This window comes from Amblyomma mixtum, chromosome 4 (assembly GCF_055824585.1).
Source record: "Amblyomma mixtum isolate Tamu chromosome 4, ASM5582458v1, whole genome shotgun sequence".
Lineage (NCBI taxonomy): Eukaryota > Metazoa > Arthropoda > Arachnida > Ixodida > Ixodidae > Amblyomma > Amblyomma mixtum.
In genome coordinates this window covers 46,944,063-47,016,151 of record NC_143015.1, presented here as the reverse complement: position 1 = coordinate 47,016,151, position 72,089 = coordinate 46,944,063, and the positions used below count along the sequence as shown (strand labels likewise).

At 47.7% G+C, this 72,089-nt stretch overlaps 1 protein-coding gene across 4 annotated transcripts; it reads left to right on the top strand.

Moving 5' to 3' along the window:
• Nucleotides 1-24,980: 24,980 nt before the first annotated feature.
• On the top strand, nt 24,981-70,736 carry LOC149346426 (cytochrome P450 2J2-like). 4 transcript variants are annotated; one of them, XM_089586432.1, is made up of 10 exons: nt 24,981-25,309; nt 32,405-32,662; nt 34,727-34,851; nt 35,975-36,081; nt 37,088-37,389; nt 42,208-42,320; nt 43,174-43,278; nt 50,716-51,022; nt 59,578-59,768; nt 70,379-70,736. In XM_089586432.1, the coding sequence occupies exons 2-10, from the start codon at nt 32,427-32,429 to the stop codon at nt 70,555-70,557; spliced, it is 1,665 nt and encodes a 554-aa protein (XP_089442558.1). In that variant the 5' UTR covers nt 24,981-25,309; nt 32,405-32,426; the 3' UTR covers nt 70,558-70,736. The 4 variants fall into 4 exon arrangements, with proteins under 4 accessions (XP_089442558.1, XP_089442557.1, XP_089442560.1 ...); XM_089586431.1 differs by having other exon boundaries at nt 37,085-37,389; XM_089586434.1 differs by lacking the exon at nt 32,405-32,662 and having other exon boundaries at nt 37,085-37,389.
• Nucleotides 70,737-72,089: the final 1,353 nt, after the last annotated feature.

The following is a 72,089-nucleotide window of genomic DNA, read 5'->3' as shown; positions in this document are numbered from 1 at the left end:
GTTACTTGTAAACATAAATACCCCCGAAAGCAGAAGGTTTGACAGTCGTCGCCGTAGCTCAGAGGTAGAGCACCGGACGCGTAATTCGGAGGTCGTGAGTTCGGATCCCACCGGCGGCATGTGGTTGTTTTTTCTTCTGCTTTTCTAATCAATTAGCTTTAAGCGATAACATGTTCTGTAATATTCTAAATTGATCAACACCACAAAACATATAAATTAATTATAAAAAAAAATCCCATGTGCCCCTTGGTTTCTGTGGCTGTTGGCTTCTGTCATGCTTTAAGTGAGTTATTTTTGGCTAATGTTAAGAATATATTTGAATACCAAGCATGAAATTTCAAGAACGTATTTCCTACATACTTTTATTTCATTCATGAGTACAATATATTTTTAAAATACATTATAACAAACAACCCACCGTATATTCCTAACGGATTAGTTTTCGCTAAAGAGCGGTCTTCCTGGTATAAATCTAATCAACTTACTGGTAATCAAAAAAAAAAGACAAAGGCGCTCATTTTTCAATCTACATATAAGCAACTCAACCTAGAAGGTACTATGACGATTGAACGGAAACTTATTGATGTCATCGAAGATCATAAGAGACTAGGCGTGGCTCTTTGTTCGCTGGTCACCTGGGACCGGCCCATATTTCACTTCTGCAATAAACTTTCTTCTGTCACTGAGGCTTTCTCACGAAGCCGAACCTTCCTTCCCGAGCGCATTAAACGGCAGATTTACAAGGCATTGTTTGCATCGTGCATTAATTACTGCAGCGTAGTCTGGATTGCCCCAACTAAACAAAATGCGGGTATAATAAGTGTTTATCAAAAGAAAATTGTTCGTGTAATTGCTGTATTCTATATTTGGAATGGATATATTCGTATTTAGGAAATACCTACTGGTGGAGATGAAACACCTGACCAGGTATCGTATCCCATTCTGTTTTTACTGATATTTTAAACCCCTCAGTAATAATGATCTACTGAATTTCTAAGACCTAGAAGCAGTGGTGCACGCACACGTCCAGCGACCGTTGGTTCGTACATCAATTGCGTACTAGTTGTACATTGCAAGCACTATACTATACTTTTCTTACCATTCTTAACGAACATCAAAGCAATGAGCTTTAAACAAATAAAAAGTTGGGCTATTATTTTGTACACGGTCAACATATTGTGCACGTGTCACATGCTCAGTTGTTTTTTGTTTGATACTGAATTAACTGCATTTTTCCTTTATTGTGTGCTTGAGAGAAAACTTTTGGTGAACCTAATTTTTTCAATATAAGTGCTATGAATTACGAATTCCACTGTGGAATTTGCACTGCTCTTTTTTTATTACTGGATGCACGAATCATGTTTTCAATTTTTGGGATGGTTTCAACTAACTTATTTAACTACACTGCTATCTAATCTAAGGAAACCCGAGATGTACATAGCTTCTCTGTTTACGTGTATGCAAGTTCTATTTTTCACTGCTTTGACGCTTCTTTAAAGCCAAGTGATAGTTTCCGTGTTCATGTCAAGCTGCCTAGAGGCTGTTGTTTGCCCTGAAAACCCTCCCGGATTTATTTATTGATTGATTAATTCATTCACCCATATATTCACTCATTTACTTTCTCCGGAAGGACTTTATTACTTCTCCTCTTTACACGGTCTAAATTTCCGGACTGAAGACTTCTGCTCATTAGTTATCCAAACAGCAAAAACTGCTTACGGATTTTCACGATGATAAAACAGTTCGAGGAATGTAGCTTATTGGCTCATATATCTACACCGTGAAAGACGCCCAACTTTTGGTCCTGCAGAAGTTATTGGGGCAACTGGTGCATGGTTCTAGTTAAGAACCAGCGAAACACGATGTTTTTCCTGTAGACGTTTGCGCAAAATACGGACACGGGACAGAAAGAAACGACACACAAGACATTCACGACCGCTCCTGAATGTCTTATGTGTCCTTTTTTTCTGTCCCTTGCCCGGTTTTTGCGCTAACTTCTTCACAAAATGCTTCACCAACTAACCCGGCAGCTTGCTCTCCTGAAACCGGATGTGCTCACAAGAAATTCGGTGCGCAGGTGTCACCTCTTTGTGCACTTGTGTGAGCGCTCCCAGACACGCTTAGAGCGTGGGGGGGTAGCGGTCTCAAAGAAAGTGCCCTTGACTCAGCATTGCAAGCTCAGCCAGAGGCTAGCATCAAGTGACAAGAGGTGGTCATTTGGTGCCCAGCTTTCTCCGGTCGCAAGCCAGAGAATGGTCGGGGCCAAAGGTTCACAATTAGAACGAACTTCATACAGCAATGAGATGGTACAGAGGGTTTTACAATCACTCGTACAAGCACATAAAAAGTGATTTGCAAGAGAATGCAATCCGTGCAAAGCAACACTAGAGGGAGACTGCAGTACAACAGAAATATTGCATCTGAAGTGCACTAACACGAAAAGAGGCAAACAACCAAAACACAATTTGTTCACCAGGAAGTGCGACAGTACGACGACAAGAGGTTCACGATGGAGCCGTCCCACATGTTGGCGCACGCTGCATTACTGGGCAGTGGCTGGGCGAGTGGGGTGATGACCCGGCAGTCGATCTGGTGCGCTTCCCTGAAGTTTGAACGGCGGCTTGGGCTGACAGACAGTGGTCAACGCCCTTCATATTATCGCGGAAGTTAGAGCGACAGGTCACTGACCGGCAGAATACGGCAGCTAGCCAGCGCGAGACACTTCAACGTCGTCCCTTTCATGCGCCACCTAGAACACCAGGTGGCACTAATATCCGTTAAAAAAATGAGAATATAAAAGCGGGGCTGGAGCACGAGCGATGAATCACAAGAAGAGAAAAATGGACAAGGGAGTTGGGCGAAGGTGTCCCATGCGACCACTGGATGAACACAGAGCGTACGGCACATTACCGCGTGATGTACGGTTTCATACGGACTACGTGCACGACCTAAGAGAGGGGTGGGCGATGCTGAAGCTGCACAGTCCTGTCTGGAAGAACTTCGTAGGTCACTTCTGTGACACGGCACAAAACTTTGTAAGGTCCAAAGTAATGGCACATCAGTTTTTCAGACAAACCTGGGCGGCGTACTGGGGTTCACACCGAAACTTAGTCACTGGGATTGTATTCGATGTGCCGATGACGGAGGTTTTAGCGGCGCGCATCCGTGTCCTGCTGGCGCTGAATGTGAATGCGGGCAAGTTGACGTGCTTCCTCGGCGCACTGAGCGAACTGCTCGGCGTCTGGAGTCAGCGGGTGGTCATCAGTTCAGCATGGAAGCATGGCATCCAGCATCTTCTGAATGTAGCATGCGCACAGGCCCAAAAAGCGTTGCACACTTTTCTTGGTTGTAGGTACGGGAAAATCGGTGACTGCAACAGTTTTCTCGGGGTAGGGTTTAACGCCTTCGGCGCTCACAAGCTGACCGAGAAACATCAACTCTTTGTACCCAAAGTGGCACTTCTCAGGCTTGAGCGTTAAGTCGGCCGACCGGAGGGCATCTAATACTGTTCTCAGGTGTTCAAGGTGTTCGGCAGAGGTTTCGGAATATACGACGACATCATAGAGGTAAACCAAACAAGTTTGCCATTTGAGTCCAGTGAGAGCGGTATTCATCATGCGCTGGAAAGTCGCCGGTTCTGAACATAATCCAAATGTAGCACTTTAAATTCGTACAGTCCGTCGGGGGTCACGAGGCCGTTTTTTCGCGGTCCCGCTCGTCGACCTCTATCTGCCAGTACCCACTCTTTAAGTCAATTGAGGCGAAGTACGGGGCGCCACGACGTCTGTCGAGCGAGTCGTCGATACGAGGCAGCGGGTAGACGTCTTTTTTAGAGATGTTGTTGAGTTTTCGATAATCAACGCAGAAGCGGAGTGTCCCATTCTTTTTCTTCACCAGCACGACAGGTGATAACCAGGGGCTATTGGAAGGTTGAACGGTTCCATCTGATACCATCTCCTTCACCTGCGTTTGGATCGCCTCACGCTCCTTGAGTGACACACGGTACGGCTGTTGGCGGCTAGGGCGGGCATCGTCGGGCGTAATGATTCGGTGCTTCAGAAGAGCCGTTTGCCAGACTTTCGACGAATTAGGAAAACAGGTAGTGTAATCGAGTAAGAGGGCACGTAGCGATTGTTGTTGAGGCACCGAAATGTCCGGACTGATGTCAAGATCGTCAAGGGACGGGCGCACAGGTCTAGCAGTTTCGAACGCGAAACGTTCAGAAATCTCCGCTAAGGGGTCAGCGAATGCGATTTCAGTAGCACGAAAAGGATGCCGGGGCTCTTTAGCGAAGTTAGTCACCAGGAGCTTAGACCAGCGGTCGCAGAGATAGTTGAGGCTTCGCGCTGAGCAGACGCCGTGGGTGAGCAAAAGGTACAGGTTGCCTTCCGCGACTGCTGTCGCTTCCCGCAGTCCGTCGCTGTGAACACTTACAAAAACACTGGGGCTTGGCGTCATCCAAACGATCTCGGCATAAATTCGAAGGGCGGCGTGGCGTTGACGGTCCTCGGAGTAAACATCAGCTTTCTAGGTAGAAAATGTGACAGTGCGCTTTCGGAGGTCAATAATAGCTCCTTACTCCCGGAGAAAATCAACGCCAAGGATACAGTCCCGGGAGCGTCAGGTAGAACTAGGCAGCTGACAACAAATGCGGAGCTGCGAAATTGGACTCTTGCCGCGCACAGGCCAAGCGAAGTTACGACATGTCCACCAGCCATACGAATCCATGTGCCGGACCATGGCGTCATTACCTTTTTAAGAAGCGCCTCTAGCTTTCTGCTTAAAATCGAGAAATCGGCGCCAGTGTCCACCAATGCGCCAACCTTATAGCCGTCGAGAAGCACGGGTATATCCAACGAGAATCGATCGCCGAGTTCAGGAACTGCAGTAGTTGCCTTTATGTCGTGGTCAGCCGCTCTTCGCGTTGTCAGGAGGTCTTGTTCGCATCGATTGCCAGCGGTCTCACCCCACGAGGTCACTCTCTTTAGTTTTCCCGGCGGGGGCTTGGCGACCCTCTCTGCGCCATCCAGAAGGAGCTTTGGGGTGGTGGCGAAGGTCGGCGCAACGATAGAGATCCAGACTGCCGCTGAGGAATTGTCGCCATTCGCTGCTGGGCCACGTTGTCCTCGATCTCCCGGGATAGTTGACCTAATGGTGATCGGGGCCTGTCGAGGGGGAACCAATGCAGATCAAGCTGTCGATACGGGCACTAGCGATACAGATGACTGGGTTCCTCGCAGTGAAAGGACAGACGCCGCCGATTTTGGGCACGCCACAGGTCCGTCTTCCACTGGGGTGGTCGTCAATTGTCGATGTACGTGTCGGGGATGGCGAAAAACAGTGAGCCTTCATTGCACAGAGCAAACTGCGCCGAAGAGGGCGCAGGACGTCGCAAGACTTCAGCATACGTTGGCCGACTGTACTCCGTGCGAAAAGGCGGCGGGTCAACGGACGAGAATGAAGGCCTAAATGCTCGAACCTCTTCGCGGACGAGGCTAGCGAGAGAGCCGGGCGTCGGCTGGGGAGCACCGAAAAGCGTCTGCAGCTCTTCGCGCACAATGGAGCGGAAAAGCTCCCGTTGACCAGGGTTAGCCCCAAAGGCAGGAAACGGTTCTGCGGCCAAAACGGCGAGCACCAGCCTGTGTATAGGTGGCAGAACGCCGCAGGAGCATCTTCTCCATCGTGACTGCTTCTGTAAGAAACTCAGCAACAGTCCCTGATGGTCTGCACACGAGGCCAGCGAACAGTTCCTCGTTAACGCCGCGCATGAGGTGGCGCACCTTTTTCTCTTCGGGCATGGCCTGGTTAGCTAGCCGAAAGAGCTGGGTCATGTCCTCCACGCACGTGGTTATAGCCTCGTTCGGCATCTGAATGCGGGATTGCAAAGTCCGTTCATCCCGTCCTCGACGATCTGTGCTTATGTAGGTCTCCAGCAGGCGTCGGTGGAACTCGTGCCATGATGTTAAGGAGTCTTTTCGGTTCTCGTACCAGGTACGCGCTCCACCCTCCAGACTAAAGAAGACGTTTCCAAACTTGGCGGAATCGTTCCACTGTTTCAACTAGGCGACCCGTTCAAACACGATAAGCCAGTCTTCGACGTCTTCGAGCGGACTGCCTTAGAATGGTATGGGCAGTCGCGGGTTCTGTAAGGTGTAGTAGGCCGCAGCTTCCATGACAGGCATACTCTATAGGCCCGTGCTCGGGAGGTAGTCCTTGCTTTCTCCGGCTAGCACGGTGCACAGGGGTGTCGACTAGCGAAGAACTGGAGCCCAGGGTTTCCGGAGGAGTATGGGACATATCAGGCAGCATTACCCACCGCCTCCGCCAAAAAATGTCACGGAAGATAGGGCGACAGCTCAGTGACCGGCAGAATACAGCAGATAGCCAGCGCGAGACACTTCAACGTCGTACCTTTCATGCGCCACCTAGAACACCAGGTGGCAATATATAGGCGCGCTCCACGCCTCTTGGTTCTACGCGGCAATGCGGGCTCACACATGCCCGCAGCATAACATGGGAATTTGCTTCTTCGCGCGCTGAGCGCTCGTCCCCATGGGTCAGGTGCGGATTCTGGCTTCCAGAAGCTTCCAGATCCTTCCGTTGCGCCGCCGTCGACGCATGAGTGAAGGGGAAAGGGCATCACTTATCACGCTCAAGGCTACAAGCTCTCCATCGAAAATGAACAGAATTTATTCAGACGTTCTCGCACAGGCGCTGACGTAATTCTTTTGACACCGCGCAGGCAAGCGAGGTAGAGAGGGCAGCAAACACACAAGGTTACGCGTTCTGAGGCGTTTCCTTCTCCCCTGTTCTAGCGGCGGGCACTGGTGAGATTGCTTCCGCGCGGCGCCCGTTTTCTCAAATATGCGCCAAAATTTCCGACAAAAGGAGAGAGAGAAACGGTTTATTTATTTGGTTACCTAATGTTTGTGCATAGGAACTGTGCACGCTCATTGTGCAATCCCTGTGCCCCTAGTCTAATAAACGCGTTCTGTTCGGCTGCGTTTTACCTCGAATGAGTTCTAAGGGGGCCCTAGTTTTCCACCTTAAAAAAATCGGCAGAGGCTCAGCTTAGTTAAGCCCGGAAATTGCGAAAGCAACTTCATCCGTTTCAGCAACTTCAGCCCGCATCCGCCGTGTCTACCGCCGCTCTGCGCCGACGGTTGGTTGGTTGCGACTGAGAGAGGGATGAAAAGGAAAGTGCACGAACCTGCCTACTGGCTCCAGCCGAGCCACCACCACTGCCACGTGCAGATAGAAGACAGTTTAAAGATATCAGGAAACATAAACACCACTCATTAAACATGACCCTGCACTTGTAGATGCACCCGCATCAAGCGATGTTGACCGGCGTGCTCGCCAGGCTGCTGCATAAGCACGTTGTTTAGCTAGCCGTTCTTCCCGTTCTTCATCTGTTTCTTCGGCGCGGCGCCGTCGCTTGGCCGCAGCAGGTCGTTCCAGCCTCGCCTTGTACACATCATCCGACATAGCGCACTGAGAGGAGCGCAGCTACAACCCCCCCCCCCCTCGTTTTATGTCGCAACGAGCGCCCTCTATCGGCAGCGGCGCAGCCGGCGTGTAATGCTGTACCTCCACCATCGATGGCGCGAGCTCATGGAGGAAAAAAAACTAAGGAGGGAGCATGACGTCACGCGGCCAGCGTTCGCTAGCCGAGTGTTTTGAAGTCGTTTTCTCCCTCAGTTTTTCGCTCTCCGAGTCTGTCCTTTATGTTTCGATTCTGGTATGTTTTAGTGCGCGGTGGTAGTGGTGAAAACATTACGAATGAGCAGGAGGTATGTTTGGATCAGCCCGTAAGGGACCGATCTTTACAAACACTAGGTGGAGGTCCCTAGTATGGGACCCCAGTGGCGGTTGCCGCCGCCCGGGCGCGCCCGACTAAGGCTTGTTGGGCCTGTAAGTCGTGGCAGCCGAGCAGGGTCGCCTCCCAGTCCTCCCGGGTTGGGTTGGGGATGGGGGGAATAGCGGGGTTGGAGGGGCAGGCCCACACCATGTGATAAGTGTCAGAAGACACTGCACTACAGTGTGGGCAGCTGCCGCTAAAGGAGGGGTCAAAATGTTTTAGCGCTGCCGGGCACAGCAATGTATTGGTGAGAAGGCGGAGAAGGAGCCGCTCATCCGCCTTCTTAAGGCCTTTACATGGGCTAGGGTAAAGGCGATGACAATTTTGATAATATGTTGTAATATCTTTGAATGTATAGACCGGATTAAAATCGGGTTCCTGATCGGACGGGGAGGAGAAAACAGCCCGGTGAGAGAGCGCGCGGGCGGCTGCGTCTGCTGCCTCGTTTCCTGCCAACCCCTGATGAGCAGGGGCCCATATGAGGTAACGGTGTGCGGGGTCCGTATCCCGTATGCAATTTTGGTAGATTCGATCGGCTAGGAAGGGAGTGCAGCCTTGTTCGACGTTCCGACAGGCCCCTCGCAAGTCGGTGATTATGTATTTTGAATTGGAATGTGAGGCCGCGAGAGCAATCGCGACCTCTTCTGCTTGTGTTGCACTGCGGGCTCTGAAAGTTAGGCCGTTAACTGTGTTGCTGTTGTGAACTACCGCGGCCGTGTACCATCCCCCGTGGTGAGGGCCGGAGGCGTCCACGTAGTATACACCTGTTTTGTTGCCATAATATCGGGCTAGCGCTTCCGCCCGTGCCAGGCGCCGACCATTATGGTCTTCATGTGACATGTTTGCTGGAAGAGGCCGCACGTGGAGGGCACGTCTCCACAGTTCCGGGATGCGAAACCTGTCTTCCATTGGAGGGGTGTGTTGGATATGGAGTCGAGCAAGAAGGCGGCGACCCGACTCCGTTAGCGACAAGCGCGTGTACTGTTGTAAGGTGCGCCTCCCGGAGTTCCCGGAAAGTATTCACCACCCCAAGAGCCATAAGCCGGCTGTTTGAAGTAGTGATGGGGAGGTCAAGGGCGCGTTTAACAATTTTGCGAAGGAAGACCTCAAGGGCGTCCTCCTCTTGTTTCCGTAGGTGGAGATAAGGAGTCGAATAGAGAATTCGACTGGTTACAAAGGCGTTTGCCAGCCGCAAGGCATCCTTACTTCGTAACCCTCCGCGTTTGTTGGAAACCCGGCGGACCATGCGGCCCACCTGGTCCCCCACCTTACGGAGTTTGGCCAATGTAGTGTCTGGCCGCCTGTGTTTGTGGATGTAGAGTCCGAGTACCCGTATCTCATCACTTTGGCGTATGGGACCACTCTCAAGAGAGAGAGATATTTTAGTTGTGCACTTCTGTGAGGGGCGGAGGTGCACAAATTCCGATTTTTGAGGGGAACATTGAAGACCGCAGCGGCGGGCGTAGCGGTCTACTATCGTCGCCGCTGTTTGCAGGCTGGTTTCAATGTCTCCTGTGCTGCCCTGCGTGGCCCACAGAGTGATGTCATCGGCGTACAGGGCGTGCTGCGCGCCGGCGACACCACTCAGCTGGGCCGGCAGGTGTATCATGGCCAGATTGAAGAGCAGCGGGGAAAGTACCGCGCCTTGAGGGGTTCCCCGCGTGCCGAGTAGGTAAGGACCATGGTCTCTATCTTGAATTCGAATGTAGGATTGACGATCTATTAAAAATTGGCTTATGTATTGGAATGTATTGAGGCCACAGTCGGTGTGACTTAGGTTAGTGAGTATGATCTCATGTGTTACATTGTCAAATGCCCCTTTAAGATCCAAGGCGAGTACTACCCGGTCATTATGGGGGCATTCGAGGGGGTCAAGGACTTCCCGATTGAGTTGCAGGAGGACATCCTGTGCGGATCTGTGTGGGCGGAATCCGAACATGGTGCTCGCAAAGACTTGTTTGTTTTCAAGATATGTAGATAACCGATCCCGCACCATCGTCTCCATTAGTTTGCCCACACATGAGGTGAGAGAGATGGGGCGGAGGTTATGTGTGTCAATTGGTTTGCCAGCTTTAGGAATAAAAGTGACCAAAGCCGTTTTCCATTCGATTGGCAGGGGGGTGTCCCCGCGCCAAATCGCATTGACGTATTCCAGGAGGGACTGGTATGCCAAGTCGGGCAGGTTCGTCAAAAGCTTGACGGTGACCTTATCCCGTCCTGGCGCAGTGCCCCGTTTTATTTTGGCGAGAGCCGCCCGCAGATCATGGAGCTGGAAAGGTTGATCCAGCTCCGTGTTCTCTCTGCCTGCATAAGAGTACGCAGATCCACGGGGGTCTTGGGCTGTACACAGATATTGGTCCCGAAGTTTCTGTGCCAGTTGAGTCGTGTTGCCAGAAAAAGCGTGCAGGGCTCGGTGCAAATGTTTTTGTGTTTCGGTTCGTGTTTGTGTTGGGTCGATTAGGGCTCGAAAGAGACGCCACGTGTTTCGGCTGGACATTTGTCGCGCGGCCGTGTTGCATCTATCTACCCAGTTGGAGTCGGCGAGTTGGGCCGCGTACTCTGCCGCTTTCTGGGTAAGCTCGGCAATTCGAGCTTTAAGCTTTCTATTGTGTTTCTGGCGTCGCCAACGGCGGACGAGGCTGCGACGGGCTTCCCAGAGGTGTAGAAGGTGGTTATCCACGTCCGTGACCGCCTCTGAGAGCTGGATGTGTGTTTCATGCGAGGAAAGGTGTGCCAGCAGCTGTTGGGACCATGCTGTGTAGCCTTGCGCGGAAATGGGTCTATTATCAAGTGAGTTAAAATTTTGCCTGAATTTCGTCCAATCTGGGATATGGGCTTGTGTTCTGGGACGCTTGAGGGGGCGTGTGCGTAGTGTAGTGTTAATGATGCAGTGGTCGCTACCGAGGGTCTCCTCGGTGTTGAGCCAGTCTGCGTGTCGTATGTTGCGAGTGAAGGTTAAGTCCGGACACGTATCCCGTGTCACGGAATTTCCTAGCCGGGTTGGGTGGACAGGGTCCGTGTGGAGGGTGAGGCCCAACGTGGACGCAAGCTCCGCCAGCTTACGCCCGCGCGACTCCTCCTTGCGATACCCCCACTGCTGACTGGGAGCGTTAAAGTCGCCCACAATCAGCAGGGGATCGCGGCCCGCTACTCTTAGCGCGCGGCTAAAGAGGTCCGCAAAAGTCACTCGCTTTAGTTTGGGAGAGCAGTACACGTTAAGTATATGCAACGGTGGGTCCCTGCGGCGGACTGGTAGGAGGGTCACCATTACATAAGAGTACTCTAGTTGGAGGTCGAGATCCACTAGGTTGGCTGTGCAGTCTTTGTGAACGAGAAGACAAGACGCGGGATCCTGTTGGAACGTCGTGTAATTTGAAATTGTGGCGCCCAGGCCTGGCTCTTGGAGGGCAACCACGGCTCGTAAGGACTCGAAAGTTTCAAGGTAGAGGCGGAAATTGGCCCGCTTAGTGCGGTCCTTAAAGCCTCTACAGTTCCACTGTGTTATTGAAGTTGACATGGCCGAATTGGATATGGCGGAACTCCTTTGATTAAGGTGTCTCGCCATTATTTAAAATTCTTGGGGGGGAGGAGGAGGGATTGGCTGCCTCAGAGCCAGCTACTTGCGCCATCAAGGGGGTGATGACGGAAGGAGCGGGGCAGCTGTCCTCATTGTCCGAATCAATAATCAGACGGTTGAATTTTGAAGGGCGGGATACGTCCCTAATGGGTCCCGTCCGACGGAGGAGGCGGGGGTTGTCCGAAATGTGTTTTGAGACCACCGCGGGGACGGCAGATTTGACCTTTGTCAAGATCTGGTCCATGGCGGTCTCGATCATATATCGCAATTTAGAGGTTAAGCGCTCCTCCATCGCAGAGATGGCTGTCACGAGGGCAGGCGAGATCTCCGCGTCGCTCTCCATTGCGTCCGAGTTCTGCGGGCTCGGTGCGGCAGACGCCAATTTTGACTCTAAATTTTGAATTTTGTTGAGCAAAAGCTCATTCTGTGCCCGGAGCACGTCTATCTGTTTTTTGTACTCCGCGTCGAGTGCGGAGACGGTTACGGGGGAGGGTGAGGGATGGGAGGAAGAGGAGGCGATCTCAGCCCAGCTGCTCACCTGTTTGTCGTGTTGAGGCGCTGATGCCCGGGCGTCGGCAGCGCCAATTGTCTTGAGGGCCGGGAAGTGGCCAGTGTCTCTGCCGCTGGGCGGTGGAGGCGCCGTCTTCTTCCCGGGCGCTGGCTTCACCGACGGTGAAGAAGGTGACGATGTCTTGTGGTCGGTGCCGTGAGCACCACGCGGCGTTCCGCCACCGGCACCTGGTTTTGAATGACTTGGCTGCTTGCCAGGTCTCTGGTTTTTTGGCACCTCTGGGCGTTTAGCCTTGGGGCCATACACCTTGAGCTGCCGGAATTTTCCCGTGCAGTCGCGGGAGTTGGTAGCGTGGGCTTGCCCACAGACTGCACAGGACAGAGTACATTCATGCGGCGCCTTGACTCCGTCGACGGTCGGCGCCGTTTGGCCACACTTTTAATCCGGGCAGGGGCAGGTGTCTGCTCGGTGGCCCACAGTGCCGCACCGCACGCAGGCCGGAATGGTTCTCTTGTACGCACGCACAAGGGTCACCTCAGAGTTATAGTGCACATATCGCGGCACCACTTTTCCCACGAAGGTGAGCGACGCGACGTCGGATTTGCCAAGCTTGCGGATATTGGCAAGCTCTCCAGCACGCCACTGGATCTTGTTTTGGAGGGACTCACTGGTCTCGTGCTTGGCCACGGTGATGACGCCGCGGCACACGTCTCCAGTGAGTTTCAACTGGCCGTACATAGAGAGCTGGCCCTTCGGTGCTGTTAGTTGAAAATCCCGCAGAAGCTTGTCCGCGACGTGCGGCTCTCTGGTGCCTGCGACGATGAGGTTTTGCTCCCATGTGGGGAGCAGGCTGAGGGATGCTGCGGCCTTGGCGCCCAGGTAGGCCGCGAACGCTGCTCCCAGCTCGCCATGTTGGTAGACATCCCTCAGAGCGACGGTCACCCGGGGCTTCAGGATGATCACGATGTCTTCTGGATGAAGACGCGGCAGTGGCTTTGGTTTCCAAGAGGGTCCCGTCTTAGACTGGGCCCCTCCGTGAAGCGCTGCAACGCGCGCAGGAGCGTTGTCCCGTGTTGAGCGGCCTGCCGACGTGGCGTCCGCTTTCTTCGAGGCGGCGTCCCGCTTGCGGGAGCGGCGTTCCACTAGTTTGAAGAGCCTCGGGTTCTCGATGGGCGCAGAATCCGGACTCTCAGGCGTTGGAGCTGAGGGAACCTCGGACCAGGCCATGGCGTCCGGGTCATAGCCGCGTTGTACTTTTTGGGCAGCCATCTTGACACGGGTGGGCGACTCACTCACGGCCGAGCGTCGGCGTAGGCGTTAGGCCTAGCGCCGTCGCCACGAAAGGCAAGTGAGGATCGGCCCTAAAATGCGTAAATGTTGCCCCACCTGTGTGTGAGTGGTGTCCACAGGTAGCTGTCGACTTCGCGAAGACAGACGCGGCTGCGTTGACGGGGTTCCGGCCGAGGAACCGTGGCTCCAGCCAAAAGTTGGCGGAGACGATGCGCTGTACGTCCACTCGCTCCGCGCGCTCACAGCGCCCCCCTTAGTGCGCGCGTATGCGCGACCCACGGCGCGGGCATCTACAGCAAGGAAGTTGATCTACAGTTAGTCTGCCGCGCTAATCGGCGCATGCGCGCGCGCAGCGGAGCTAGACTTTACCGCACGCTATCACGTGGTGCGGTCACGGGGGGACACACTCTCTTTTTTTGCTATATCTTTACTTGTTAAGGCTAGGCTTCAAGGTTGTCGCCGGACGCTCCCTCCTCAGTTTTTTTTTCCTCCATGCGCGAGCTAGACTCCGGCTCTCAGTCTGTCGTGACGTCACGCGGTCACGTGACGATCCGCTGTGTAAGGAGGCGCCACGATCATCGATGGCAGAAAAGTGCAAGCAGTATAGCTTCCGCAATAAAATACGTCTGAATTGTGGTTTCTTGTTTCTTTTGATGAGTTCAGATTTTCTGAGCCAGCTGAAGCAAGTCATTAAACTTATCAAACAATCCAACGTCCCTTCGGTGGTTGCTCCGGACTCACAAGAGACCATATCGCTTTGTGGTCATAGAGAGGGATAAAAACGAAGAGGGAAGGCAGGGATTTTAACCCGAAGGTTGTTCCGGTTTGGTATGCTGCACTGGGAGAAAGGGATGAGAGGATTGAAAAGGAAAAGGAACCATTACCTCCACGGATGTTTTTTTTTTCCTCACTGCGAAATATGCATTGTAATTAAGCTCTTGTTTCTTCAATGATTGTAAAATTGTTACCTGTCTGCTTGTAATTGTAAATTCAGTTGCTTGCTTATCTTCTTTTTATCTACATTTCCTGCTTTTTCGACTGTGTTTGAGTCGTCTTCCCCCCCACCCTCCCCACTGTAATGTCTCACGGTGCTGTGGGTATTGTAAAAACAAATAAAAAAAGGGGGCAAGGAGCACAGTCAAAATTTGTCATCCAAGCCGGTCTCTGTCAGGTAGGAAAAGGCCGAAATCTTTATATGTGTGTGTATCTCGGGGTACAGATATTGCCTTGTGCCGTGGCTTGGCGGAGGCCCACATTGCTTCTGATTGCGTCAACGAAAGGTCGTTTCTTGTTCATGTCCTATTTAAACTATGCCAGCAAGAGTAGAGGCTGTATGATCCAGCGGTAAACTTCGTGGAACCCATGCACTTCGCGGTTAGTTCACTGCCGTCCTCCACGCTCACCTAAGATGTGTCCCATTCTACTTTACTCCTCCGACTCCATACACTCGACTGCGTAATCATCCTCTCCACTACTCTTCACCACATAAATCTTATACACTACGTTTTGATTGGGCGCACTGGTTTCCTTCCCATCTCTTTTCACATCCCGGGAGGGCTCCAATTGGCCGCTGCAGTTTCTGTCTCTCCACCTGCTCCTTTTTTTTTCCACTGCTTCCTCCTCTAAACTCTCCCTGAGTATTAACTCAACGCCCACGACGCTGGCTTTATTCAGTCTCACTGCAAGTGTTAAAGCAATAAAATTCTTATAGCAACCTTCTAGCGCAGTTAGCCGCCGGGTTCAAAAATAATCTTTTTAACCTCGCTCTTCAGAAGCATATAAGAGAAGCATGTAAGTTTTTAACATTTGGAAAGCCCGAATGCACTCGGCTCTGTGCCACAAGGAACCATGGTTATCCTGCACGTTAATGAAAATCACGAGGATGTGTGACGCGCGCAGCCACACCTACAAGCAAATGTCCTTTCATGAAGCGCTGAAAGAAGCTGTTGTGACGCACAGAAACCACTTCCCAAGAGAAGCTGGGGCTTTAGCTCTGTGCTTCCTCAGTCTACAGACATCGTAATGCCAAGCACCTGATGTTAGCAGTAGCCGGCAGTCGGTGAATGAAGAACATATTGCAATACAGGTGTGACAATATAAGCAAACAAAAGTAACCTTAATAACAAAACAAGAACAAAGAAACAGTTGAATTTACCGCCACAACACCTTTTAAGATTTGCTTTAATTGTGACAGCGAGAAAACTGAAAAGATAGAATAAGGCAGAGAATTAAAAATTTTGGATATATAATAATTACGAGTGAAGTGGCCATAATGAATCCAGCAGCGAGGTATCGTAAAACGAGGGTGATGTCGAAAAGAACCAGCAGGAATGAAAGGAACAAAATATTCACTTTCCCAAAAGTGAGCACGAATAACTACATGACAAAAGAGGGCAGTTGTAAAAAAATAAAATTAATTACAGTAAGGCGAAACATCCATGTTGGATGCCACGGAACGGAGAATGTTGCTCAGTATTGCATTTCATTTAATTCGCCACGATTCTGAGCAGTGATAAAACACATTGACTCCATACCTGAGGATACCATAAATAAGGGAATGTGCAATAGGTTTACGAGTCTGGAAAGGTAATAAATATCAGACATTGCATAGTACACGCGATAAACAACGAAGCCTGTAATGTACTAAGATAAGACGATTTCTCCAAGACATATGTTTGTCAAAAATATACCAAGATATTTGGCACCATTTGGATAAATTAATAGGAATGCAACAAGAATTAAGACAATCTGAAGAATGTAAGAACAAAGGTCCTTACAAAGGCAAGCTTTTCAGGGGATTAACAAAATATACGAGCTTAGTTTTTTGTTTATTACTTTAAATAGAATTAATTAAAAACCAGTTCATAACATGCACTACACCCGTTCTAATAGTTTCCATGGCCAGAGGTAGCGAAGCATTTGTTGACAACAAAAGCGTGTCATCGACGTATTGAAAAATGAAACATTTCGCTACGCAATTGAAAAATAATTTATACATAAACTGGAAAGCAAAGGCGATAAAACAGAGCCCTGTGGGACACCTGCCAAAAAAAGTGACTCTGCGCTTCGATGCCCGCCTATTTCGACAACCACGGCCCGATTAGAAAAACAGTCTTTCAGTAGATCATTAAATGCACCCCTAAATCAAATCATCTCAAGTGTTTCTAGTAGTAGGTCATGGCGAACGCAATCGAAAGCTTGTGCATTAAGGCTTATGCAATACGATATTCAATTCAAGTATCTTTTTAAGCGACACTCCTGCGTACACAGTAAAAATATGCACTTAAAAAAATAAACAAGACAATCACAAAAATAAATCATTCAGAACATAACAACAGTCTCAAGACAGAAAAGAAAGAGCAGTCACATCACTCCAGTTTATAGTATTTTTGCAGCGACATAGTCTCTGCTTTATAGCGTGTGGAAGGTAATTACACAGTTTGGTCTCTACGTGACATATGTTCCTTACTCCGTAGAAGTTTCGTGTCTTCGGAATAAATTTCAATGTTAGCTCTACTAGTGATACTTGATTGCAGCGTGAAGGTACTGGTATTAGCGTTCAGTACTGAATTAATGAGCGTAGTGGTGCTATATCCGTATTCTTAACTACAGTACCAATGGGCGCGTGGTATTTAGACTGTAATGAATCGAATTACCGTTTGAAGCAAAACCTTAGCCGGCTTTAAATAAGACTGATAGATTCTTGACCATGATTCAAAGCAGTATGGCAACTGGCTTTGAAAAATTGTAAAATAAATATATCGTAGTGTATGTTTCATAAAGGTGTGACAACATTTAAAGAGAGAAAAGCATGCTGCTCCAAACTTCTAACAAAGGGCCTAAACATGGGGCTTCCAGTGCAATTTCTCATCCAGAATTACTTTGCGATAAGTGATGTTAATGACAGGTTCTGCTTGTTTGCCCAGCTAGTACAGTGGAGGTCGATTTCAAGGCAGTGTTTTTCCGGTCTCTTGTATATAATGTGTTAATCTTGTTAGCAATTACAAGTCGGTTGTAGTAAAAACAGCTACACGACGATTCTAATTCACAGTTAGCAATACTTATTAGTTCAAGTGTGTAATCATGAGCATATAAAAGATCAGCGTATCTATTTGCGCACTCTCGACCTTTTGCGATCGTTACTGTAGTTAATTTCTCATAACCTGCCCATCATCTCTTGTCCTTTTGAAACGCCACTGGAGAAATTGGGCCATCGCCGCAAGAACGAAAAAAAGAGTTACTTCCCGGTCACACATTAGGCACATTCGAACTCAGAACAAGGATGGTGTACTATGCGACCCTACTATTTCTTTAGCTTAGGCACATTCGAACTCAGAACAAGGATGGTGTACTATGCGACCCTACTATTTCTTTAGATTAGGCACATTCGAACTCAGAACAAGGATGGTGTGCCATGCGACCCTACTATTTCTTTAGCTTAGGCACATTCGAACTCAGAACAAGGACGGTGTACTATGCGACCTTACTATTTCTTTAGCTTAGGCACATTCGAAATCAGAACAAGGATGGTGTACCATGCGACCCTACTATTTCTTTACCTTAGGCACATTCGAACTCAGAACAAGGATGCTGTACTATGCGACCCTACTATTTCTTTAGCTTGGGCACACTCGAACTCAGAACAAGGATGGTGTAATATGCGACCCTACTATTTCTTTAGCTTAGGCACATTCGAACTCAGAACAAGGATGGTGTACTATACGACGCTACTATTTCTTTAGCATAGGCACATTCGAACTCAGAACAAGGATGGTGTACTATACGACCCTATTATTTCTTTAGCTTAGGCACATTCGAACTCAGAACAAGGATGGTGTACTATACGACCCTATTATTTCTTTAGCTTAGGCACATTCGAACTCAGAACAAGGATGGTGTACTATACGACCCTATTATTTCTTTAGCTTAGACACATTCGAACTCAGAACAAGGATGGTGTACTGTGCGACCCTACTATTTCTTTAGCTTAGGCACATTCGAACTCAGAACAAGGATGGTGTGCCATGCGACCCTACTATTTCTTTTGCTTAGGCACATTCGAACTCAGAACAAGGATGGTGTACTATGCGACCCTACTATTTCTTTAGCTTAGGCACATTCGAACTCAGAACAAGGATGGTGTACTATACGACCCTACTATTTCTTTAGCTTAGGCACATTCGAACTCAGAACAAGGATGGTGTACTATACGACCCTATTATTTCTTTAGCTTAGGCACATTCGAACTCAGAACAAGGATGGTGTACTATACGACCCTATTATTTCTATAGCTTAGGCACATTAGAACTGAGAACAAGGATGGTGTACTATACGACCCTATTATTTCTTTAGCTTAGGCACATTCGAACTCAGAACAAGGATGGTGTACTATGCGACCCTACTATTTCTTTAGCTTAGGCACATACGAACTCAGAACAAGGATGGTGTACTATGCGACCCTACTATTTCTTTAGCTTAGGCACATTCGAACTCAGAACAAGGATGGTGTACTATACGACCCTACTATTTCTTTAGCTTAGGCACATTCGAACTCCGAACAAGGAGGGTGTACCATGCGACCCTACTATTTCTTTAGCTTAAGCACATTCGAACTCAGAACAAGGACGGTGTACTATGCGAGCTTACTATTTCTTTAGCTTAGGCACATTCGAACTCAGAACAAGGATGGTGTACCATGCGACCCTACTATTTCTTTACCTTAGGCACATTCGAACTCAGAACAAGGATGGTGTACTATGCGACCCTATTGTTTCTTTAGCTTAGGCACATTCGAACTCAGAACAAGGATGGTGTACTATGCGACCCTACTGTTTCTTTAGCTTAGGCACATTCGAACTCAGAACAAGGATGGTGTACTATGCGACCATACTATTTCTTTAGGTTAGGCACATTCGAACTCAGAACAAGGATGGTGTACTATACGACCCTATTATTTCTTTAGCTTAGACACATTCGAACTCAGAACAAGGATGGTGTACTGTGCGACCCTACTATTTCTTTAGCTTAGGCACATTCGAACTCAGAACAAGGATGGTGTGCCATGCGACCCTACTATTTCTTTTGCTTAGGCACATTCGAACTCAGAATAAGGACGGTGTACTATGCGACCTTACTATTTCTTTAGCTTAGGCACATTCGAAATCAGAACAAGGATGGTGTACCATGCGACCCTACTATTTCTTTACCTTAGGCACATTCGAACTCAGAACAAGGATGGTGTACTATGCGACCCTACTATTTCTTTAGCTAAGGCACATTCAAACTCAGAACAAGGATGCTGTACTATGCGACCCTACTATTTCTTTAGCTTATGCACATTCGAACTCAGAACAAGGATGGTGTACTATGCGACCCTACTATTTCTTTAGCTTAGGCACATTCGAACTCAGATCAAGGATGATGTACTATACGACCCTACTATTTCTTTAGCTTAGGCACATTCGAACTCAGAACAAGGATGGTGTACTATACGACCCTATTATTTCTTTAGCTTAGGCACATTCGAACTCAGAACAAGGATGGTGTACTATACGACCCTATTATTTCTATAGCTTAGGCACATTAGAACTCAGAACAAGGATGGTGCACTATACGACCCTATTATTTCTTTAGCTTAGGCACATTCGAACTCAGAACAAGGATGGTGTACTATGCGACCCTACTATTTCTTTAGCTTAGGCACATACGAACTCAGAACAAGGATGGTGTACTATGCGACCCTACTATTTCTTTAGCTTAGGCACATTCGAACTCAGAACAAGGATGGTGTACTATACGACCCTACTATTTCTTTAGCTTAGGCACATTCGAACTCCGAACAAGGAGGGTGTACCATGCGACCCTACTATTTCTTTAGCTTAAGCACATTCGAACTCAGAACAAGGACGGTGTACTATGCGAGCTTACTATTTCTTTAGCTTAGGCACATTCGAACTCAGAACAAGGATGGTGTACCATGCGACCCTACTATTTCTTTACCTTAGGCACATTCGAACTCAGAACAAGGATGGTGTACTATGCGACCCTATTATTTCTTTAGCTTAGGCACATTCGAACTCAGAACAAGGATGGTGTACTATGCGACCCTACTGTTTCTTTAGCTTAGGCACATTCGAACTCAGAACAAGGATGGTGTACTATGCGACCATACTATTTCTTTAGGTTAGGCACATTCGAACTCAGAACAAGGATGGTGTACTATACGACCCTATTATTTCGTTTGCTTGCATAGTATAGAAGGAGTGACAACGGAATTTTACGCACACCATTTAGAGAGCACTTTAAATAGGGAGTTAAGAAGAATGTTCCAATAATAGCTGCAGTGAGACCAGTGCGTAGAATCTGCTTCAATAGCCTAACCGATACTGCAGATGTCGGTTTAGTTTGCCTCATGTTGTGTGATCTCGAACGTCAATACGAAAAAGAGAGACGGCACAGGCCGAGTGCTCTGAAAGCCATTCTTCCTAGAGATTCAGAAAGAACTTAAAACGGTTGGATACCAGTAGGCAGAAAAATGAAACTGACAAGGGGTGCTTTAAACTTCTAATTTTGATAAAATTAGAGTCACGAGAGGTTATGCATGACCGATTCTATCTCCTCGCTACAAACCCTAACCTATGTAACGATTCCTCCTCTCATAGGAACCATTTCCGATGGCCATAGAACATCAGTGGTGTGCACTCAACATTAAAATTCTCGCGGTAATACGGCACGTTCGCCGTAATGAAGCACGTGGCGCCAGCGGTGCAAACTCGAAGCATTTGTCCAGATTTTCTGGTCTTGGTGTACTGGATTCATGCTGCTGTGAGCTGCAATTCACCTAGGGTAGCCACAGAATTATGTACAACGCATGTAAGCACCTGTACAAAATAAATTCGCGTCGATTTTGTCTGCATGTTTGACTGATGTTGACAAAAATGGGAGTAAGACGCACTTCATGCTCGATATATTGCGTGAAGAGCAGTGTGTCTGATAAAACTGTATTTCCTGGTTTATTACACTTGTTACATCCTTTCATATTACCTGCCACTGAGCACAACACTTGCCACGTAGTAGCGTAATTCAGCCAGTAAATTCATATTACCCTAATTTCCGTACAATAGACCACGGACTATATACGTTTGAAAGCTGAAATTTTGCATAAAGCGGACTGTGTATCTGTGCGGGCTATACATGATTTTATTTTTTCAAATCGTCTGCCAGAGCTGGAGAAAACTACCTGTGGCTATAAAAGAAAAAAAAACGTGCTACTAGTGGACGCCTACGAGATGTTATCGTGCTAAATAAATCAGCTCTAACATGCAATAAACAGCAATATCTTAACTTCGAAAATTAATATTTTAGCCGAAAATTTGCCCTGCGGACTATACACCGGGTGCGGACTATAGTTCCGAAATTACGGTATATGCTTTTTTGTGCTCGTACTATACAACCAGGAATCAAACAACAAAATTGTTTTTCTGTGTGGCTTAGCCCAGCAAACAAAAACCGCTTCAAAATGTCCCGATAATATTCAATTAGAGAGAGGCGATTGAACGTTGAGTTAGAAAAGAAGCACCTCAGTAAACAGAAGAAATGAATGAATCCTTTATTCCAAATGCGGGATAGCTCTCGGCTTTTGTTGGGGAAATGAGAGTGACGGCGGTGTATGTGCAAAGGCAACATGTACTAAGCCTGAAGCTTCAACGATGAAAAGCAAAAAGAACAAACAAAGAAACAGCGGAAATCTAAAAATCAGCGAAATTTCGTCCACCGCTTAGAACATCATGGCAGCGATTTGTTTATACCGGCTAAAATCTCTGGTTTTCAATAAAGTGTTTCCTCTTCCTCTCTCTCATTCCAGAGGACGGCGCCAAAAATGAGCTAGAACTGACGCCCGAGGCAAGCACGCGCTTTCACTCAAACGCCAATAAAATAGCACAACAGTGGCCGAAATGTTTTCGACAGTAAATTCAAACTTACTCCGTAATCTGAGCCCACGCCGCAAACGAACTTTTTAGATACAGGTTGTGTACAAAAGCTTCCGTAACAACTGAAAATTGTTAAGTGGAAACAGAGCACTAAGCATTAAGTTTTAACACAGAATATCTTATATTTGCATTTGCTTATGCGGCAATAAAACACTATGTGTGTGGGCAGAAAGACGTTGCACAAGTTGGCAACCACATCAACCAGGTCGTTTACTTTGCCTTGTTTCATCTCGGAAAATGACAGATGACGGACTGTGAGGCAAGCAGTCGTTTTCTTTTTAGTGTTTAAATTCATTCGTCCCGGAGTTGCCTTTCTTTTGACGATATTTTAATTAACACATTCACTCCCGAAACAACGTCTTTCTATCCTTAATTAGAACGATGTCTTTGTGTTTCCTTTTATGTGGTCCTGCCTCTATGGTGCAGTATATTTCATCAACATTCAACAGGGATCTCGATTCTCAATGGTTCCATCTTTTTTGACGAACATTGAGAGATACGTTCCTTGCTGAGAAATACGCTTGTTTAGGTTTACCTTGTCATCTTACACCACTTGTATCCGTGGGAGCAGTAAACTGGGAGGACGTCCACTCCGCATTCAAGGTGGCAGAACGCACCTAAGTAATGCATCTACTGGCAGCTTAATGTGGCTGCTACCTGCCGGTGGGCGGCGCTGTCATCACTGGCTGTACCGGCTGCATTTGGCGAACAGGCCTGCTGGCATTCCTTTAACTGACTTATTTGGCCCACAAAACTGCGCCTCTATTTTTGAAACAGAATGACTGAGACATTTGCAGTTATCTTGAGTTTGTGTCTGCTGTGTTCAGAGTTGTTAACTATGTGCGTGAATTTTCTCTACATTACGCACCTTTATAGTCACGTGTGGAGAGGAGCGAACGCATGGCCTGGGGCAGCGTCACGGCGGAATATGCGCGCTGGCGGTGATAGAATCCTTCGCATGGGGGCTAAACCCGGCCACGGCGGCCGCATATCGTAGGTGGCCAATCGCGAAAGGCGTCCGTGTGCTGTATGATGTCAGTGAACGTGAAGGATGTCCAGGTGTCCAAATTATTCCAGTGCCTACCACTACAGCACCTCTTTCTGCCACTCGTCTTTCACTCCAACCTTCCTTCCTTTTCTCACGCCGCGGTTTAGGTGTCCATCGATAAGTGTCAGTTAACTGCCGAGTCCTTCATTTCGTCTGAACCAATTTTCCTTCTGTAGCTACCGCTATCTGACGTAAGTGCAGTCATGACGTCATCCATCGGGGTGACGCGCAACCCGCTGTAAATATAGTCAGGGCGCAGGGTAATGCGTGGTGCGGTGCGTTGCGCTCTTTCGACACCAGCTGGGGATAAAAATATGTTAGCCTATGTTGCGAAAGGATGGGAATTTGGGTGACTTGAAGGCGATAAAATATGTTGTGTATAACCACAAGAATAAAGCGAAGAAGAAAGAACAGGTGGAAGGTCTCACTATGAACAACGCACGTAATTACGTGCACAAAATATTTGCGAAAAGCCTTGCGTTGCAGTCCACGGCGAAAGGACGGACAAAAAGGAGACATGGAACAAAATCGCTAGTCACAAAGCTATCACAGAGTTAAGGCATTTTTCTTCCCATACTGAAACTCCACGTCCAACATCAAAGAAGACTCATTACGCGCACATTGTTTAAATATATAAAATGCTTGTATATCACGTACGAGTAGTGGTGACGGCAGCCCGGCGTGCAGGAAAGCAACGAAAAGGGTTTCCAAACAAAAATCTAATAGATTGACTTGCGCCCACAAAGAACTGAATGACTCGGCGGTGGCGTAGAAACAAGCGTGCTCGGCGGTCGTCAAACAGTATGTCTGCCGCTCTCATCAGCACTCAATTTAAAGATGATAGCGAACTTTCGAGAAACGCGTGCAAAGTTACCACAACGTTCTGGAAGAACATAGAATCGCTTCCGCCTTGATGCGATCAATCGAGAAAAATCTGGCCGCTTCTAACATCACAAAAAAGCATTAAAAAGGCGTGCCAGCAGCATTGAAGAATGAACAAACTCCACGAAGATTCGCAGCAGTACGTTTTATTTACGTGCATTGCTCGTTTGCTACCGACATTGCTATAGAAATTGGGCGCGATGCACAGGGACGTTTAAGTTGCCCCCGGAATATATTTGAGTCAAACAATGCTACATCGTCAGGATGTGCATGAGGAGATTGACTGGCTGACTGCTTTTGAAACGGTCTGTGTATCGCCACTTCCTCTATAAGAAATGATAGTAATAAATTGAAAAACGGCTTACTTTTCCGCAATGGCTGTATGGTCTGGCATCAAAAAACGAAGGAACTCTCTCTACGCCGCGAATGGTTTTGTTCCCGCTAGTGGCTGAAGCTTTTTTTTTTTTCAGCTAAATACGATTCGGGTAAGAAGTTTTTAAGGGTTTCGGATAAGTTCGTCCTCATGTTCAGCGTCTTGTGTGGCTTCAGGCTCGGCGCGATTTCGGGACGATGTGCAGCCTAATTTCCTAAGGGCGGGAGTTTAAAGATGCTTGAAAAGGACTGTACAGTCTCAAACCAAGTTTCTTGAACCTTTATTGCGCAGTCAGCAGCCTCTGCTTCCAGCGCACCCATCGTGTTATCTCGTCACTTCTGATTGCCGCAATTCCAGGTGATTCATGGGGACGACTTGCAGATAGCGCCCGAGGTGCCATCTTCAGAGCATTAGCTGCGATCTTATCGCCGTTGTCTTGCACGGGCTCTGCGCAGGAGACTTGGTGCACACCATCCAAAAATACAGAGGGTCGTCCTTGCGGCCCCTCCGCCAAACTGAGGTGAAGGGTTGCCGAATGGAGAGCTGCGTAGTGTCTGACGATGCGACAGGGGGCATTAGCCATGGGGTTAACCCTCCCGGAGACCTCGACACGTGTCGCAAACACGAGAGCGCTTCAAGTGGCCGAAGTTGTAGACGCTCTTCACCTCAAGCCATAACCGTTGTGTCTCTGTGGAGTTGGCTCGTGGCATCTCCAGCTATAGTCATCTGGACCACGCTTCACCGGTATCGATCACAGTAACCTCCAAAAGACTTACGGTGAGTTTTAGTGGCAATGGCATCCCATACAACAAATTACTTGAGCCCCCCGACGCTAATCACGCTTGATTATGGCTTCAATCACAGTCATCTCAATTATTTCATTAGTTACTGGAGTCTTACGTATCAGACCCAACTATCTCCTCTAGAACACATACAAAATCAAGCTGTTCGATTCATTACAAGTAGTGACTATAATGCTAATTTCACTTCACTTTTCAATGGACTGCGGTTTTTCCGATTCATTTGCGAATCAAATTTAACTTCGAAATCACTACGTTTCATTTCCTCTTAAATAGCAATTTGCTTTATATTATAGGTGAAACTAACCTAAATAAACCCAATACCACACGGTTTTCTCTACACAACTTTCTACTACCAAAGGTACGTGCTAACAAGGTAAACAGACAATGCGATTTGTAATAGTTAACCACTGGAACAGCTTACCCGTCACAGTTAAATGCTCATGGTCTTTTACTTTACTTGATTGAGCGGTTCGTTACGTTTTTTCATTTGAACTTACGTCTCTTTTTTTTCTCGCTAACAACACTGCGGCTATTTCCTCGTTGGGCTATTATTTCTGTGTTTTTAAATGTTTTTCCTGCTGTTCTATTCATGTTTAGTATTTGTTATTGCGGTTATTTCTTCTTTGTTCGCTGTAATTCATTTTAATTTCATCCGTTTCTAACGTTTACTAAGTGCATCTACTTTCTCACAAGAGGTCTCACTACAGCTTCCCGCTTCGGGGCAACTTTCTGTAGTGCAAACTCTGATGCACTGTAGTTTTACCTGACAATAAACTCGAACTTGATAGCATATCAGTCTCTGGTGCGTAATATTGTCCTTCACATCAGATGTGCCAAGTGGGTTTTATGCGTTAGAATTTTTACCCTCACTTTTGTAAAATCTGTCCGTCTATGTGTGATGCCAGTGTCACTATCCCTGAGGCCTGCGCCCACCAGCGATCTATCTTTGCTCTCCACATCACCGAGAATCCGCCACACGCCACCAAACAACCCCCATCAAACCTCTGTATGGGCCTTACTCCCCACCCGTCCACATATCTCCTTCCTCCTGAAGACTGCACCGACGAGAAGCCAATGCATGACTGGAAAGAAAAAGCGGCAGCGAAATATAATTAAGTGAAGCAGGCGGGAAGGCGATGCGACGGGAAGACGAACAACTAATAGAGCAATGCAGATTTTTCCCATCAAATGGCATAGGCCGCTTATAGGCCTCGACTTATTTCCGAGTGCCGCTTCTTAATCCATCTGCGCAAGTTGCGTGAGCGCATTTGCGCTAGCGTTTCAGATAACTAGACGATCTCAGAGTACACCACACTCCCTTTTCTCAGTACATACCCTCAATCTTATCCTGAATTACTTGCTACCTTCTAATTAAAAATGAGCCGACACTGAGGCAGCGATCCAATATTAAGCGCTAACACACCTAACATAGGTTGCCGGTTGAAATCCCTGCCGCGAGCTAGACTAACTTAACTAGCAAGTTTAGGCTGCACGAAGCGCGAAATTGTATGCCACCACTCCGAACACTGTGCGGCAAATGGTTGAGCCACAACGTTCTTATGAAATTCGTAAAGATGTGAAATTGGAGGCACATATGCCGGCGGTTTTAATCCCTGCCACGAGCAAAGTTTTAACTTACCTAGTAAGTTTATTCTGCACGAGCCGCTGAATCGTATGACGCCATATTGAACATTCTGAGCAGACGGTTTTTTCACAAATTTTGCACGAACCTCGGTACTAAGTGGCCCGCATGTTAATATTTTTTTATGTAACAAGCTTGGTTACTATGGCAACCACTGCGTTACGATTTCTGTTATAACATATAACGCTGCTACCCGAGACATGAAAAGTAGAGCTCTAAACTCTAGAAGTGCAGCACAAATCATGAGGCTTCAGGCTTTGCTTGTTGCGGAGGGCGGTGACCTTGAGAGGCTGGAGAAGCATGTGGCTGCGGATATCTATCCCAGTCATTGTTAGAAATATCACTAGCTGAATAAAAATGCTTTCTTTTTTAACACTGGCGTAGTGCTGATCGCTTTAACGTGGGATGTCTCCCAAGCCTGATTAATGCACTAAATGATGGTGGCAACAGAAACATGCGTTTCTTCGGTGAAATGTCAGTGGCTTGCGGCTCGCTTCTGCCGCAGATTGTCATTCTTTATTTCAGCTCTTTCGGTGGTTATGGCGCATTTAGAAAGCGGACGACAAGCCACAATGGTCGCAATAGTTTTTTACAGAAAGTGTGTGTGCTGAAAAGGAGCAATGACATCAAGGGCACCCCTTCGCAAAAGAAAAAAGTAAAACGTGCATTATGAACATGACCGTCGGTTGGAATCCCAGTTAAAAATTGAGCCACTGGCCTCTGTATCACCGTTTCGAAATGCAAATTTATTATGCAGAGCTCAGCCGTTGTTAACGATTCCTCAGAGATTTTTCACCACCGCCTGATACCGAACGCCACGCTGGCCAAGTGCCGAGGGAATGTCCTGGAGCGCCCTTCAGCGGCAAATAATCTCAGTAGATTGCGAATTGACTGCCAAAAATGTGTATTTGTGGGATCGCTTTATCCCAGTTACAACTGCCAAAGAATCTTGCATATTCATACTCGTTTATTCCTCGGACAAGCAATGACTGGAATAACCTACCAGCATCACTAACAAGTATATCTGAAATTGAGAACTTTAAATCAGCATTACACAGTTTCTTGTCATAGCTAGTGCTCATATCATCATCATGGCGTTCATAGATGGTGTTCATATTCCCAATACGACTGTTTGTTTATTAGGAACTGCATTCCTTGTTTATTATTTGTTTTCCTTGCCATATTTTTCTGTATTTATTAACACCGTTACTGATGTCGTAGTTTACTCTTTGTACCTTTGTTCTTTTTCATTCTTTTTGTATGCTTACTTTCGTTTTTGTACTGGTTTTACAGAGATTGTGTATATTTTTTACTAATAGCTTTTTTGTGTAAATTGTGTATGCCTCTGCATCCGCCCCTCCCCTCTATAATGTACAATTGTACCCTGAGGGTACAATAAATAAATAAATAAATAAATAAATAAATAAATAAATAAATAAATAAATAAATAAATAAATAAATAAATAAATAAATAAATAAATAAATCTTTTTCCGAATGTTAATAACCTGCTTCGGCTTTTCTATCTACGGGGTCGCGAGGTGTGCCCTATTAGCTTTTCATGGCCGTCAACCATATGAAATACCACTGCCCCTGATCCTTAGGTGGAGGCGTCTGCCACTAATGCTAATGACAGATCGTAGAACGTAGGGGTACTATCTTAGGTGATAGACGTTTAGGTTTCTTAAAAAAACAACGATCTCCGCCGTCTTGTGACCTATTCAAGGGTTGGTTTTTCTGAAGTACCCGGTACAAAGGCATTAGTTTGGCTGACATCTGGGGAATAAACTTTGAGTAATATGTTGACATCCCCACATACGCTCTCAGGTCTGTTTGATTGCTTGGAAAAGGCGCTCTCTTCACTGCATCCACTTACTCTGCACACTGGCCGATGCCGGCCGTTCACACAGTGTGGCTTAAGTACCTCACAGAGTCTCGAAAAAACTAATTTCTCTTGCTTCAGTTGAATTCCATAACGCTGGAACCTTCCAAGAGCTGCTTCCACCCGAGAGAGGCATTTGTAGATCGAACCTCCCGCAATCAGGAAATCGTACATGTAGCAAGCTAACACTGTCGTGTCCTTGGCGCTTCTGGTCCTTAATGCACTTAAAAAGTGCAAAGAGCCCTCAAAATTTATGAGGCATGTGCACACACATGAAGAACCCTTAGGTGTGCGTTAATTGTAGCTTTTGGGAGTCTCTATGCACTTGAGTTTGCTCATACGCGGTGATCAGGTCGAACACAACCTTGTAGTCCCCACAAAGTTTCATCGTTTCATCTCCTTCGGAGCAGTCACCAGTGGTGTTGCCGAGTAACTCTGCAGCACTGGCTCCAAACTCCTCGTTCTTCCAATGGCCCAATCTTTGGATCAACAGGGTCGCCCAGCGTGTAAGAAACTGCTCTGGGTTTGCAAAATATGTGTCGGACTCCCTCTTTTAAATCTATTCGAGATTGATAGGCTTTTATTGAACCTACATCTGATGAGAACACGTCGTGGTGCTTCTGAAGAAAGTACGCAGTTTTCTGGTCCTCTTCTATTCTGAAGACGTTACTTCAGTTTAGTGTCAGCTGCACAAGCCAATCTCAGTCCAAGAGGCATGGTAGCGATTCTGGTACCATGACAACAAGCAACGTTTTCGTTGGGCCTCGTATTCCAAAATGATGTTTCCTTGACCTTTCTTTTGGAACTCTGCGCCTTCGTAAGTTTTTAGCTCCAGCGTGCATCTTAAAGCTCCGCTGTATCTTGTCGCGGCAGCTCCGCGCACACTTGCTCCTTCACGATGGATAACCGCTGCCGAGGCATCTATTTGGATAGCCAGAGGTACTTCACATACTTTTATGTTTTCTTTATAGGGATGCAGCGAGGGCTCGCTCTATTTTTTTTTTTTTTTGACGTGAAAAAGACAATTGGTCATGTTCATGCTCCACTCCCAGCACGCTCACGGCTTTGCCTCTTTTTTTCATGCATGCTCTTGCTAGGTATCCCACGTTCTTGCACCAGTGACATCTTGCATTACGATACGACACTTTCATGGGCTAGCATCATGCTTGTCCCCACCTTTATAGCAAGTTCCGTTCGTCAAAAGATTTGGCGGTATGCTCACCTTGAATCCTCAGCTTTTCTTGCAAATGGCGTTTACTCCCCTTTCTGCCGGCTCGCTGCTTTCAGACGGTCGTCAGCTTTTTGATTCTTTCTCCACGAGTCCCGTGATTTCTGCCAATTCACAAGCTAGCTGTCTTGAAGATCAGCTCTTTCTGGCTACTTTAACTGCGGGGTTGCGCAGCCACGCGACGAACCTCTCGCGCAATGCGCCATCGAGAAAATTCCCGAATGTTCACTTGACAGCAAAGTGTCGTACTTGCACGCGAAGCGTTTAAACTGGCTACATTTCCAGATGGCAAGGACAGTTGTACTTGAACCTCTATGCAATTACTGGGCTCACATGTGCTTAGCGTCCTTTGAGTATCTTCACTAGGTCCTGGAACGACTTGTCATCCGAATTGGCAGGAAAAGCAGTTCTTTTAGGGTCTTGTACGTTTTGCATCCGAGGGCGGTTATGAAAGAGCACTTCTTTAGACTGTTGTCTTCAGTTTGTGTCACCTTCCAATAAGGGTCAAAGCACTCCACGTACGAGTTTGTGCCCCCTTCTCTACTTTCGGTGCAGGTGTAGAAATCCCAGAAATTATGCATGGTGCCGCCGCTTCCTCGAACTGCGTAGTACTATCCATTCCAGTCAGGCTATAAGTTTGCCGGCCATATTCGTCGCCATTGGATATGGAACGACACACTCACCATGTGCTGCGCAACGAACTGACTTTGTTCATCGGAGTGCGCTGCTTTTATACATAAATTGCGCATGCGCACTGATGATAAGCTTGTCCGCGCCGAGCCACAACACCGCCATAAGCATAAAGGGAAGCAAGACAACGTCTAGATTATTGCTGCAATGCACGTAGTCTCTCGCGGTTGTATGGACAGCTTTTCTTGGGTAAAAGGGGCAACTCCTGAGGCCTGTGATTACTGTTATTCGGACAGCCGAATGCGCATCTCACTCCCACCTGTCTCACTCCCACTGAGGCCTGTTAAGATGTCTCCTTTGTTTGCCTTCTTCCGACTGCCCGCATGTTACGCGATAGCGGGCTTCGAACTGAATTTTTTTGGTTTATAGTGATATTTGAACTCATATTTGGTCGCTGAAAACATTCGTGTCTTGTACGAACGTGCTCTGTGGGAATAAGCGGCCTATGGGGACCAATTATGCGTCTGGGCTACGTGCAATTGATCAGAACAATCTAGAATTCATTAACAACGTCAAACACTGCAGAGGACGGGGTTAGAAAAAAAAGAGTAGTCAGAATGGACGCTATCCATCATTTGAGTAAGGCTTTAATCACTAAAGTTCCCTGTAAATACAAAACAATCAGAAGATACAATCTACGAAGAGGGACCTTAGGAAATAACGCAAAAAAAAACACTCGTAAAAATTGACGCAGAGCGGCAAGAGAAGCGCGCTCTTTATTACAAAATATCCCCAGTGTGTATTAACGCAATTGTGATGTTGCTTTTCGATATGGAATGCTCCACTTTCTTCTAGAGTGGTCTGATCTTTTTGCGCACAAAGCACCGATGTGCGATTAAGCAATTCTCTTCTCTGCTTTTGTTCTTGCGTCCTTGGTAGTCAGCGACCACATTTCATGGATTATTTATTACTATTTGATGTGTGCTTTCCATGGTCTCCAAGGCACGCGTTTAAGTATCGTCCAGTCTGCGGGATGTATCCGGCTTAGAATGACACACGAAGTCTGTTTTATTCCTAATTAAACGCAAGATTCTGCGAATAAGGCCTCAGTTGAGAGTCAGCCCCCAAGCTGTCTACTCATTTTTGTAGCGTTTCGTCCAACAATATTATTGACACCACGAATCGTTACCAACTGTCCCGGCATCACTGGACTGCTGAGCCACAATTGATTGCGTGCTCCCTAATCTGGCGGTTAGTGTCTCTCATGGCTGTCACTGATTTTGGGTGGGAATATTCATCTCTAGTGGACTTCCTGCTCAAGTACTGCACCTCGTAGTCTCTGTGCTGAATTTTTTTCGTGTAAAGAGTTCAAGTGATACCTTTTCAATTATCTCCGAAAAAAAAGAAAAGGTATGGTTAACGCGGTAATATTTACCTCAGTAAACAGTACTGTATACACCAACTGATCCGCATTATATACCCACTAATCCCACTAAAACAACTTAATGCCTTCCCTATTCCACGCCATTCCACCTTAGTCCATTTTCTAGGTGACGCTATACTTCCCAAATTTTTGGGGTCCTTTAGAGCATTCTGAGGTAGCGAACTTCGAAAAGCTATCGTATTTTCTTCTTAACGTATGTGGTGGCTAAGGCTTCCCAAACTTTTTTTTCTCTATTTTCTTCCCAGCTGACTACGCCCCACTCGATCAATGGAGGCGCCTACCAGCGCTGTAGCGTGTGCTGGCGCTGTCGTTCTGTTTACCTGCCTACTGCTCCTGTTGCGAGATCGCACTAAGAGGCGCGCAGTCATATGTGCGACAAAAGAACCTCGAGCCCCCGTAGGGCCTGCCAGCGTTCCTTTGCGCGGCCGCCTGGAGGCCCTCGTGAATGGTGTTAGCGCCCAGAAAGCGTTCGCCTGGTCCCGCACATGTGGACCCGTCATCAGGTGGGCATTCTGTGCTATAGAAGTCACTATTTCATTGAACAGTATAGTCGTCCACACACCTGTCTAGAATGATCGAACTGCTTGCCAGTTAGTACATTTGCGCCTATTATGAATGGTCCATTGCACTGAACAAGACCCTATCATCTATGCACATTCCCATAAAATGCCATAAACTGTGTTTTACTCCTCATTTTTAAAAGCTATATCAGAGCAGCCATGCACTGACAATGGTCATAAAAACACGACAGAGTGTTCAGCTTGTGTGTTCTACAGATTTAAGTAGACGGCTGTACGAGTGCTCGAATACCACTTTACCAATATGCATCGAATATGAACAGTTAGCCGTCAGTATTGACTAGCGAACAGCAGAGGAACTTAGTTACCAAAGCATTTGTACTTTTAAATAAATTGAGCTTTTCTGAGCACTAAGCAGCATGTTGAATGAAGCAACCAGAATTGCCGGGCAGTTTTTCTATCCGCAGGCGTGGTAATCCTCGTTGTTTTGCATGCGTAATTTTATAAGTATTACTTTCACTTATTACTTTTTGCTTGCCGTTAATAATAAAGACCAGAGTGGAGAAATACGCGAAGTACTTCTAATTAACTGTGCTTGTGCTTTGTTTTTCATGCTATACTGCAAAGAAGGCGCAAAGGAAGGAAGAAGGGCTTCCAACCGCAAAGACGCTAGGCTGCCGACCCCAAGAACCCGGGTTCGAGCCCTACCGCAGGAGTTGCATTTCCGTGGAAGCCAAATTCTAGCGGCCAGTGTAGTGTGTGTTATCAGTGCACGTTAAAGAACCTCAGGTGGTCGAAATTATCCGGAGCCCTCCACTACGATGTCCTTCGTAGCTTGAGTCGATCTGGGAGGATAAATCCCATAAAACTAAAAAGCTTATTTGTCGTAGCGACTTGAAAAGACGTGCGCTGGAAGAGAGTCACAGGGACGATAATATGACTGCTATGGAGCACTAACAATGAACCTCATTACGGGGCTGCCACTCTCTATTCATATGCCACGCAGTACGACCGAAGAAAGCCCGAACAGTGGGACGGAAATCTAAAGAAACATGAGACGTGGATAGCATGCAGGACGTAGAAAGGAGGCCAGGACTCGGCACGCATACAGCAAGATAAACGTGCTCTCTCAGTTTACTATCATACACACAAAAAAGCAGCTATGAGACTCAAGAGAAAAAATACGATGTTTTCACTTCTATGCTAGGGCGAATTGCAGCAAGTGCTCGCGTTTGAATGGTGCGAAATTATCAGGCTGGCATTTTAACGGTAGTGGCGTTACTGGCACGCGCCTTGTGTGCGGCGGAGGAGCGCACATGGTGTGCGCGTGGACAAGCAGTACATTCGCCCCCATGCGAACGACGCCTGTTCATGAGCCACTCTTCGGCTCAGCCGTACGGCGCGCCTGGGCTGCCACGGCTCCCCAGGACACTGGCGGTGCATGGTTCTGGCAATCGAAACCCGTCGGCTGGTGGAGAGACGTGAGCGCGTGCGCACTATGAAACATGAAATGCGGAGATTTTGTATTCAAAGCCATCGCTGTAAAACCTAGAAAAACCAATCACCTTAGCTGGACCAAGCCACAACGCAATTTCTTGACGTAAAAATGAAATACGAAGAAAGAGGGAGGAAACAGCATCAGGAAAAAGTATGTGTGTCTCAGCATGTCTGTCGCAAAACTTTTGCGTCGGAAGCACATGTCATTAAATATATGGAGCATAATGCTCTGTATTTTTATACAGCAGTATTTTATATCTAACCTCCATGCAGTACTTTCTTTTCAGTTTATAGACCATAAAAGTTTTCCTGTTCTTTTGCTGAAGCGTCCTTGAACGTCTGTATAGTTCGCAGCTCCAATAATTTTCGGAGGTAGAGACGAAGCACCTAAGCTGAATAAAGAAAGATTGCATGCAATCGACAGTGATAAAGACCTAGGTATAATTAGATACGCAGTGAATTACATGCGCTTCACATTAAGCCGTTTGCACCTCAGCCAGGCACGGAGTACGGGTGCATAGAACCATTGTCTGTTTCCTTTCTTGTGCACAGAGTCAAAGCTGGCCTCACAGAAACAGTCATCTTGAACGACCTGGAAAGCATTAAGGCGTTCTTCAATCACAAAGACATGCTCTACCGCTCACCGAGTTGGATCTTGAGCGGCACGGTAGACTTAGGTAAGACGTAGCGAATGTATTGGGCTCGTTACATGCTTTGAAGAACTAGCCAAAAAGAACGCTGGGTAGCTGCGCCCAAAGCAGGTTCTGTCTGTCGGCGGACAACCCTCACTGTAATCAGCGGCAGCTAATCGGTTGGATCTCCGCCGTCCTAAATCGTCGTGCAACTTAAGTACAAGTACTTCTCAACAGCCACTTGAGGTACCTTTAGTGGCACCGACCATCACAGTTGTATGATTAAATTTTTGTCGATATTTTCCAGCGCAGCAGTGATGAGCTATACGTGTAATTGCCAGAAAAAAATTACAACACGTCAAAAATAAAGATGCTTTTCTCCCTGATTTTTTGTGACGTAAGTAGACGCTGCTAAAAGAAAGCGTGTTTTCCAGCGAGAAAAAAAAATCAGAGGGGGGGGGGGGGGGGGCACTTTGTTGACCTAAAGTACAGTGAGGCGAAAGCCTTAAGCGCAGTGTTGCTGCTTGTGTCACTAATGTGTGGTTAAGATCTAAAGCATCGCCTCTAAGAGTGGAACGCAACAGCGTCTTGCAACCCTGCCAGAGATTCCGCAGAACGCCATCGGCCATTCGGCTATACGCCTTGATCGTCGGTAAATTGGTTTTTGAGGGAAGAAAATGTATCTCTCTCGCACATCTCGGTGCACACCTGAACTTCGCCGTAACGGGGAGGGAGGAAGATGGGAGCGAACGAAGACACCGTATTCACTAGACGCGCCTTTGTTCGTTCTAACCATCGAGCTGGCATGGCGGAGTGGCTCGTCTCGCACTCCGGACACCCTGGTTAGATTTCCCAACTCAACCAATTTCCTACTCTTTTTTATTTTTTATCTAGAGGTTAATTAGGCTAATTGGTTAATTAAGCAATTAATTAAACTCAGTCTCACTTACTTAGAGCATCACTATACGATCCCTATAATTGGTTGCATGGTTACTAGCCAAAGTACAATTGGTCCCATTTGAAATTCGCGCACTGCGACGTCAGGACCACTTTGACCAATCGAAACAAGGTCAGCGTAGCTACAGCGGCCACCTGAGGTCTCGCTTTGGCTGTCGGTGTTGCTTTTACAACAAAAGAGGTTGCAAATACTAACGTCATGTTTCCGTAGGGTTTGCGGTTTACGGAGCCAAAGCATGGGAGGAAAGTCGTCGTCATTCACTGGAGCTTCTCCGCTTGGTGGGCTATGGCAAGCCAGATATGGAGAAGATTATTGCCGTGAGTGACAATTTGTTTACTCCTTTTGTTGCGCTAAACTTGCGAAACACTAGAGCCTGTCAGTGAGCATCGCGAAATAGGTGAGCCGAGAAGAGAATTCACGTGGATTCATAAGGAAGCTAGGCTATGATCTGAATGTTAAACACTCAGACAGAGTGCCCAAACGTGCAACCGAAGCCAGGGTGTTTTCGGCAAGCGCGGTGAGGAAGCATGTCACGAAAACGTCGTCTGTAATTCGTACGAGGCTTATTTTTTGTCGTAAACATGTAATGCTCATTATTAAAAGTAATCGAGCAATGGAGAGCTAAGTCCGTATTTGGTGGGTATCTGGGTCAAATCCTCCGTCTTTCGCAGACATGACACAGCTTCCAGCTAGAAGAATCTCTTGAATCTTCTCATGCCAGCTCTAAAAGTTTTCCTGCTTTTTTTCGTTCATAGTTGAATGCTCATTTTGCAGCGGCGTGTCAAAACCACGCATTTTGTGTCTGGTTCACGGCGGCTTAATTGATTTTCACCGAGTGTTCACCGAGTGTTCACCTTCTGCGCACAGCATTACTTCAGCCTACTGCTCTGCTCGATGACTACAAGCGTAGTCTTTAGGTTACACATACCAGGTCTGAATGGAATAGGCCACCCCCAGCGCTTGTTCATTTTCGTAAAAGCCACTCTTATTTTATCCTTACGCGTTCTAGAGCACCACAGGTGTTATCAGCGAGGGCAGTGTCGCCTCGCTTTCAAACCCTGACCATTAAAAAACTTGCTGCAGCTCACGTTTTGGCAGGTTGCTCACTGTCCAGCTGAGCCAGTAATTGTGGGGAATACGCGCCTCGCGCGGGTTACATTGCGTGGCGATGCAGCTATGGCACGTGCCCTTACAACGGTATGACCACAGGCCAAGTGGCAGAAATCATAGTACGAAAATTTATAGAGTCCCATTTCACTAAGATGGGATGACTTTTGTTATATGAAAATATCCCTCGATCATGTCTTTCCTCATTTCCAGAAGGAATGCGAGAACCTCACGAAAAGCATAGGTCAGAAGGAGGAACAGCTACTGGACCTTTCAGAAATGGTACTGGCCAGCGTGAACACCGTAATGTGCCGGCTGCTGTTTGCCTGCCGCTGTCCTATCGAGGACCCTAGCCACGAGCAGCTCAGAAGAGCCATCAGAGATGAATTCTCGACCAGCCGCAGCGGCAGCCTGGTATCGTCCTTCCCACTCGCTCTTCTGGCGCTGGTCAGGCGTCTAGCCTTCACGAAGGCGGGAAAGTTGTTGAACACCATGATGTCTATCCGAGCGTTCGCGAGGTAAGTCCAAACTAGTACTGCTCATGACGAAACAAAAAATAGCCCAACAAAGTTTCTTCATTAATGCAAAACCTCTTTCTTCGTCTTCCCTATAGAGCTGATCGCGATAGCGAATCGGTTCAACCTAAGTGCACCGAGAACATTGGCTACGCGGTTTAAGTCTTATCTGTGAATGAAAAAAAAAATTATTGAAATTCACAGGCGATGACGTATCTTTCCTAGTTTTTATTCTCTTTGTGAACTCTGATGAACAAAACATCATCACTGGAAAGAAAGAAAGCTATTCCCTATGGTAAGTTGCATGCACGCGATGTCGACAGCTTACTGAAAACCCCAACACAGTATTCGCACTAGTGTTTTACCAGCTTCAAAATGCAAAGCAAGCTTTAGAACCAGAGGGCCGTGTGTGGCCTTCGATGCGGTGGGGGGGGGGGGGGGGAGATGATTATTATTTCGTGCTTAATTCTGCAAACGCCATACTATGGCCAGGTTGTGGGTTGAAATATGGGCAATATTAACTAGATCAGAAAACATGGACTCGACGGATGGCGTATGCGCTGGTCGTGTAGTCACTTTCTGGAACGAGCCCATGACTAATCTTTGTCCTGTTATTCCGACTTTTGTCCGGGTCTTATTAAAGTGTTAGCATTAGATTCATGTAGGAAAAATCGGTCCATCCGTGCCTCTCAGGCGAAGGGTTGACAGGTCGCAAAGTGTAGGGAGGGAAATCCCTCTGGGGAAGAAGAGAAGGTGGGAAGTGAAGAGTTGCAGTAAAACTGAGATATAATCTACATGGTGCATTCTTAATGCAAAAAAAGTGCTGCAACAAGAAAAAAGACAGGACCAGGGCTGTCAACTGGAGGCTTATTGAAATGAAACACATATTATGTATTTTTTTTTCACAACCAGTAGCGCATGTGCCACTTCAAACGAAACACTCATACTTCAATCACATGTACCAAGAAACCTAAGTTCGCACCCAAGAAGAAGTACAAAAGAGGTGCGTACGCACGTGTCGCTGTTTAGTGAATACGAAATGCCTAACTGGTCTGCTTTGTTAAATTACATTAATTATTGTACAATAGCTTAGAGTCATCAAACATGAATCCCGCGGTTTGCTAGAATTACTCGGGGGGAGGGGGAGGGGTAAAGCGGGGGAGATGTTATGACGACGTTCCCTGTAGCGCAGTGCTCGGTTTGAAGACAGAGCACCTTCCAAATAAGTGTTCAGGCACCTTTCTGTTTGGCCTGACCAGTTGTTCCAGCAAAAGAAAGTATCATTATACTCCACACCTTCAGCCCAAGGGACAAATTTCAAGTCATGCAGTAAAATCTTTGAAGCGGTCCATTCATGTGTTAGGTACGAACCACCAGAGCCTTGCAGTGCAGAGAACAGAGAAATAGAAAAATGTTGCATTGCCGCACATCCACGCATCGTCTCACCGTTTGAACCAAGTCGGTAGCAGATACAAGGTAGACATTCTCTTTCTGCATAGAGTAAGCTAAGCAAAATATACGCCATGGTTGACAGAAAAGTCTTAAAGAAGGAACAAATAATAAGAAAAACAAAAACAACGTTAAAGGTAAAAAAATGCTTGAAATCTGTCGTATGTGCTGAATGTGAAGCGTATAATGTTATTTTCACTTGCGGATAAACTATATAGGACAAACCGGAAGTTGCCTGAATACCTGGCGACGTTTGCACAGCACTTCTTTGGAAGGTGCTCCTTCCTCAAACCTGACATTGCATTACAGGGAATGTCATCGTAACCCCCCTAGTCTCTGTAGCACCAGGACATTGCTTGTAATAAACATAAGTTCTTGTACAATTTTAACAAGAAAATTACGAAGGCAAATCAGAAAAGCATTTAATATTCACAAAAAATGCGACACGTGCGCAAGCACTCCTTCTGAACTTGTCATGACTACGAACTTATGTACCTTCATACACATTATTTTTAAATGTCAGTGTTGCTTTTAGACTTTCAGTGTGGCACATGTGCGCCCCTGTTTGGGAAAAAAAAAAGACCGCACTTGCGTGTTCCTTTCCAATAAACCTTCACTTGGTAGTCAGCGCCGGTCCTCTCATCTTCCGCGTCCCTTGTCGCAGCGCTTTTTTCTTGCCTTCTTGGCTGGTTGCGGGGCAATGTGGAGGGAGACAAATTGTCCTCTTTACTTTTAGGGAAGAGACGAGAGAGGAAAGCGGTAGAAGAAAGATGGCGAGAGGTAGGTTGGGTGGCCACAGGTAGCTGGTGGGAGAGAGTGGAAGGGGAATAATGCGCGTCACACTGCGATCGACGTACTGGTTCACGCCACCCGCTTGCACGGTCTGAACCCACGAGCGGCCGCTGCAGCTCCGTACTGTGGGACAACAAATTCTGACATACTCTGCCTGCCAATCGCATTAATCCTCTGTAACTTTCTAATTCACTCAATATAAGTCAGTCTAAGTATACTAACAGCGGAACAAAGCTCTACCTATCTCTTTCCCAATAACTCTGCCTTGTACCATCCGCGGCCACCTCCTCCCAACAATCTTCCTGACCTTGCCCGCCCACTTGGCTGTCGACGCCCCTTCTCTGGGAAACAGTACATAACCACTATCAACCCTAGGTTACCCTTCCTTGCCATTACATGTCCTGCCCATTTCTGGTTCTTGATTTCCACTAGGATGTCATTAACTCGTGTTTTGTCCCTGGACCTCTCTGCTGTGCTTCTGTCACTTAACGCTACACCCGTGAACTTCCTTTCCGCAGCGCACTGCACTGTTTTGAATTTCCGTTCAACCCTTTTTGTTGGCCTTCACGCTTCTACTCCATAGATGACTACATAAAATATACACCTTTTATATACTTTGAAAGAGCCATTCATGATCTGAGTGTGCCTGCCAAAAGCACTCTACCTTCTTGTTCTCCGGCTTATTTCAGTCTCGTGGTTAAGATCTCCAGTCATTATCTGCAATAAGTGGATGCATCCCCTTATAACTTTCAAGGCGGCACTGCCATTCTCTCTTTAATACTGCCGTATTCTTCTATGTGGCCAGCTATATTCTTATTGATCAGTGATGGCACGCGTAGTTCTCCTCTGTGCGTTAAAGCACGATCACATAGTGCGTGCCTGCCCTTCAGCACTGCGTGGAATTCATCTGTCGTCCTAAGCCTAATGAAATCCCATTTAATAACGACTTTTTCTTAAAACAGCACTGCTTGGCTAGACTCACTTGGTGATATTCTAGCATGAAACTTTGCAAGGTTGTTTCCAAACTGGATGTTAACAGCGCAGAACGTAGACGGAACACAAGAGAACACACAGCGAGCGCTGACCGAACTGATGGAGTCCAACACCTTAACCTTACAGAGGTCATTAGGCATCGCAGCAAAACTCCCCTATTTGTCCGACATAAGCAAAGAGAGCGAATGTTCTTCCAAATACGTCACCATTCGTCCTATCGGCAGGCTTCGATTGCTCAACTGGTAGCGAGCCACCAGGTCGACTCCGTCACAGAGGCACCGGGCACTTTCAGACTCGGGCCAGCTGTCGCGAACCGTCGCACCATAGCCAGTAGTTCTTGCGTGGTTTTTCTTGGCTCGGAGTTGAACCTTGATCCACGGCGTAGAACATCCCGGGCCACGCCAGGCAGAGCCTCGACTCATCTGGCATGGACCGCGTTTCCCGACGTCGGTCGCTCTGCTTATTTTTTTTTTTCGAGGTGATGCCGGCGCACAGCCTGGCCAGAGTTAGATTCCACGGCGCCTCGGTCGATCCGTCGATGACGCGTGACGTGTCCCGCCACTCCCTGGGGTTGGCGATGAGACGAAGGAGTAAGCAATTCCTCTAAAGTCGAGCCTGACGGTACCGTCCCAACTTCCAGATCTTTAGACATCTTCATCCATGGCACGTATTTGAAAGAGCTGTGAGGTATTTGAAAGAACATTCGCTCTCGTTTCTTACGCCGGACAAGGAGGGGGGTTTTGCTGTGATGCCTAATGAACTTTGCGAGCCTAAGGCGTTGGACGCCATAAGTTTGATCAGCGCTTGTTCTGTGTGCTTCTCTTTTGTATCCCGTCTACGTTCTGCGCTGTTATCCAGGATGGAAAACCAACAAGCCCTACCTGCTGCTAAGTTTCCCATGGCAACCTGTCACTTGGCAGAGGCTCTGGGCACCCTCCGCTGAGTTACAGTACTGACCGCCGCATTGGTCAGTTGCTGCGCACCTGCTGTGGGCTCAGGTTCGGGGATTAAATACTGTGTTGATATTAAATGTACCTGTAATGTTCGCCTCGCACGTCGTGAAACGGGTGCATGTCCAAGGCACGGTGCTTTCCACTGCTCCGGAATTCTGGTCATCTTTCTCATTTAACAGTGTTGGCCTTCTTAGATCTAGCGATATCGGGCATACGGAAGAGTTTCTTCATAGTTTGAAGTGCCTATTTGCGGTGCTGCTGCCGCTGCAGTTCTGACTCTACTAGGTTCTGTGAATTGTGTCACGACTCGAGGGCACAGTCTCGGTCACACTCTTCTCTTAGACACGATTTTTTTCTGTTTATAAAATTTTAGCTAAGGGTTGACTGCGCGAAAGGGTAAAGGGTAAAAATGCACATACGGCGCTTAGAAGCGCAGAAGTGTGTTTCTTCTCGTTATCTTGCCCTTTCGCGCAGTTAACTTGTATTTCAGCACGAATCAACCACCCCGACAAATCTGATCGCGAAATCAGAAGTTTTTACATTTTCATTACGGCAATACTGAATCTAGCTGAACCTGTTCAAGCTTCTTACTAACCCTAGAATTACTAAGCAACACCTGCCTCGTCTCTTTCAGAGAACACATCCTGCGTCTCCTGGAAGACATGAGCATTGGCAAAACCAGTTATGCAAAGATGTATCTGCGGCGAAACCAGGAACTCCAGAACCGCGACAGCATCGCTCACGTACGTAAGTGGAGCGTATTACTGACAGCAGTTTAAAACTTCATTCACTTTTCCGGGTCGCATTTGTCTTATCACAATAAAATTTACTTTATTGTTGTATTATTAGCAGTAAATGGCCCGGACATTGTCCATGCTGCATGCAAGTGTTGTGCCTCGGACAAACCATTATTTCATGCTACTGGCAAACTTTGCAAACCGTTTTCAGTTAGTGCATTGGATTTCCAAACGCGAACGCCTGTGAACCCGGAAAATATATCACAGTTCGAGCTGTTTATTATGCAACACGCACAAAAAGTCGCCAGTGGAGCTAATGCGGGCAGCGGTTAAAAGCAGAGCCGAATAATTTAAACTACAATCAGGAAAAATCAGTGCTAAAATTGCAAGCAATATATGCGCAAACAAAAGAAATTTATATAGCACAAAATGGAAGCAATTTCTGGTGAATGTGGTTTCACAGAGAAAAAAAAACACGAAGAAAAAATTCAGAGAGGTTAACCAGAAGCAGGTGGCAGTTAATTGTAGTCCTATTGGAAAAATAAAAGATGAAATCGAAGGCGAAGCTTCGATGAGGGCACAGGAGAGGGAATTCAACTTATGCACCTCAGACGCATGCACCGCCGACCGCACTTGTCACGCAAGCTCTACGCTGCTGTTGCGCATGACTTTGCAGTGCAGCCATTCACATCGATGATCACCGGGTGAACCATCTATAGATTATCTTCGCAATATGAAGGCTGTAATTAAGGCTGCCAGTGCATAGCACAGGAGTTGTCTTTGCGCAGTAACAGGCGTAAAGATTGAATATATCCTAGTGAGTGGCCACATCTGAACCATTCAGCAATTTTCTGGCTTTCCAGGCCAATCACTCGTAAGACCTGTCAGGAGGCTACAGTTTATGGGAAGCGTACCAATCTCACAGCCACGGGCTCAATTAAGCTGTACGGGTCAAGAAAGCTTCGTCGGTAAAGTTACTACCTTTGGTCATTGTTTAACAACGACACGGGATAACCGCTGCAGAACACGCTTCTTTGCTCACATACCAATGTGCCGAGTATACTTTCTTGGCACATTGATATGGGCCAAGAAAGAATACTCCTGTACAAGGCGTGTAGCGCCGGCCCCCCCATTTGAATGAGCTAGTTTGGTGATGTGTGCATTGCCCATAGGTCAGGTGGGACGTATCGCTGTTTCCGCTGCTTATGATTGTCAACTTATATAGTATTGTTGCTACTGTGCTCAAGAGCCTACGGTAGCGACGTTACACTTTCGACATTAGTGGCGTCCTCATCTGAAGCAAACGTAGGGAAAAAACAAGCCACCTATGCGCGGCCTATCTGTGCATGCGCAAAATACTAGCCGCGAATGACCTAAACCATCTGTACAGCTTTGCTGTACACTGCTTTCAAAACAAACGTCCGGGAAACAATGAAACAACGTGGTAACACGGTGGTTAATTCCACTCTTAGTTTCGGAGAACTTCCCGATTGAATTTTTGTGCTCCTTCAGGAAGCAAGGTTATTCAAATGGCAGAATGAGGTCGTTGATCTGTTGTTGTGATGGTAGCTTGTGAGCAGTCGCCTAGCCAAGACGGCTGGTTGGAGCAGTCCAGGCGGCTCCGCTGAAATCGGTGGTTTCGAGCGAAAAACTACCGGGCTTCCCCGGGCTGAAGCCGAAGTGCTCAGAAGGCATGTACGAAGTGAATGCTCACAGCCGGATTCAGAACCAGTGCATCAGAGGATACGAAACTGGGCCCATCAAAAGGACAACGCTATTACGACTCACTGGTCGCATCTGCCAATAGGCACCGGTGTGAGTACTTGCCTCCGCCCACAGTTCCGCCGATGCGGCTGCACTTGCATCCTTGCATGTTTTAGGTGACGCCTTTATCATCTGCTGCTGCCTTCGAGTGAGCTCTGTTTCACAGGCAGGTCATCTGTTAGCTAGAGGAATGTTTATGAAGAATACTTGAGGATCGTATATCTTCCCTGCGAGAACAAAGTTTCTTCGAGAATATAGCGTGACAGCGTAATTTATACTTAATTTTTTTGCATCGCTACGTAAAAGCCACCGCTTTGCCATTACTTGACATAAGACGCAAACGGTGCTATACTAGGGTAAATAATATGTTTACATATGACTAAAGCATATTTAGTGATGCTTGCGATAACACTCCAACAAGCAATGATGATTGCGGTGGTGAAGGTGACAACTTTATTTGAAAGCAACACAAAATTGGCAGTTGCTTAGCTCTGCTATGCCAGGATAAAGGTAGCGTGAGGTATTTTTATATCTTGGTTAAGCCTGTTGTTATTAGATTGGTTCCCCCCTGTTAAACCTTGGGTAGTCCTTGTTCTCTTTGCTCTAGCGTCTCCGCCGCACGCTTGGCCTTGTTACGCTCACTCTTCCTTTCGCTATTTCTATGCTCAACGACCAATTACCACGCGACAACCTCCGGGTCCGACATGTTCAGGTTTTCAAGTCTCCTGCGCCACTTAGTAGCGGCTTGACACTCTTTACCCTCCATGGAATACGGCGCATCGACTGTGTGTCTCTCCGCTTTTATACACGGGGTGCAATCTCCTCGCGGATGCGCAGTAGCGCGCAGCGGCGAGCGCGCGCGGCGAGGCGACGGCGAACTCGCGCAGCAAAGCGCGCCACCTGTGCGCAGTGACGTCACTCGCTCCTCGCGCATGCGCTGTGTGGTCGACGGAGGGAGCACGCGCAACGGCGAGACTGTGGCCAATGTAGCCCAAGCTACAAAATCAAACAAGGTCCTCAAAACTGCATTCCTACTGCTCCAAGAGTCCACGGGTCTGGGCTTCATGAGCAGCCCTGTCCGACAGCAATATTTGGCCAGTTAGTTGATAAACTCACAGAGCGGCCTCTCATGAGGAGGAGGATCACCCATTTCAGAGCCTCGGCCGTTACTGCGACCAGCTGGGTTGTTTTCGCCCTTCTTATTGGCATCGTGCGCTTCGACTTATACTGAAATCTTATTCAGTCATCCAATAATACATTGGACGACGGCTTATATTAAGGAAAATGGCCAGAACTGATTAACACATGCGAGGCCAACCAATGCCGTCGCCAGTATTGAGCAAAGAGCGGCAGCTGAGCAGTTAATTCACGTCACACAGCATCAACTGTTCTCCTTCGTACCAAGCGCGAACTATATAATGTGCGAGTGCACAGTCGCCTATTTTAGGACACTGAAGCTACAAGTCCGAAGATTATTTTCAATGATAAAGCCGCTGCCCACATATGCAGCATTACATCAGCAGAGTTATTAAGCCAAATTGTCATGGCACAAGGTTGCCTTGCAACCAAATATGAGCATGTGGAAAGTGTTCATTTCTTCCGAAGGCCCGACTTCATACACACTTCTGCGTCCTACGCGGCGTGTGCCATGCGCGCCTGCGCGCTGAGCGCTGCGCCCCGACGCGCTAAAAAAAGCGCTGCACAACTCCAAACGCATGACGTTAGTATGCGCCCCGTCGCGCTGTAGGTAATCCTTGGAAGACCCACTCCGGTAGACACACAAGCACAGCCGAAGCCGAAGACGACGAAGACGAAGCTGACAAAGCTCTGGTTAGCGCTCATGAACGCTGGTCTACTCACTCAGCTGGGTCTGCCTGTGTCCACTGCGGCTGCTCTTTCCTTCGGCGCTTCTTCGCTTGCACGAAGCCACAGGAGTGCTCTGTACAAAATTATCATCTAGAAACATAGCATCTCTAATACTAATTTTATTTTTTTTTTATTTTTAATTTTTTTTTTATTCTTATTTTTCTGATTTTCAAAAACTATTACATTATTTTATTTCGCCTTTCTTTCAGTCAGTGCAAAATTGGTTTACGGTTTATGGGGTTTAACGTCCCAAAGCGACTCGGGCTATGAGGGACGCCGTAGCGAAGGGCTACGGAAATTTCGACCACCTGGGGTTCTTTAACGTGCAGTGACATCGCACAGTACACGGGCCTCAGGAATTTCGACTACATAGAAATTTGGCCTCCACGCCCAGGGTGGAAACCGCGTATTTCGACTCAGCAGACGAGCGCCATAACCACTGAGCCTCTGCGGCGTGTCTCTTCCGTTCTCGTGCGCCTGTCTTGTGACCCTCTCCATGATGACACTGTTCTTTTCACTCTAGCCCATACTTTTCTTCACCGCAAGTGTTTTCCCCTGCCTTACGCCTTATTGACTATTTCTGCGGGGCTCTCCGTACTCTGTCTCGGTCTGTAACCCGTTTTCCTGCCCTAGTGCTTCGCGCCGTGGCGAATGTGTCGGCAGTGTCCAACCCATCCCGTCTATTCTATCCCGTGAGGAAACTGCTGATGCATCGCACACCAATCAGACTGCGCTAAGCCCACCATCTTCTACACACACTCCTTCCTCTACACAACTATTTCTCCCCACCATCGACGCAAATTTTCATCTGCTGCAGTGCACGCAGCTTCCACACTTACTCGCGCCTCGTTAGACTGTCATCACCGCTCATTGGGCCAAACGTCAACCCTCACACATCGCATCGACACAGGTCCCAACGCTCCTCTACGGCAGCGCCTCTATCGTGAGTCGGCAGCCGAGCGCCAAGTTATTGACGATCCAGTCGACCAGATGCTCAAGAGCGGCGTCATTCAGCCCTCAAGCAGTCCTTGGGCTTTGCCAATTGTGCTCGTCAAAAAGAATGATGTCTCCATTCGTTTCTATGTAGACAATTTTTCGAAGCGCTAAAACAACAACGACGCAGAGGGAACAGACCGAGACGAGTGCTCTCTCGTCGCAAGCGCTCGTCCCTGTCTGTTCCCTCTGCGTCCTTGTTGTTTTAGCGCTTCGAAAAATGTCAAAACTGCACCAACTAGAATGATCCGCTAACCTTGTGTAGACTACCGCCGCCTTAACAAGATCACGCCCAAGGATGTCGATTCCCTGCCACGCATCGATGACGCGCTAGGCTGCTTGCAAGGTGTCCAAATATTTTCTTCTTTGCGTTCCGGGTACTGGCAGCTACCCATGGAAGAAGCCAACCGCTCCAAAACAGCCTCTGTAACCCCTGACGGCCTATATGAATTTACTATGATGCCTTTCGGCTTTTCTATTGCTCCTGCCACCTTTGAGAGAATGATACCATTCTGCGTGGGGTAAAGTGGAAGACCTGCCTCTGTTACCTCGACCACACCAACGTGCTTTCGCCTGACTTTGACACTCACCTCTACCACCTAATGCACGTTTTGACCTGCCTCTCTGACGCCGGCCTCCAGCTCAACTTGAATTGCCATTTTGCCGCTTGCCAACTCACCATTTTAGGCCACGTTGTTTCGAAGGAGGGTGTCCGTCCGGACCCGGCTAAACTTCGTGCTGTGGCTGCGTTCCCTAGACTTACTTCTATCAATGAACTGCGCAGCTTCCTGGGTTTGTGCTCCTACTTCCGTAGTTTTATACGCAACTTTGCCTCAATTGCTGCACCTTTGACGCAACTTCTGTCCGGCAGTTCCGATCTTTCGCAATGGTCCCAAGTGTGTGACAACCCCTTCAATTCCTTGCGCCGTATCCTCACCGCCCCACCGATACTGCGCCATTTCAACCCGACCACACCTACCGAGGTCCATACTGACGCCAGTGGGGTAGGCCTCGCTACCGTGCTCGCACAACGCAAATCTGGCTTCGTCGAATACGTCGTTGCCTATGCTAGCCGCATGATCACAAAGGCTGAATCTAATTACTCGGTCAGCCGCCGCGGTGGCTAAGCGGTTACGGTGCTCGGCTGCGGACCCAAAAGAAGCGGGTTCGATCCCGACCGCGGCGGCTAGAATTTCTTTGGAGGAGAAATTCTAGGGGCCCGTGTACTGTGCGATGTCAGTGCACGTTAAAGAACACCAGGTGGTCGAAATTTCTGGAGCCCTCCACTACGGCGTCTCTCATAGCCTTAGTCGCTTTGGGACGTTAAACCCCAGAAACCAAACCAAACCTAATTACTCGGTCATTGAAAAAGATTGTCTGGCGATAGTGTGGGCGCTTACCAAGTTTCGCCCTTACCTTTACTGCCACCCATTTGAAGTCGTGACCGGCCACCATGCGATGTGTTGGCTTTCCTCTCTGAAAGACCCATCCGGTCGCCCCGCTAGGTGTGCCCTTCGCCTACAGGAATACGACATCCGCGTCCTGTACCGTACTGGCCGTAAACCACCGATGGTCTCTCCCGCTGCCCACTTCCAGCCGATATTTCCAGCCTTTCCACCTTCGACGCCCCCTCACCGATGCTTCACATCAGCGCCATGCCTTCGGCGCAGCGTGCCAAAACATGGATTTCTTCTCTTATTGGCTTCCTCACCAACACTACGGCTGCTTCGCCTTCACGTGCTCTTCGCCGCCATGCTTCCCATTTCTCAATTCGTTACAACCTTCTTTATCGCCGCAACTACAGCTGCGATGACCGCAAGTGGTTGCTAGTTATTCCCCGTCACTTTCGCTCAGAAATGTGCGCCCATTTTCACGCTGACCCGGAGTGTGGCCATGTCGGACTGTTCAAGATCTACGATCGCATCCGACTGCCGAATTACTGGCGTGGTATATACCCGCTCATCCTCAAATACGTGCGGTCATGCCTTACCTGTCAACGTCGCAAGCCACCTCCTCATCGTTCTGCTGGAGAACTGCCGCCGCTACCTTGCCCGCCACGCCATTTTGACCGCGTCGATATTTAGTTATACGGCCCCCTCCTGTACACTTCAGCCGGCAACCGTTGGGCTGTCGTCGCGGTTGACCATTTCACTAGGTATGCTGAACCCGCCGCCCTTCCGGCTGCCACAGCGTCAGAAGTTGCCTCCTTTATTTTAAACCGCTTCATACTTTGTCACGGCGCCCCTCGCGCATTGCTTAGCGACAGAGGCCACGTCTTCTTCTCCTATGTTGTGAAAGCACTGCTCACCAAGTGCAATATAATTCATCGCACCACCTCCGCATGTCATCCGCAAACGAACGGTCTCACCGAGCCCTTTAACCGTACCCTCCGTGACATGTTGTCTATGTATGTCTCTTCAATCTACTCAAAATGGGACCTTGTCCTTCCGTATGTTACCTATGCGCACAATACCGCAACGCTGTCCACTACTGCTTCTCTGCTTTCTTTCTCCTTTACGGCCGCCACCCCTCTGCTACTATCGACACCGTTCTGCCGTACCACCCCGACGCTTCCGAATATACACCTCTTTCTGAAGCCGCCCGGCACGCCGAAGACTGTCAGCGTATCGCCCCTGCTCTCACGACGGACACCCAGTGCAGAGAAAAATCCCGCCACGACCTCAATCAAACAACGCCACACTACCCCAATGGCCCCCTTGTGTGGCTCTCGATTCCGACGAATACTCCAGACCTGTCTTCAAAATTTCCTGCCAAGTACCGTGTCATGGAGCGCACACCTTCTGTTAATTACACTGTGGAACCTCTCATACCGTCTTCTGATCGCCGCCGCCGTGGACGCGAGACTGTTCACGTCCAGCGCCTCCAGCCATTCTACGACCCAGCCATCCTGCCTGCGCCCTAGTTCGCCAGGTTGGCTCCTTTTCTTCCCGGGGGCAATTGTAAAGACGACGAACATTCTGTTTATCGGGGGCATTGCCATTGTTGCGCATACTGTGTGCTCGCCTTTGACCACACTGTTGCCGCCCTGCTCCTCAGGTCCCAGTGCCTTCAATAAAGCGCCGTCTTGCAATAGTCATACATACCCGCGGCCAGGTTGCCCACCACCCGGTGTGCACGTGAGCGGCCTGCCGCAAAACAGGCTCCAGACAAACACACAGCTGATAAATGCGAGGAATGGCCACTATGAGTGCGAGCGCACTAAAAAGTAAACAAAGAAAAGAAAAACAGCTAAGCTATCACTGGTTTCTCGAGTGAGTGCTGCAAAAACATTTTTCCAAAAATAAGTATGCACGATAAGTATGCACGGCGAAGAATGCATTTACTGGTACACAAGGAATAAAAGTTTTCACTTCACAGGTTTTAAATATTCAGCCACCACTTCTTTCAACACAGAATGTTAATGAAAAATGAAGTCGAATTAGAGGTGAAGGATGTTTCTTTAATTTTTTTTAATCAGTCATTTTCTGGTTGGTTCTAGTGATGTGTAAACGCAAAGACTTTCATAAATAAGCGTGGCGTGATAAACTGCATTGCAAATTTCTTCTTTACTACGCCAAACTGGAATTATGAGTTGGTCTATTCGACTAAAATATGATGGATCTTACCTTACTAGCCTAACTTACTATTCTTGTACAGTACACTCGTTCTGCATCGGGTGCCTTCCGTTTTTTATGTCAGCACTGTGCGAGCCGCTTAATGTTACATCGTCCTATTTCAAGTGCTCTATTTTTTTCAGCAATGTGTTTTTACCTATCTTTCAGAAACCTTCCTTGAAGGGAAAATTGCAAACGGGCTGAATAATGATGCAGCCGTAGATCTCATGGGCAATACCACAGCCCTACTCCTCGCTGGAACTCTGACCGTGTCCGCATTTCTCACGCGGCTACTTCTGCGCATGGCTGCCAATGTGGACACAATGCAAGCGCGCATCCAGAAAGAAATCGACGCCGTCACTGGCAGCGAACGGCAGCCAACGTGGGAAGATCGCTACTCTACGCCCTACACGATGGCCGTTATCTGGGAGTCGCATCGCTTACACACGGTGCTTCCACTGGGACTTCCCAGGTGGTAAGTAAAAAATCATAAAATCCTTTGTGGCGGCAGTAGCCGATCATGGTTTTACGGGGCACTGAAGCTTATTGATTCTGACAATCGGCTTAGTTGAATATTTGCACCTGCCCTAACCATAGACTACTCAATCTAGCTGTGTATTAATCTTCGTTATCCAATCCCCTCCCCAGAAAAAAAATGTAGATCACAAAAATTCTGTCCTTGAACCAAGGTGGATACAAATATAAGAAGCTTTCGTCTCATGTGGATGATATAAAATTTTCTTCAAGTTTCAAAATGCAAGTGCATGTACACAGAAAAAAACATAACCTCTTATCTCTCCCCGCCCCAGTGTACACTTGTGAAAGGCAGACAGCCTTTCCGAAACATACTCTTGAATTGCATACGCACCGACTCCCCCTTCAGATGAGTGGCTCCAGAAGTTGACACAAATTAGATGATACAAAGCGCAAATTCGACAGGACGAACGAAGAAACAACACGGACAAGGCGCACTCTTCGTTCGTCCTGCCCTTTTTGCGCTTTGTATCATCTAGTAATGTACCAACTCGCCCACTAATCGATTCTTCTGACACAAATTAATGGCACATTTCAACCATAGAGGGTAGCAACATGTCAAGTGTGTGTTTGAACTCTATCCCGTGTTTGGGTACGCGCAGCACTTGTTCTAACGGGTCCTTTATGTAATTAGTTGAATAAGACTGCTCAGTTCATGCGAGGTTACAAAATGGGTGGGCAGCAAAGTGCGCCCCTCTCAGCACCGCGGTCGGATGGTCGTGTCTCTTCCTACGTGGTACAGGCAGCTCCTAAAAGCCTTAGGCCTAACGCCCACTCTGACGGCCATGAACAAAGAGAGGACCCGAAAATGGCTACGTGCGCGCAGCCGCGAGGAGACATCAGCTCTGTGGGGTGGTCCTACACTGCTCACTGCTCAAAGCTTCTGAGCGGCCGGCGCCCACTGTATCGGACGGTGTCGGAGCGCCCGGTTCCGAGCTGTAATACCAGCGAGCTCGTAGTGGCATCCGTGGCCTCATGCCACCCTGCTCCCGGAGCCGCGACTCGCAGGGTCGAAGCAGGGACAGTGGAGAGAAATATATACAGAAAACTCCGACCACCCACGCGGCTTCCGTACTCACTTGCTTCGGGTTCGTCAACTCCGCGGGCGCTAGAAACTGCGCCCCCTTGATGCTGACCAATTGGTTCCGTGCTATTCTGAAGAAACTCCAGGGAAAAAAATTTGCGGAACATGTACAAAAGTTTAAACACGCGGCAGTTCAATACACCTCACCCTCAAGAAAGCATGCCGCAGGTCCTAGCGATTAAAATTCACGTTGGACTGGCACTTAGCAAATTCGGACAAAGAGCGTTCCGCAGACCAGACAGACAGTCGTTCAATGTTCAAAGAGGAGGCCCCACGTTGGGCTGTCAGATATGGGGATTTTAATTAGGAACATAAATATATTCTAATAAGGGAGTAATTACTCATTGATGTCCACCCGAGCGCAGCCATACGGCTACAAAGGAAAGCTATACAGCTTTCTTAGAAACTTCGTAGTGAAAGAAAAATTAGTCGTGGTCCCACTTCCAGTTATTGTTCAATTCGCTCTCGCCCTACCACAAGCTTGCCGTCCCGGTTAGCTCGATTAGTAGAGCAACTGCTCCGGTGAAGCGGTGGTCCCGGGTTCGAACCGCGGAGCAGGACGAAATTTTCTTTAACTACGAAATTTCTGAGAAAGGTGTGTAGCTCAGAAGTACTTCTATTTGGGCGTGTTGGTTCATAACTTTTCAGGAGGACACAGGCTTTAAGCGCTCGTCCCTGTCTACTTCTATGTCCGTGTCTTTTATTGCGCCCTTGTGTCCTCCTAAAAAGGTGTATAGCTTTTCTTTGTAGCCGCATGGCTGCGCTCGGGTGGACGTCTGTGAGTAATTACTCCCTTCTTACAAATCTACTCCACCTTGGGGGGTGCTCCTAAAACATTTGATAAATATATTCTCCTCGTTTAATCGCGGCTGACACAGTTCAGTGCCGCCGGACCCCACCCCGTGATCACGTACGCTACCAAGCGCACGCCGACCACGGCGGGCCTTGCTCTGTGGGAACAAAGGTAATACCCCTGTCACACGGCCAGTTTCAATGGCCATCGAGTCGGGGACCCTCGAGATTTTCGATCACCATCGAATTCGAGGGAGTTGTGGTGCTGCTACACGGCAAATCTCAATGGCCATTGAAATGGTTCTCGCGTCTTACGCCAAGCTCTTGTGGCGCCACAATCGCTAAGTTAGGTTTCGCGCAAATAACAAAATATTTTTATAAAACCTTACTAATGTTGAAATATACTTTTTTGTAGTCAAAAGGTGCGTTCACTCTTGTCCAAAAATCCGGCGAGCGAAGCGGATTCGCTCGCCGCAAAAACTAGGACCTGTTCTCATCTGTTGACGCCCTGGCGAGGTGGAACCGCCGCACCGCTGCTTTTCCTTGCTTTTGCACACCACGTCGCCGCTCGCGGCGTACACATATAGAGTGAGAAAAGAGCATAAATATACGCTGTCTACGTACCAGGAGGATATGCATGCTTACATATGCTAAATGCAGGCACATTCCCACTTTTAGTTCAGCGTATGCTAGCACAGACGAAAAACTAAACTCAGTTCTACAGTGGCGTCATCTGGTTTTCAGGACACGAACAGTTAGTGTCCTTTCAACAAACCGACTTTCCTTTTAAGCCTAGCAGTGGCAGAATCGTCACTCTAAATAACAAAATTAAGCAAATTTGTCACATAGGTTTTCTTATAGGCAAGGTCAGACTAAGCGAATGACCGGTGCCTCATTTCTGGCCAGTGAACGAACTGAAAAGGCAGCAACAACGAGAATTCAGTCCGAAGCGAGGGGTCCGGGTTTTAAGGGCGCCGCCATGTTTGCCGCCGCGAAGCGCAAATCGGTCTGGGCCGATTCGGCGTTGCAGCGCCACGGACGTTTTAAGCTTCTGCTATGGAGAGCATATAATTAATGCGCTTTAAACCAGACCGATAAATTTTTAAATTATTATCCAGACTAATAGTTTACTGCTTGCATTAAAGTGTGATAGAATAATGTTTGTTCATGCTGATGTAGCGTCCACGAAAGTGCGCGTTGGCGCGTTCGAAGCAATGCTAGCAACGTTGGGCAACACTCGAAGGTCCTCCAAATCTCGATAGAGTTCCGTGTTGCTCCGTTGACTCGATAGATTATTGACTCGATGGCCATTCAAACTGCCCGTGTAGCAGCGCTCGATCGCCTTCGAGTCGATAGACTATCTGTTCGAGGGCCTTAGAAACACCCGTGTGACAGGGGTATAAGACACTCTGGCTGACGGAAACAACAACGCCAGCTAGCGACAACATATGCTAAGGAATATAGGTCATCCGACTCACCAGCAAGGTTATCAGCGAATGTTCGCCTCACAATTGCCGATTGGGCGAGTTGGTGGGACATGATTCGAAATGACCAGCGCGAAAAGAAACGGAGACAAGAGACGAAACGCTGACGACAGGATGGGCACTGTCTAACAACTGTTTATTTTCGAGGAAAGTACTGCATAATATAAGCCAAAAACCACGTGACACGTCAGGGGGCCAAAGATTACAACCTAAAGCACAGTCATCAAAGGGCGGCCGACACAAGCATGAAGAGAAAAAAAAAACAAATATGAAAAAGGGGAGGCGGAAAACTTTGACATGATTACGTCAAAAAGCACTATAACCAGCATAAAAAACCCAATGAAAAAAACGCGTGCAAACAACATCGTGGCCAAGGGGCGGTGTCAAGAACCCTCAAGCTGCAACAACGAGTGAGCCTAAATAGGGCCCAATCAAGCGAAGCAAAAGCAGTCAGAAATTAAAATCAGATAAAACGACATAAAATCCTACAGATTCCACAAAAGTGGCTAAACACAAACGAGCACAGCCTAAAAAAGGAGCAAAAATTTGTCAATGCTAGGAAGGCAGAGAGGTAAACGCCGACAGAAAACTAACAATCCGCATGTAAAACACATTTTCGACGATTACAACTGATAAGCCGCGCCAAAAGCCTGAGGGGAAGTATGCGCACCGGCAAACATAAGAAAACTTCATGAGTAGACTGGAAGTGGCAAGCGAGCATGCAAAAACAGGAATTCTTAGGCTTGGTCAAGGAAGCAAATTTCTTTTTCGTGCAGTGAAATTGACGGCATGCTTACGCAAATGTCTCCTGCCATAGCAATAAAGTAGGCCTCAATGACCTCCTTTTCTGCTTTGTTTCTTGACGTTGCTATGAACCTTGTATTCTCTAATACAGGTTTACACTTGTGGCGAGGCTGGTTGCAGTGGTCTGCGAGATTGCCTCCAGACCCTCTATCTACGTTGACGTAGTGCTCCCTGGCCCTGATATTAAAGCAATCACGCCATCCGTGGCGCTCCTGTCGCTGCGACGCCGGGGCCCTCCCTTTTTAGTTAACTAAGCTCGGGAGAATGCATCTCGGGGAAGCCGACTACAAGGGAAAAAGGGGCGCGTTCCCACAAATCTCACCAAATATTCTTCCAGCCGCTTTGCGAAGTTATTGCATACAAGTACTGTAACCGCCAAGAAATCTCAGTCTGCGACGGCTTTCTAGAACCATGTGTTTTTAATTGTTTCCGTGTGCACAAAAGTACTGTCTAAGGAATGGTTTGGTTTGGTTTGGTTTATTGGGGTTTAACGTCCCAAAGCAGCTCAGGCTATGAGGGACACCGTAGTGAAGGGCTCCGGAAATTTCGACCAGCTGGGGTTCTTTAACGTGCACTGACATCGCACAGCACACCGGCCTCTAGAATTTCGCCTCCATCGAAATTCAGCCGCCGCGGCCGGGATCGAACCCCCGTCTTTCGGGTCAGCAGCCGAGCGCCGTAACCACTGAGCCACCGCGGCGGGGTCTAAGGAATGATTGCGAATTTGGTTCTTCCTTAGCAGATGGCCTTATACAATAGAGTGAGTCTATATCTACCTTACCTGCAATGAGTTCCTGCAAAAAAAAAAAAGAATAAATATGCTACTCGTTTGTACTGTACTAATGCCGTACAGTTTCATAAACAGAAAAGGAGAATCATGCCGTTTTTATTATGGCAAAAAATCAAGTGTTTCTTGTCCAAATGAATATTTTTATTTTTATAGCTGCCATAAATCACAGCCGCACATTCTTTTTTGGGCGGCAAGAATGCATTGTAAACAATAAATCTTCGATTCAGCTATTTTAAGCTCCCGCCTGGTTAACCACAGTTTTCGAATGCTCAATAATAGAAGTATGACATGTGCATGAACCATGTAAGTGTCGTAAGTGTGACTCCGAGGTAATTATTGTGTGATGACCAATTACGCAACTACCTCTGAGGCCAATACGAAAAATTGCTTCGCGTATTTTTTCTTGCCATCCGTAAAAGCACCGCTTCTCCGCATAGCATTGTATGCCCATATCTTGCACCATTTATAATCTTTACAAGTTCTCTTCGCAGTAAAGCATGATCATATTGTCACGGCTAGACAGTCGGGACGGCCAGGACATGTTTTACTGGGAAGCGCCAGGCAGCAGCGAACTCCCTAGCGGAACACGAAGAAGCGCCGACGAAGAAGAAGCACTGCCCGCCACCATGGCTAAGGCTAGCCAGAGTAGCGGTTAAGGCGGTTCGGCCGGCAGACGGCGCCACGAGAGTGCCCAGGAATGTGGCAATATATAGATATTTCTTGAAAAACAACACAGGCACCTTCGAGTATTGTAATGGACTCACAATTATGCAGTCCATAAGGGAATCAATATTATAGATTTAAAGAATTGTTTTTTTTTAACGCGCTGCTTCGTGGAACACCAGAGTTAGGATAACGCATAGCGCAGAATTAAAAAAAAATCCAAATATCGACACACCTAGTACTACTGCCAAGATAAGACTATTCATTGCATTAGATTGTATGCGAGTCTAATTCTTCCTTAGTGTAAAAACAAATTCTCATTTGAGATCATGTAGAACACTTCATTAAATCCTCAAGGCAACACCAAGTAATCCTGGCAAATAATCAACCACCGACACGAGTTAAGTGCTTCCTAACTTCGTTTTTGTGGCTCAACAAGATTTAATTTTCATCCAACAAATGAAGCACATGAGTTGACTACAGCATGCTCTAACAACTTGCTGCGACTAAAGGTTAACAGTACTTGGCGGTAATTAGTTACTAAAAGGTGGTTACCTTTCTTCGTAATCGGAAGTACATTTGCCGCGATTCATCCTTGCGGTATCTCAGCCTTTGGAATAAAAAATTTAAATGAAAAGGTGGGAGATTTGTCCGGTAAAACGCATTAAAAAGATTCAGTTTTAATAAAAGAGCCCAAACACCCTCCCGTCTTAATAACTCGCTGAGGTCATTACAAGCAGATGCCTTAATCTGGAGCGCATCAGTATTAAAATTCTTTAAACAATGTAGTTTGTCTTCAGGCGCGTTGCTTCCAACACGTGCCTTTACTCTAATGCCAAAGTAGCTCGGGCCATCTATGTTGTTTCAACAAAACATGCCTAGCAAATTCATTGTAAAGAAGAAAAGCGTTTTTTTACCTGGTGTCAAGTTTAACGTTCGCAGTTATGCTAGAAATATGCCTTAAATAACTAGTTTTCATATTGTACTAAACTTTGAGACTAAATAAGAAGACCAAGGAAGGACTATATTGCTGTGCGTAGGAAGACAGTGCGTGCTGTGGCTCCTTAGCTACCGCTCCAAGGCCGGAAAAAGTTGTCGCGGGCTACGGAGATTTCAAATGTCTGCTGCAAACAGCCCCAGGCACAAGAACAAAGACATAGAGGGTGCACACAGTGGCCCTGACTTTTATTTTTCAATGAGCAGGTAGCGCAATTGTATGTACCATATTTGTCTTTTTATTTTCAGGTATTTTCTTAATAATATGCTTAATAAATTTCACATTGTTTGGCACTTTGAAAGCTTGATATGGCCACTTTTCGACGTAAGTGTCGTGAGGTTGCCAAATACCTGTATTTAGATTAATCGGAAGAGAAAATTCTTGTATGCAGAAATTGTAACCCAGCAAGGGAAGAATCTGTTACAGCAGGTAAAAGTAGAGTGAAGCACACGGAGTAGTAAATACCTTGTTTATTCTTTCACTGTGAACACCAACGTCTATTAATGCCAAAGCATTAGTTGGCTGATTGACAAAAATCCGACATTTTCCGAAAACTGGCCGCATCACAAAACTAGTCATTGGTAGAAACTGTCTGACTGTATCATGATAAAGGCCGAAATCGAGGAATGCTAAAAGTTATAGTCGGTGCGCGTACTCTCAATTGCACCAACTACAAAGGCACCTCGCCGCCGCGGTGGCTCAGTGGTTATGGTACTCGGCTGCTTAACCGAAAGACGCGGGTTCGATCCCGGCCGCGGCGGTTGAATTTCTTTGGAGGAGAAATTCTAGAGGCCCGTGTACTGTGCGATGTCAGTGCATGTTAAAGAACCCCAGGTGGTCGAAATTTCCGGAGCCCTCCACAACGGCGTCTCTCATAGCCTGAGTCGCTTTGGGGTGTTAAACTCCATAAATCAAACCAAACCAAACCAAAGGCACCGATGCAGCCTGACTATATTCGGAATATAATGAGAATAAAATTGAAATATTCTTAGAAATAATTTGGATGCAATTAGAATATCAGTACAATGTTTCGCATTACTCTACCGTAAGTTCCTTAAGTGCCCCCGTTAGTTTTTTTACTATAATATATAGGAAAAATGAACAGGCGATATACGAGGTGAGGTGACAACCTGCGTAAGCGTAATTCGTTTTATGTACTCTTCGCTGCAACAATGATGGCCATTACGTTGAGGAACTGAACTACATTTGCGCCGTCGATTTTACGGAGAGGTTGTTTGGCTGTGGGTGAGGCTTTAGTGGAGTGGAAGCAGATTGGTTAGCGGTGAGTGATGGCTTCTGGACGGTGAAGGTAGATCTGGGGTATAAATGCCCGGGGAGTGGGCGGAAGTCTTTTGGGTGGTGGGACTAACCCAGTATCAGAGTAAAGACTTTTAGGAAGTGATCGCAGTACTGCGAAGTATTTAAAAAACATCAATTCACAAGTAAGTAAACTCGTGCCATAAAGCATTCAGCAAAGCATGTCACGTAATTTGTCTGAAATTAGATTTTTTAACAACACAAACTTGCTTGTAAGCGTCCATAGTTTGGCTTTTTATACGTGGTTATGGTTGTTCTTTGGTATTGCTGGTGGATTTTTTACCGAACTTTATTCTTGCAAATAAAATAGAAACGTTTCGCTACAATGTTCTGCTCCGGAAATGGAGCCGTCCTAGTAAAGACGTTTCAAATTTGGTAACTTCCTCGCCTAGTAAATATTTTATTTTCTAGCAGCTATAAATTTAGTGGCGGCCTCATTCATGACTCCTCCCTCCGTCCTCCCCCTCCCTACAAAAAGAAAAATGCTGGCATAAAGCTTGCCAAATGCCGTATCCTGAAAAACAAATGATGATATCGTGTTAATGCAAGGTTCATTAATTTACAGGGCAAGTCAAGATGTGGTCACAGGAGGATACTTTGTGGGAAAAGGATCCACCGTCATCGCCAACATATGGGCAGTCCACAACAATCCCGAGGACTGGAATCAACCCGAGAAGTTTGATCCTGCTCGCTTTTTAAATGAAGACGGATCACTGGCCTTGGCAATGTTGAAAAAAGTCGTCCCGTTTTCTGTGGGCAAGCAAAAATTTCAGTCGCACTTGTAGGCCCTGTAAATAGAAAGCTTTGTTTCTTCGGAGGAAAACCACTTTGCAATCAGGAAGTCATTTCTCAAGACGAAAATTTCTCTTCAGAAAGGTTTTGCATGCGCTGTGTTTTTTATAATTGCTCAAAGCGTACCATCACTCATATGACCTACTCCTAATCGCATATTAATATGTTTTTCCTGTGTGTGTAATGATTGCCATTATTCAAATTATTTAAACTGCCGGCGCGTTTATCGGATTGGGTGAGGGGACTTTGAACTGACAAATTCTTGCAAATAGTTTTATTTAATTTTATTACTCGGCGTTAAACCCTACTTCTTGAGAAGCAACGTACATCGCTCTTCAGACCAGTTTAAAGTGTTGCGTAACAGCAAAATGCCTTTTCCAGTGGTAGTCGTATGAATTACATTTTCTCAGTTACGTCCGCTATACAATTTCTGTGGCTGAAAAGCAAACCATGAAGAACTTTTTACATGAAAGGTCAGGCATATTTGCTTCACATTGGCGCGTGCTCATGGGAGCGCGCCGACGATGAAGACGAAGTATGCGTGTGTCGGTGGACGAATACGAAGTGTGTGTGTGGTTCGGACAGTCATCTTGTGAATTCTCTGCTGTGCCCTGAACTTCGCTGAAACTGTGATCTGGGCCAGTCCTGTCCTCGTTACATTTTTGATGGAGGTGCGAGGTACTTCCTAACATCTACGTGCCCCGCAGGCTGTCTATGAACACGGCTTTCACTCCGATTCATCGCAGTGCGAGCCGCCGACTCCAAGGTCAGTCACCAGAGTTCGGCCCGTTATCCCCAAAGATCAGGGCTCCAGCCGCGACGCGCAGGACTGACGCAGCCCCTATGGCTAACAACGGAGACGCAGCAGCTATGGCTGACAACGGAAACTCAGCTGCTCATTTCCCGGTCCTCCAGCCGCGAACGCCGCCGACCTTCGATGGCGAAGTGTTTGAGGACGCGGAGGACTGGCTTGACCAGTTCGAGCGCGTTGCCAGGTACAACGGCTGAAATGCGGAGCGGAAGCTCCACAATGTTTACTTCGCTCTTGACGACTCGGCGCGGACGTGGTACGAGAACCACGAGACGACGTTTCCTTCTTGGGAACGGTCCCGTAGCCAGTTGCTGGCGACCTATGTCAACACCGACCGTCGGGAACGAGCTGAGTCGGCGCTGCAGTCAAGGAACCAGCGACCAAATGAGAGCGTCGCAATGTATTATGAGGACATGACACGACTGTTCAGAAGGGCGGATCCAAACATGGCCGAGGACAAGAAAGTGCGCCACCTAATGCGCAGGATAAAAGAACTGTTCGCTGGGATTGTGCGAAACCCACCTAACACCACTTCGAAATTTCGATCGGAGGCCATTACCGTCGAAAAGACACTGCAACAACACGCCCGCTATTACAATCGCGCCGTGAACACCGTATCTACTACCGACTTTGCGCCAGCCTCCAGCGACTCCGCTGACACCCTGCGGGAGCTGGTTCGATCTATCGTCAAAGAAGAGCTACACAAAATGCACCTCTATGCCAAGTCGCAGCCGCAGTGTCCATCGTTAGCAAAAATTATCCGGTTCAGGTTCAGGTTCAGGTTCAGGCGGTCCCTGAACCTGTTGCCCCTGCTGCCCTTACACCGACGCCCCCGAACCAGACGTACGCGTCGGTACTCCGGCAGAACTGTGACCTCACCCCTTGGAGAGCAAGCCCATCTGCTTTCCAGCCGCGGCCCCCGCCTGTCCCTGTGTTGGCCTAAGCGAGGCTCCGGAAGACGGATGTGTGGCGGGCGCCTGACCAGCGGCTCCTTTGTTACCACTGCTCTGAGGCTGGCCATATCTTGCGGTGGTTCAGTTATCGCTGAGCTGGAATTCGTGGATTTCATCCGCGAGTCCCCTGTCCGCCCAGTGGCGAACGGCCCCGCGAAACTGAGGAGCACCTGTCAACGCGCCGGGATCACACTGATTTCTCTCGCCCTGACTACCGCCCACCAACCTCTACCCGCTATCGTTCGCCGAGTCCCCGTCCTTCGACAAGCCGTTTCAGTCGCTCACTGAGTCCTCGCTGGGGAAACTAGACCCAGCCGCCTGCGGAGGTAAGGCCGCTGACGAGCGAACAGCCGAACATCCTCCATCGCGTTCCCGACCAGACAACGGCTCTCAAACGAGGACACGTGACGATCAGAAAGAATGTGCAGCTTCGGACTTACCGGTCGATATCGACGATTTAGCAGTTACGGCATTGGTTGATACGGGAGCGCACTATTCGGTTATGAGCAACGAGCTTGCAAAGGAACTGGGGAAAGTATTAACCTCGTGGACTGGGCCTCAGATTCGCACAGCTGGTGGGAACCTAATCACCCCTGTTGGCCGGTGTACGGGGAGAGTTACAATCGACGGATTTGTTTACGTTTGTGACTTTCTTGTCCTATCTCACTGTTCGCGCGATGTCATTCTCGGCCTGGACTTTTTACAAGCTAACGGCGCCGTTATCAATTTAAAAGAGCCGCGCGTGACGTTTTCGCCGACGCAAGCAATTGAAAGAGCCGACCCAGACGACTCCAGGATGCCCGCCCTGCGTATTGCTGCTGATCACGTGACGGTGCCTCCGCGGTGCGGCATGATGGTCCCCGTGCAAAGTGACTCGCCCTGTGATCGAGACGTTATGGCAGAGAGGAACGTCAGCCTTCTACTAGAGAAAGGAATCTGCGCTGCAAGAGGGCTTGTTCACTTACGGGATCACTCTGCGACACTCTTGATCACCAACTTCGGAACCGAGTTCCAGCCCATTGCGAAAGGAACGGCCGTCGCATACGTTACCGACTTCGTTGAGCCCGCAGAAATATGTGCTCTGGAGTTACCGTGGCCGGACGGACGAGATGCGCCAGCCGTTCTGTCTACCGTAGACATTAATCCCGGCTTGTCGGTGGTTCAGAAGCAGCGCTTGTTAGAGCTCCTTCACGATTTCGCAGAGTGCTTTGCCACGACATCAAAGGTAGGGCGCACCCCGGTAGCCAAACACCGCATCATCGTCAACCTGGAGACTAGCTCCATATCCCAACACCCGTACAGAGTGTCGCCGATGGAACGGGAAGCTATACGATCCCAAGTTAAGAAATGCTTGCAGACGACGTAGTCCAGCCGTCCACGAGCCCCTGGTCTTCGCCTGTGGTATTGGTGAAGAAAAAAGATAACACCTTGCGATGCTGCGTCGATTATCGGAAGTTAAATCGTGTCACGAAACGTGACGTTTACCCCCTTCCGCGTATCGACGATGCCTTGGATCGACTGCGTGATGCTAAATATTTTTCCTCACTCGACCTTAAGAATGGCTACTGGCAGATCGAAGTGGACGAAATGGACAGAGAGAAGACAGCGTTCGTGACACCTGACGGCCTTTATGAATTCAATGTGTTACCCTCTGTACTCTGTTCTGCGCCAGCAACCTTCCAACGCATGATGGACACCGTTCTTTCTGGGCTGAAATGGCAGACATGCCTAGTGTACCTTGATGATGTTGTCATTTTTGCTCCTAGCTTCGAGGAACACCTCAGCCGGCTGCAAATGGTGTTACAGGCGCTCCGTTCGGCACGGTTGACGATAAAGCCACAAAAGTGTCATTTCGGTTTCGAAGAGCTCAGTTTTCTTGATCTCGTGATAAGCGCTGACGGAGTCCATCCTGTTGCGGAGAAGACTGCCGCTGTGGCACAGTTCCCGCGCCCAACCGACAAAACGTCCGTTTGTAGGTTTCTGGGCCTCTGTGCCTATTACAGACGTTTCGTTGAAAACTTTTCCACAATTGTCGAGCCCCTTACAATGCTTACTAGAGACAATGTATCTTTTGTGCGGCACGACGAGCAGGAAGCTGCCTTCAACGAGTTACGCAGCCGCCTGCAAACTGTCCCAATACTCGCCCATTTTGATGGACGAGCTGCCACTGAAATTCATACTGACGCCAGCAATGTTGGCCTCGGCGCTATTCTCGTTCAGTGGCAGGACGGCAACGAGAAAGTCAAAGCGTACGCCAGCCGCTCTCTCTCGAAAGCAGAGGCAAACTACTCTACCACAGAGAAGGAATGCCTTGCGGTGGTGTGTGCGATTAGCAAGTTCTGACCATATCTCTATGGTCGCCCGTTTCGAGCTGTAAGTGACCACCATTCGTTATGCTGGCTAACCAACCTCAAAGACCCTTCGGGACGGCTTGCGAGATGGAGCCTTCGGCGCCAGGAATACGACATCACGGTAGTGTACAAGTCCGGCCGTAAGCATAATGGCGCCGATTGTTTGTCACGTGCACCTGCCGACGTTGCTCCGGCCGACACAGAGGACGACTTCCCGTTTTTTGCTCTCGTCACGTCGTCCGATATGGCCCGGCGTCACCGGGCTGACTCAGAGTTGCGTCCGCTCATCCAGCATCTGGAGGGCGTTAACGTCGCTGTTCCGCAGCTTTTCGTTCGAGGTTTGGGTTCCTACAGTCTCCGAGATGGCGTACTTTACAAGAGCAACTTCGCGCATAACACGGAAACCTTTCTTCTGGTTGTGCCACCCGAACTCCGTCCAGAAATCTTGCACGCCTGCCACAACGAGCCATCGGCTGGCCATTTGGGTGTTACGCGGGCGTTTGCCCGCATTCATGCGAAGTATTACTAGCCAAGGTTGCTCTCATCAGTCCAGCAATATGTGAGGACCTGCCGTGACTGCCAGCGACGAAAGACACCCCCAGTTAAACCCGCAGGGCTTCTCCAGTCCATCCCACCGCCTACAACACCTGTCCAACAAGTGGGCATGGACTTGCTGGGCCCATTCACATTGTCTTCCTCTGAGAACAAATGGATTGTTGTGGTGACAGACTATTTAACGTGGTACGCCGAGACACAGGCGCTTCCCCACGCTAGTGCTGCAGAAGTGGCTCAGTTTTTTATGACATCCATTGTCTTGCGTCACGGTGCGCCATCAGTCGTCATCACGGACCGTGGAACCGCCTTTACGGCGGCATTAACGCGATCTCTCTTCGAACTTACCCACACCAGTCACCGGAAGACAACAGCCTTTATTTATAGCCTTATTTTATAATCTGCAGCTATAGCGCTGTCTATAATTGATAATTGACCAACATACCGCTCGCAACAAACACCGAGTAATTGTCAGTTACGCGATCGGACGGCATCAAAGATTTTTGCTCACTTTCTCATTGTATTTGAATTTCTAGGCGTCGCATCTTACCTTCTTGTCACTGTCGATATAGTCGGATGCCTCTCGAAGGAAGACCTCCTGCCAGTGTTCCTGGCAGATTCCCATGGCTTCGCGGTTGCAATGCAGCAGAGGCTAGGCAGCAAAGGAAACGATTCTTTGTCCCCGTTCCGTGCGGAGTGGGCTTCCGAACACTAGCGACCATTGCACCTTCTATCCTAATTCCGCCCTCCACCCCTTCGCACCCCTAGCGCAAACAATGAACAACACGCTTCTGGTGGCACTAAGACGCCCCCTCGTCGATTTCGCCACAGTCTGGCTAATCTTGACCAAGGTGGCAGGCGGGCCACCTATGTCAAGTAACCTTGTGACGTCATCAAAACCTGCGCATGGTGACAGGGCAATTTAATGAACGATTGGTCGCAGAAGGTTGCACGGCAAGAGCAACCTGGATCTCATAAGTACCACCGATGGCAGCACCTACCATCGCAGTGCAATGACGCATCGCTTAAAAGCCGCACCACGGTGCCAGAAGTGGTATGAGAACTCCCAGCGATTTATGAACGTAAAGAGGAGACAGACTGATTCCGCCTATATGGGCGTTAAACCATGGACGCCATCGCCTTTAATGCACAGCTCAAGCGTCCCCTCCAGTTTTCGTGTGCTACTAGTGAGGCCCCCACTCATTGATTTCACTGATTTTTGTCCGACGCCTGCTTGACCTTGAAAACTGAGCCTTGAACTAAAATCGGAGAGAAAACCGAAATGCTAGCACACCTAATTCGCAATTGTCTAAGCAAGCTAAATCGCACGCCACATATTCTATGGGGCCTAGCTTCTGCTGCATTTCAATCGCGATGTGATGGGAACCAGTCGACGAAGTTGGCTCCAGGGCCACCTTCCAGGGGCATTCGCCGTTGCATTCTTGACTTGTACTTGACTATATATAGTATTTTCACCGCAATAAAAAAATTTCCCGCAGCTTTTAGTTCTCAGCGACCAGGGATTCCTATCAATCTCATTTCGAGCCGTTCTGTAAGGTTACTTGCTGTAAATATCTAAGCAGTATTTGAATTGTCAACGTCGGCCAGGAAACAGTTATGGCTCCAGAGTGCATGAAATTAAATTGAATTACCTCCAGATTCTCGCTGAGATATTTATCGGTTCATCTCAACTTTTAGCGAGAAAAGGATATGCTAAAAATGCGTCTCGAACATACTGTAATAATTTCACATTTATTTCTCATGTTTTGTCCCTATGCTTAAACTATAATACGAATGCTTCCTATGTATACTAGGAATATTTAAAACGTTCTTACAAATACGGCAAAAATACACTTTTTCTCGCTTAGTATATTTATGATGCATTAAAAATGTACTAAAAATATACATCAAATGCATTACATTACATCAAAAATTGACTAAAATATACATCTAGCACATTAAAATATATCTTTGTACTTCGGCTTAGAAAAGGCCTGCTAGTGATGAGGCGTGTTAATCTTGTCAACACGATAACAAATGACTGACCCGGCCATGAGCGACACGCAGTCCATTCCTGAGGAGACGCGTAGTTACCATTAATCAAGATGTCTATCACATGGCAAGGTCACGTAACGGAATTGCACCCGAAAAGACGTCTCCACACAGCAAATACCGACAGAAAATGACGCAGCAAACAAGAAGTGCTCCGACAAGGGCCATACCTGGCTTACCTCATATATACCCTCCGAGAGACGAGGCATTATCTTGCCCGGTGAAGTGTTTTTCGTGCAAAGACAGTGAGCCCCTGAATTTTCGCACAAGTGCCGCACTGGTCGAGTCCGAATCAAGGGGCCATCTAGAACCGGACTGCTAGTCTAAACTCGCGTCATGCACAGGTCGGGAGTCGAACTGTCAGCCAACTAATCCACGGGTGTCTAAGGGAGCCGGTCGGCCTTGCTAGTCGGGGTCTTTTTCGCTGCCTTGTTCGTACCCGGAAGTACCCAAGGCGCCTTTGCCGGTATAATGCTATCATGTTCTCCACTCGCAATGTAAATAGGTGGTGATTGACTTCCTGCTAGAACTTAACATAAACGAAGGGACGACACGAAAGGGAGAGTTTTCACTGTTCCTCGAAACGTCCTTTCGAGCCCTAGATTGTTACACGGTAGCTAGAAGTGTGAAGCAAATGTGTTTACGGGGAGTGCGAATTTTTTAGAATTAAATATACTTTGCACGAATTACTTGCGTGTTTACGAAAGCTCACTTTTAATACATTGCCAACATCCAAATGCGATTTGCCGATCCTTGATTTCGAAAATTAAATTGCTCAACGGCAGCTTGAAGTTGGCTGCCAATTGCTTATGCGGTCTGCCCATTTGGAGTATGGTTTAGACGAATCAGCAGCGTATTTACGAAAGCACACTTCAAATAAATTGCCAACACGCAAATGCCATTCCCGAAACGCGATTTCGAGCATTAGACTGTTCTAGGGCAGTTAGAAGGGTGCTGCAAATACATTCAAAATTACCGGCCGTTTATTAGAATTGAAGTATACTTCGGAGAGAACAAACGCGCGTTAATGATATCCTAGTTGAAATCAAGAGGAAGAAGTGGGCTTGGGCAGGGCATGTAATGCGAAGGCAAGATAACCGCTGGTCCTTAAGGGTAACGGAGTGGATTCCAAGAGAAGGCAAACGTAGCAGGGGACAGCAGAAAATTAGGTGGGCGGATGTGATTAGGAAGTTTCCGGGGGTTTGGTGGCCGCGGCTGGCGAAGGAGAGGGTTAATTGGAAAGATATGGGAGAGGCCTTTGCCCTGCAGTGGGCGTAGTCAGGCTGATGATGATGATGATAATTCGGACGAATAAATTTGATATTCAAGAAAGTACACTTTCAATACATTGACAAGGGGCTAAAACCGCATACATATTTTTTTGCGTATTTGAAACGGGCTCGAAGTGTGATTTAAGTGCGGTATTACTGGCAAATTTGAACAATACATTTTGAATACCAAGTGTTCAATTTCAGGAACCTATTTCCTACGTTTGTGACGGAACAGCGCAAAACACCGGGACAAGAGACAAGCGCTTGTCTCTTGTCCCGGTGTTTTGCGCTGTTCCGTCACAAATGAATTACTAACATGCCCAATCTGCTGTCCTGGCTATTTCCTACATATTCTTAGCGCATTCGTGACTACAGAATATGTTTAAAATGCAATATAAATATCCCACCGTATGTCCCAGGCGTATTAGTTCTCGCTATAAGCCATGGTTGGCAGACAAAGAGAATCAGGCTACCCACCAGAACATGCTCTGGAATTCCAAAAGGAATCTGAACATTACGTACTATAGCATTCCATGCGAACGACTCAGCTCTTCGGAATTAGGTCAATAAACGTGCTTTACACAGGTCAAAGTTTCTCTATCGCATCTTAATTATCTAACCGACGCCTTTTCGATGAAGTGCACGGCTGGGACGCATGAATAATTGATGAAACTTTATGAGAACCGCAAGATAAAACCTTTTCTTCGTAAAACATCAAGGTACACATGCGTAATATAAGCTTGTAGAGAGAAACCCCAGAAAAAACGGGCGCTAAACTCTCGTGCGACAGTTTCTCTAAAGATTAGCCCGTTTCTATCTTACTATCCTTTATTAAAAGGAGCTTGCTAACTAGGACGACTGTAGTGTATGCCCTTGTCGAGGGTGGGTGTAAGCACGAAATCCTTTACAGCAAAAACGCAGCATATTCTAGGAAAGTTCACCGATGGTGACAGCCTTGCTCCGGAAGGAGCCAGGCCCTTTAGCTGCCAAACACAATCCCGTCTTCGCTTTGCTCTGTTTGAGCTTAGCCACGCGCGAGTCCTCCCTGTCAGCTTTGTGGCTTGGGAGGCCTCCGCCACAATGCACTTTCCTTAACCTGGCAGCGCGCTCTGTTTCACTTGCCGCTTTTGGGTAGTTTCTGTGCCGCCATTTCTCTTTTTCGTGTTCATAAGCGTGCTGAGCGTCGCTAGCTGCTTTCGCATCTTTATATGCCATAGCAAGTGGCCGCTTTTCTGTTTTAGAGATGCATTCGGCTTCTTTCTCACCTTGTTGGGCTGGTTCGTAGAGCTGCCCTTGGTGACGGAGTGGAGCCTTTATTTCTCTTGACTCATCAGACTCTATTGTACGACTATGTAGGAAGTGCTAGCAACATCGAGCATTAGAAAGTACAGAGCAAAGGAATGACACCAGAAGGCAGCGGTTTAGAATTCCCAGCACCACTGCCGCCGAGCATGGAAAGTGGGGTACAAAACACATGAAACATGATGAAGACAACGGATAAAACCAGCTATATGGGATGTGGCTAGGCATTTTTGTGTTCGCGTTGACTCGCTTACGTAGCGGTGAGCTTGACACTTCTTGGAGGGGGGCAGGAGAAAAAGGGTGGTACTGCGGCAGAGACTGTTACGTTTCGCCTTCGTCGTGGGGAAGAAAACGGCATGGCTGCAGCGGAACGCCGACTAACCCCGAGACGCGCGTTGGGTGAGCGTCTGGATTGCTACGGAAGCCGCGTCCGTCTGCCCGGTTGAGCGAGCGTTTCCCCTACACCGAGTGCGAACGCACGTTCGAACGCATGAAATGAGCGGGAATGCCGCTCGTGGACATTCCGACGTCTGTGCTACGTGGATGGCATCGTTCCCCCTCTCCCTGCGCGTGACGGCGGTGATCCCTCGGGAGTGCGTGTGCGTTCGTGATTGGTGCCACTGAGAACTTCCTTCCTCGGCAGGCCCGGCCCCCATCTAGGGAACCCAGGGAAAAGGAACTTTAAAACCTCGGCAGCGGTACGGCCGAGGGGCTTTATCATCAGGGCTTTTTCATCTGATGGTCTCCTCATGTGCTGTCCTCAGGCAGCGTTCCAGCAGTGAGCGTCTCGTTACCGAGCTCACTTGTAAATATGTAAATTTTGCTGTATAAAGTCTTCTCTCCTTATCTTTTCCCGCATCCTCGTCTCCGACGTCCTTCATTCCCTCTGCGGCGCACGACCATGCTACCTCATCTTTAACACTGTGCGAAGGCGGCCCCTTTCTGGGCATAATTATTATCGCGTTTGTTCTCATCACTATCATTTTCGAAACACTTTAAAAACAGGCATTGCGACGCAAACGTCCTCGTGCGATTCTACAAAGCGAACAGAAAGTAATGACGATCACAAAGTGATCAAGGGAGGGAAAACTTCAGGGCACTTGCCAACATTCCGTCAAGAGGACTCGTACTCGTCTGGCCCACACGAAGACAAGTTCTCTTGCCGAAACGCTGGCAAGCACCCTGAGGTTTTCTCTCCGTCGTTCACTTTGTGGTTTTCAAGAACCATGGGACCAACCTCTTTGTACCTGAAAGTAATAGCGTTATTTTGGCCTTCCTCCAGGGAAAAGGATGTGTCCTGGTGAAGCTATAGCTCCGGTGGAGATCTACTTATTCCTGACAAGCATACTACAGAAGTTCTGCGTTCGTCCGCAACCTGGGTGCGAATTCGACACCAGCGTCCGCGATGGCGTCATCATGCAGCCAGGTCGTCACATGTTCCGCTGTATTCCACGGGCGTAATACTTTACCCCACTAAATATTGCGGAAGCTTTGCCGTCATAAAGCTCCTTTCCACGAAAAGCACCACATATGCCATCTCGCCAAGAAGACCGCAATGTTGAAGCGCCATTTTATTACGACATAATAAACATGCCGCAAGAGCCTCGTTGTATCTCACATAATAAAATTTATACATCACAGATCTTTTTCTGTTATAAGTTCGTGCAAACACTCGCTCTGCAAGCGAAAGCTCAACTACTTTTGTGCAAGAGAGTGTAGCGTTCACATTGTTTTGAGGCTTAGGTGATAACATCGCGGAGAAAGTATGTCAGCTAATTATTCCGTAAACGTGTATCTAGATGGCTCATTGTTTATTTTTCATTTTTACTGGAAGGCAATATTGAGCATTGACATATTTACTATATTATGAGTGGAGTAACAAGAACATGAAGAAAATAGCTACTGCTACCGCTTTATGCGGAGTATGCTGAGTTCGGGAGCCAGAGATTTTCCTTAGATGCTGATGACGAGAGTATTGTTGGTAGAGAGAGGTATGATTGGACCAACTCTTAAGGGGCCGGCCCTCACCAACATCAGGTGGGGTCCCTAGTACGCAACACCAGTGAAGCCTCCATTTCCATGCCTATGTGGTCGAATGTCTCAGAATCTGGAAGAGGGAGGTGCACCATGCGGCCAAATCATTTTGGCTAACCCCATGTTGTGCAAGCAACGTAGAGTGCGGCATGGAAGCGGCAGGAACCTAGTTTATTATTATTCTTTATTCAAAACCCACAGCGCCCGGAGGCGGTATATTTATTTTATAGCTTTCCTTGCTGAGATACTGACTTGCAAAACAGCGACATATTTATCTTCGGCACGTACAGGCATTTATGCTCCGGGCGCGCTCTTAGGAAGGAGATTCCGCTCCTGGCTGCAACACAGAGTGCTGTCGATCATCCTGTTTCCACCCATGCATAATATGGTACACTGCATTTAATTCATCAAGTTTGGTACAAGTAGGAGAAAACATTTATTGTATCACTGTATTGAATTGGGAAGGGAAGCTGTAGATGGTTGTTAACCTGGGTGGCAGTCCCTATTCCTGGACGCAATTGGCCGCCGGCGCTGCCCGTGCTCTCTGGACCAGGGCCCGCTGGGCCTCCAGGTCGGAGCTGGACAGGGCCGCCTCCCGCCCTCCCTAGTTTGCTGACTTACAAGAAATTACAACTCGCAAACATTAGTGGTCACCCTGCATTCTCATAGGCCCTACCTCCGACACCGGCCATTCCGGACGCTTTTTTTTTCTTTTCGTGTCATGGAAACACCACATTTCTGCATAAATAGCGATTGTCATCTTATCTATTCCTTTAATTTTAGTTTTCTCAAAATATTCGGATCGTTACAGAAATATTTCTTGTTGATTATAAAGCCTTCATAGTAACACACAAAGCGATAGTCCCAAAAAAAGCTTCTGTTGAGGGCAGCAGCCAGAAGCCCCGGAAAGGCCACTGAAACAGGAAAACCAAACCGGTGACGTCAAAATAAATAAGGTC

Coding starts and splice junctions, on each gene's coding strand:
- LOC149346426 (XM_089586431.1), top strand. CDS start 32,427: ATGGAGGCGCCTACCAGCGCTGTAGCGTGTGCTGGCGCTGTCGTTCTG. Junction 43,279..50,715: donor GGGTCAAGAAAGCTTCGTCG/GTAAAGTTACTA, acceptor CCTATCTTTCAG/AAACCTTCCTTGAAGGGAAA. Junction 59,769..70,378: donor AGTCGTCCCGTTTTCTGTGG/GCAAGCAAAAAT, acceptor GCCTTCCTCCAG/GGAAAAGGATGTGTCCTGGT.